This window comes from Lissotriton vulgaris, chromosome 5 (genome assembly GCF_964263255.1).
Source record: "Lissotriton vulgaris chromosome 5, aLisVul1.2, whole genome shotgun sequence".
Taxonomy (NCBI): domain Eukaryota; kingdom Metazoa; phylum Chordata; class Amphibia; order Caudata; family Salamandridae; genus Lissotriton; species Lissotriton vulgaris.
In genome coordinates this window covers 885,345,200-885,417,288 of record NC_141693.1, presented here as the reverse complement: position 1 = coordinate 885,417,288, position 72,089 = coordinate 885,345,200, and positions in this window count along the sequence as shown.

The window sequence follows — 72,089 nt, the reverse complement described above, 5'->3', positions numbered from 1 at the left end:
GACTCTTCAGGGCTGGTAGATAGACCCAGGCATCTACGGGTCGATGCGAAACGTGAGTGTAGTCAGGATCCTGTGTGTATGTTGACGGGAGTTCAAAATCTTTCATGTCCAGAGAACCCTAGTTCTGGGTATTGTGTTGTAAGTAGGGCTGCTCCGAAAACGTTAGTAGCCCAATGAGGCTCGTTAGTACCAATTAAAGACTAGACACGTGTGAGTGTCTGACTGTACCGGGAGGGGATCCGCATTAAAATTACAGCTGGACTATGGTTCGATTTCTTTGTCGTTATAACGAACTGTGGCTCGGTATCCCTCCTCCGTGTGTTCCCGGTCGCCGTGTTCCAAGGACGGACCATCCTTGGAACACGGCGACCGGTCTAGTCTTTAATTGGTACTAACGAGCCTCATTGGGCTACAAACGTTTTCGGAGCAGCCCTACTTACAACACAATACCCAGAACTAGGGTTCTCTGGACGAGAAAGATTTTGGACTCCCGTCAACATACACACAGGATCCTGACTACACTCACGTTTCGCATCGACCCGTAGATGCCTGGGTCTATCTACCAGCCCTGAAGAGTCGTGTTGACTCCAATTTTGAACACGACGAAACACGTGTCGGCTGAATGTGGATCCAATAAAACACCTTTTGAGAAACAATAAGAACATAAAGATCTGCTGTTGTTTGCTACCTTATTGTCACTACTGTTTTGCTTGTTGTACACTGTTTTTTGGTTGCGAGAGCATTGCTCCAACTTGGGGTAGCCAGCCAACTACCGGGATCTGCAATGCATCCTTCGGGGTGGAGGGCAAGTGTTCCTTTGCAAAACTGTCTCTGGTCTCTTGTAGAGTCTGTAAAACATTGCAATGTTCATCTACGTCAAAGGAGACAGCCAAACCGACCGCATCTAGACGGTCAAGGTCCGGGACATACATCTTGATACCAAAGAGCATTTCGTATGGGGTTCGCCCACCCAGAGACATTCTAGGGAGATTATTAAGTGAACGCTGCACGCCATTGAGATGGGCCAGCCAGTTTCTGCCAGTGCCTATAACTCGAGCTGTCAGTGATTGCTTTAAGTCACGGTTCATTCGTTCCACAACACTATTACCCTCAGGTCGGTATGGAGACGAAAACTTGACTTGGACCCCCATCGAACTCATGGCATCCCTATACGCCTTAGAGGTGAAAGCAGGACCCTGATCCGAATGGAAGGTACCACAGGCAAAAATCCCTACCAAGACACGCAAATCCCTGATGACAGTCCGTGAATCAGTGCTGCGATGAGGCCAGACCCAAATAAAGCGTGTGCATGAATCAAGTGCTACTAAGATGTACTTATATGCAGTATCAGAAGAAAAAGGACTGCAGTGGTCTAAATAAAGACAACCAAATGGTTTATTAGAAATGAACAACTGTGTTTGGGGCTGACGCGTAGCAGTTGAAGGCTTAATCTGCTGGCATATGTCACATTGAAGGACAAAGTCACGCGTCTGTACAGACCCGCCACCAAAAACGTTGTTGCAATTGAGACACAGTAGCTGAAACGCCCGCATGCGCAACCCCTTCATGGGCCGCCGTCATCAGAGAATGTCTGCGATCCGAGTTGGGAATCAATCTCTCTCCAACTTCAGGTATTTTCACATAAGGAACCTTATCGGGACTTAAGTGGTATGTGTACTTCGGAGGGAACCCCTGAGGATATTTATCTCCCTTCTCAGTGGCAGCAACAGCTGCCAAGATCTCATCATCAATCTTACTTTTGGACGGTGTGACTGCTGCAACTAAATATGTCGATACCGCTGATTTTGCTGCTTCATCAGCAAGCGAGTTGCCGACAGCACGGACTCCAACGCACTGGTGACCGAGAGTAAGAATTACAAACACGAGTGGCAATTGCTCTTTAAGTTCAGCCACTCGGACCCAGATCATTTTATGTTTTATTGTGCTACCCTTGGAATCGCGAAAATCATTCTGAATCCAAAAGAACAAGTTCTCATTGTAAGACTGGACACAGTAGTAAGAATCACTTACAATAAGTGTGGTCACACATGAATCAGCGTACTCCAACGCAAGCATCAGAGCACGAAGCTCTGCTAATTGTGCAGTGCAGTTCCCTAGAGTCTGCGTGTGCACGACTCTGGACTTGAACTCATCGTTCACCATGGCACCTACCACAATGGCGCAAGCGGAAATGTAGGCGTGTTTAGAACCATGCGCAACCTGCGCCGAACCATCAGTGTATATAATGCAATGGAAATCCTCCAAAGGCCGCATAGCCAAGGGAGCAGGATGAACAAACTCATATTGCAAAAACTCCTGCGACCGTAAGGAGGAATCAAAAATAAACGTGACATCCGGAGACGTCAATGATGCTGCCCATTGTATTCACCTTGGGTGCAAAGCTTTAGAATTAGGTACATTGGCTTTTTTAACTGCTTCCAAAGCAGGACATGGGATAACAACCAACATGCGTTTTCCCTGTGACAGAGCGCGTTCCTTTAGAATCACCATTTGCACAGCCGTCAAAACTTTCTCCACAGTGGAAAATCGCATTTCAGCCGAAGTTTACAAGTGGGACTTGTAAGCAATAGGTACTGTATCTCCTTCGTTAAAAGAAAGGTATGTGAAACCCACCGTCCCAGGGATGATTCTTATCACCAGGTTGGCGTGATTATCACGAGTCAATAAGTATTTAGAAGCGAGCAGATCAGCCTGCAAAGATTGCAGTATAGGTGAGTGATCAGGCAGCCAGTTCGATTTTCGTAAAATTTGGTTGTATCAAAGCATACAAGGGTTTGATACGCTGGGCATATTCAGGAATGTATGTCCTCCCGAAATTTAAAAAGCCCAGCAAAGACTGTAATTTTTTCAGAGTTGTCGGAGCACGCAATTGTGCGCATTTCTCCAAGAAGTGAGGAGCCAATCCTTGACCTTTATTGTTGAGCTTGTAGCCCAGGAACAACACTGTGTACTCTGCAATGTGCGATTTTGCAAAGTTGAATTTGTAACCGAAGTCCGCAAAGCTACAAATTAAGTGGTCAACGCGAAACAGATGCTCCCACAGTTCATCATCCGTGAGATAAATGTCATCCACATATGAACAAGCATCTGGGTCAACCCTCTCTAAGAGAGAGACAATGCGGGCAGCAAACACTCCAGGACTATTCTTGTAGCCCATTGGCAAACGTTTGAACTGTTTTTTGACACCGCCGCTAGTAAAAGAGGTCCATTGGGAACCAAGACCATCCAAATGATGGGCATAAAAACCGTTGGAAATGTCAAGCGTGGTTTTAAACCGCTTACGCACGAGACTATCCACCAAAGCAGAGCCGTGAGTATTCTGTACTGCACAGGTACGGCAATGCGAGTTTAAATGCCGGTAATCCAAAACCAAACGATATGAACCGTCAGGTTTGGTTACAGTGAAAAGAGGGTTATTCATTGGTGACACACAAGTTTCAATAACGCCCTGATATTCCAATTGTTCAAGGATTTCGGCAACAGAAGCTTTCGCCTCACGCTTCAAGGGATATTGGGGTTGAGGCTGAGGCATAGACCGCAAAGGAATCTCATGGGGAGGGGAAAATTGATCCCATCCACAGTGAGTACGGTACAGAGCCGGCGCAAGAGCCTTAGCCCACTCTTCTGCAAAATTCAGCTCATGCTCCTTCGAGACTGTGTGCGCAAAACTAGGGAGGATTACCTCCTCCCCTCTTGGAGCTGCGGGCACAAAAGGTGGGGGCCAGTCAGCCTCCGCTAACAAAATATCATAGGTAGTTGTAAGATTCTTCCAAAATACCCCTTCTATGATACGTTGAATGTCACCTTCAATGAATAAGACTGTTTCATAGATCCTGTCAGGAGGAGCTACTCTAAATGTAAATGTAAATGTACAGGAATTTATATAGCGCAAATCACCGAGCGGTTTCTAAAGCGCTTGCTTAGGGAACCCGTCCTGGTATTCCCGTGTGAGATAACCCCAGCAGGGTATCCGCAAGGTGAAAGCCAGGTATCCCGCCGCGAGGGGCCGTTGTGGAGATTAAGCAAGCTATTGCCCAGAGTCGCAGAGTGTGAACCCGTGAATCGAGTAGGCACCGGAGCGAGAATTGTCGAGTCCATGGACATTTTAGGACTCAAGACCCTGCCGAGCCAGGAATTGAACCCTGGTCCCGGGCTGACCTCTGCTTCCAGGTCTGCCTCCTCTAACCAGTGAGCCACACTTCTCCACTACTCTAGTGTCAGCTGTCTCCACAACAACATAACGGTCAGTCGCTGTCACCTTCAGTAGTGGACGCAAGGCCTCTCGCACTATGGTGATGATGATCTCCGCTACGCTGTCCAGTAAGGTCAGAGCCATGTCTGATTCCGAAGCTGGGTTCTCACTATCTGTGGCATATCTGTGTGCTATTAAAGCAGCAACTTTCTTTTTCTGAAACTGGGGTCTTTTCGGTGTAGAATTGTCCTGCTTGCCTTTGCCGTCTTTCGGGCGGGGCTGGTGGCGTCCTTTCTGGCCGCCCGACCCCTGCCGCCTCCTCCACCACCGGATGAAAAAGCTGATGACTCCTGAAAAGAATGAGGAGAGCGTTGATCAGAAACCTGAAAACGATCAGGTGATTTTATCATCGCGCGATCGCGCAAATCATAAACACGTTCTGTGGGCGCAGGCAATGGAGACGCAGGTCGTGACTCCTGTTTCTGCTGTTGCTGTTGCTTTCCCTTTTTTTGTTTTTTAGGCCAACTTTGTTTTTTGGACTTGGGCTGTTCGTCGGATTCCGACTTCCGCCCTTGGGGTTATTTTTTCTCTTTAGTAGAAAAAGGCTTGAGACCCCTACTATTGCGGCCCACGGTTTTATAAGCCGCCACAATAATCCTCGCCAACTGCTTGGGTTTTTCGGCATCGGGAATCGCCTGCAAAGCATTGGTAACCTGAAATTTCACCGCATCTCCCTTGACATTAGCAAGTATGAGATCGGAAACCACATCAAAGGTGCCACATAGACGCATACCCAATTCAACCGCAACCTCCGGTCCGTGTTCATCGTGAACGCGTTTAAGCACCGTCGGCAGGACAGTCATAGACGGAGTGCTGTAACACCTCGCGTAGACCGCTGCAAACGTTTTTCCCCAGGTCTCACAGTCACCGATTTCGGGGGTCAAGTCCTTCGGTAAGCTAATTGTCAGAATCCTGTGTTTTTTACCAAGAGACGTGTTAGGAAATACTGCTTCCAGTTGGTCAAACTTCCCGGCAAGCCAGAAAGGAAATTCATCCTGTTCTTTGGATGCTTGCCCATCACAGCGTTGACCATAACGGGACTGAGCTTCATTCCTCCCTCTACGGCAGGAAGCGCCGCACCACACGGACCCCCACCCAGGAGATTGCGGGTAATGTATTGTACTAACGACCTAATTACGCTAATCGCGACCACATGTAATCATCTCAACTCAGCCACATTACATGCTCCATGCAGAGGATGAGGGGTAAACCCAGCCAAAACAGGCCAAGTAGCGCCTGGAATGGACAAAGGACCTAACCTCTGAGCTGCTAAAGTATGGGGTAGAGCGCCATTAAACCGAACTCGATGCTGACAAGTATCAATAGGAATCTCCTGTGCCCTATATGGTGCATATTCTGCTGGCACAGCCGTGGGAGTGTATGCGTGGAACACACGAGCAGCTGTGTTCATTGCTGGGAAGGTCACCCATGAGCAGAAAATCCCATACGGGTAAGCCACCTCTGCACTCACTATCATGATCACGGCCAAACCATCTTCGGGGACATTATAAACTTGCAAATGATTGCGCACCGCAATGCGGCTATGTTGCGGAATGTCCACCGCAGCCATAGTGACACAGAAAGAAAAAAGGCACAAAGGAAACTTTTTAGCACAACTGGGTAGTAACTTAATGAAACCGTTTTAGAAAGATTCAAGCTTGAAAGGACCTATACGCATACAGGCAGGTTTGTCCGACACCACTGTTAACCGGAAATAATAGTGAAGGTGTTAAGGACTGAATGATTTACTACTCAAGTATCATGCTATAATACCACTAACGATTGGGCGCAATGTCGCAGGGATTCCGTGCTCAGACAGAACTGTGCATAGAAGCTTGGAACCTCAGGGAATTAGGGTGTGCCAAAACTCACCTTAGTACCCAATAATCCCCTACCAGACTAGCTACAGTGTCTCATTGGTCATCATAAACTCCCAATGCTTAGACAAACCAGAACATGAACTTAGTACACCTCAGGTAACGTGGAACACATGAACACTCTTTCGTTATACAATCATTTCAATCCAGAACAAGGAGTAAAAGAGGACACGTGCATATTTGAAATGTTTATTCACTAATGCAGTGTTCTCAAACGCAGTATCTTAGCTAATACAAGCAAACATATTATAAGAAATAAAATAATCAGCATAGTCACTAGTCCATAGAACACAAATGGTGAAAGCATAGTATTATGCTAAAATAAATAGGGTTTAATAAAACCTAATTCTTACCCCCCCGTATCTAGTATATTATATTATATCTAAGAAGGTCTCTTTTGGGTTTTAGCAGAGCGGCCCCATACCTCAAGAAGATCCTAATGGTAAGGAATCACATCATCAGCAACCAGCTCTTCTGCATGCGAAGCACCATCAAGTGTGTTTGTATGCTCTTGTGCAAAGCAAGATAAAACGCGCCTAAAGCCAGAACTTGGCTGCAGCTGCATGTATGGTATGTCTAGGAACGTGCGAAGATCAGTGCTCATAACAACTATTGTGTTGAGATATCCTTAAAGGTTTCAGCACTCACTGTACAGACACAGCTCGCCAAGCAAGGCTGATATCAGTATAACAACATATTATTCTCGTATGAATCGAAAACATTCTACTAGGCTCAAAGCTAAAGCAGCAGCTTATGTGTCGTGTGCAAAAGCAGCAGAAAGGTAAAATGACGTTTAAACTCCTAAAAAGCTCATGCCAACTTAACACAGCATACAGGCTCTATATATCTATATATCACTCCCTTTGCTGAAGAAACTCTCTGTGGACCCTTCAACCCTCATTAACTACAGACCAATCTCCTGCTACAATTCCTGGGCAAGGTCTTAGAGAAAATCAGACCCTCACCGAATACCTCCTGACTACTAACTCCTTGACACCACTCAGTCTGGTTTCAGACCCAGCCACAGCACGAAACCCCCCTGTATCACCACCAGAGAGGACATCTGCATGGCTGTAGACGGAGGTGATATGGTGATCCGCATCCTCTTGGACCTCTCTGCAGCACTACACAGCTCACCTCATCTTCTTCCAAAGCCTACGCACTCTGCAGGATATGCTCCTTCATGACTGGAAGGTGCCGGTCAGTCAACCTGGCATTATACACCTCAGATGCCCACTACCTCATCTCCACAAGGATCCTCCCTGAGGGAAACATCTATTACAACACAGGCATTACATTGTAGTGCCTTTACAACTCAGTCAGCACCACTACTATGACTATACCACGAGTTCCATTAGAACACAAGTCATAACAACAACCTGCTTTAGGGAATGCAGTGTTGGACTGTTGTTGGATTTAAAGTCCAACACCTTCCCTACTAATACACCGACTGGAGTTGGAATAGTAATGTAAACAAATCCAAAGTTCAGTGTTTCCCACAAGCAAGTCGTTGTCATGACTTTTGTTGTAATGGAACTCTGGTAATGAGACAGTTGTGGTATTGACTGCGTTGTTAAGCCACACATAGTTTTGGCATGCATGGTAACAGATGCAATTACTCCCTGAGCCTGACCCTCTTCAACACATACATAGTCCCCCTAGCCAACATCATCCACTCTCACAACATCAACGTGTTCTCTTCATGGCTGTCAAGACTCCCAGTACCCTGATCAAGTTCAATGTTTGCATGACTCAAATTGCTACTGGATGAAGACCAACTGTTTAAAGCTGAACACAGACAAGACTGACATCATGATCTTCGGAGGAGCACATCACTGTGTGACTGACCAACAGAGATAGTAATGACACTCACCCACGACAATAACCTCGAGATAATCAGGAGCCGCAAACTCGACAAGCTCACCCAAGTCAATGCGTCACCGCCTCATTGTTCCATACCCGAAGGATGCTGAGGAAGATTTCCAAATGATCCCAATCAGCACCCGGAAAACTGTCACACACACCTTAGTCACAAGCGGGCTGCACTACAGGTGCATCCTCTATGTCAGGATCAACAAGCAACTCATGAGAAGCCTGCTGTCCATTCAGAACTGAGCAGCTAGAATCATCCTCAACCTCTCATGCTGCACTCACATCAACCACACTTTCAAAGCACTACAAAACACTGGCACAGCATATCTCAACAATTGCATCTGCTTTCACAAACCTTCCAGACACCACCACTTCTCTGGACACTTTCTTGCACACATCCTACGCATATGGAAAATGCAGATCCAGCAGTAGAGCCTTCTCCTACATCATTCCTGAAGCTCACATAAGAGGCTCATCCTCCTCCTCACTTCTTGAATTCTGCAAGAAGCCGGGGACCTGGCTTTTCGTGTATGTCCACTCGGCCCTTGGTGTGGCTAGACCTGATTAGTGCCAGAGTAATAGTGCCCTCTATAAATCTGCATAATATACTTGTGCTAATTACCTGCTGTCTGTATCATGCTGTCAGTACTGGAAGACAATTTAGGGGTGTGGGAAATTTACGTCATTTGCTTTTGTAAAATAACACAAAAGTTCGGGGAAAACATGCAAAATTATGTGAAATGTAATTCAGCCTGTTAGCGCAATATTTTGTGCAAAGTGCATCAATTTTGATGCAAGGACACATTTAGCACTAAAAGGGTTGCAGAAAAAATTACATTTGCCAAAAAGAACAGCTACCTGCATTCTGGGTGTCCACATTGTTCTTGCACTCTTGCACAACAGTTTTGCTAGGGATTAAGGCATAATCACGGAACATGGCATAATGGCATAATTTCATGTGTTAGAGTTATGAGGAAATCCTGAAATTATGCCAAGTACACAAGTGTAATTTAAATTTCACCCAGGCCCAAAGACAATGGATACGTTCTTAGCATAGTGAGTGGCGTGTCTATATGCTTTACCAGTTCTTGTGCGCCACAAAATAGACTGAAAGTGTGCCAAAAAAGAGATGCACTGTCCGTTCACCCTCTGGGGTAGCCGGCTGAAGGGGTGAAAAGGGGTACAAACAACCTCTCAGATATCTCCTTGCAGGCAAAGCAACTGCTTGCTTTGAGCATGCTTTAAGATGCCGCCCTATGTTATGCATAGTGTCTCGGCACTATTTTTGGTTTGGTGCTTTATAAATATATAGATTATGAGCAACCATTGTCTGAGGCTCCATCCTGTAAGATTCATGTAACCAGTTGTGGTCTGTGCATGTAACAGGGGTGGGGTGGTGGGGCCGGGTGAAAGGGGATTCCAAAGGACGATAAATACGGAAAATTAATTAATTATTTTTAATTTTCCCTCTGCGTCGTCCCTCAAACCCTCCCCACCACCCCCCCACCCGGCTGCACTGCCCCACCACTGTTACCTGCACGGACCGCGGCTGCATATAACCTGTCTGTATCGACCAATTCACTCACCCATTCTTCCATTTGTGCACTCATCCGTCATTTAAATAGCTAGACCTTTTGGCTTTGCCAAGCCAATGTTTGTTATAAATATGAACCACCAGGTGCGATGTGGCAGATATGGCCCTCTATTATTTGCTGATATTATGACTAATTATGGTGGTTATGATCCACAAATTAAGAACCACTGTATTTGAGGTTCTCAATTCTTTTTTTTTATCTAACAGTGTATATTAAATAGAAAAAAACTGCAATTTAACCTTTTACATTTGACAGAATATTATGATTACAGTTCACAATATTTACTCGGTAATATATATGGTCTCATATTTGGTCGACATGGTTTGTTGTATAATACAGATATAATTGCATTGTTACATTTGTATACATCCAAATCTGATTCCCGGCCCCTTGCTGGGGGGGTACATATACCTCCTTTATGGGTATTCCATTTACCCCACACTCTCTCCCATTTTTCAGGTCATCCTCTGTGGATGTACGTGGCTTTTTCTGCCGCCTTAATCATATCCATATCTCTGCACCAGTCTTCGAGAACTTCGGCCTGTACCACCCCCCGTTTCTGGGCTATATTTCGTTAAGCTATCATCATCCTCATTGTTGCCCAAGTTTGATTCATGCCTGTTGGTTCCCATTTATTCAGGGGATACCATTTTGGTCCAGTTGGGACCGGGTTGGAGCTGACCTCATTGATAGTGTTCATTACTGATGTCCAGTAAAGTTTGATAACCGGGCAGTCCCACAATATGTGGTAGAAGGTGCCTAGGTTGTAACATTGACGTATGCAGTGCTGGTCAGTGGTTTTCCCTCTTTTGCATAATGTCACTCTGGTAAAGTATGTCCTATGTAGTATTTTAAGTTGTACTAGGTGTAATCTGGAGGACACCGCCACTACCCTTGGCGATTCCATCGCCCTCTGCCAGTCAGTGTCATCCAGTTCCCCCACCTCTTCCTGCCATGTAACACAGAGCTTTAACAACATGTCTAGTTCGTTGTTAATGATTTTTTGGTATGTGAGCGAGATCGCTTTTTTGTCCATGTGGTCCATTAATAGCCAGTCTTCTAAGGGAGAGGCTTCAGTAAGGGTTTCCTCTGCTGGAATGGCTGCCTCTAGCACATGTTTAACCTGCTTGTACCGGAACATCTCAGTGGGGCCCATCTTGTATTGTTCCTGTAAGTGGGCAAAGGTTTCTCCCTTTCCAGATGTCGCCCAGCCGAGAGATCCCTATTACGTCCCATTTCTGGAATCCCTTGCTCTTGCCTAGTGTGCTTAGTTTGCCCGTGTCCCATAATGGGGCTTGTTGTGTCAGTTTGTCAGTCCATCCCAGGTGCTGTGTCACTGTATGCCACACATGAATCATATGTGCTGCTAGTCCCGGTAGGTCTGATTCTCTCTTTTGATTGTGGAGCACTCAGTTAATCCCCCCATTCCCAGGGCTAGTCTATCTAGGCGGTATGCAGGATAGGTGTGGGGCGAATGGATGCACTGATTAATTACTGCTAGTTGGGAGGCCCAGTAGTATCCCTGTACCAAGGACAGATAGTATTGTCTATCTACTCAACATGAGTGTACACTATTCTGGAAATATTACTACAATGTGCCAGAAAAAAAACCCTTTCTCTTCACAGTGAGGTGTGTGTTCTCTAATGTCTTGCTGTCCAGAACAAACCACTGTTTGTATCTAAAAACCTAGAGTTTCAGGGTAGCAATCAACTCAACATGTCCAACGATGTCTGCCCTCAATCAGACAGTACATCCACCCACAATTAAACAGATGAAATAATGAAAAAATGTGTGGTGGAAAGGAAGGCACCTCACGGGCGAACAACCCTCGGGTAACTTGGCAGATTTTACCAATTCTATGCCCCTTTCTCATCATTGGTTGCCATTCCAATTCCAAAAGAAATAAGTGTACAAAACACAGAAAATGTACAACACAAAAGCAAAGATGCGTGCAAAGAGGTGCTAGACAGAAAGCTTACAACAATAGCTCACTGGTGTGACCAACATATAAGAGTGATATAAAATCATCAGACACACTCACTATACATCTTTATTATTCGTATTAGTGTGTACTGGTGAATTAAAACGGCTGGTAGCTTAATAGTGCATACCACTACCTGATACCGACATGTTTCACTGCCCCAATGCTTTTGGCAGATTCATCAGGGTATTAACACTCTGTCACTGCACCGATTTTGGACATCTCTTTTTGGACACCTGAATCAGCCCTGTCCTCTCATACCGGCTGATCAAGCCACCGTCCACCTCTTTTCCCGTTTTGATTGATGCATCAATCGTACACATTTGTAGCCAGGACCTTAAATCATCCCAGATGATTTAAGGTCCTGGCTACAAATGTGTACGATTGATGCATCAATCGACACGGGAAAAGAGGTGGACGGTGGCTTGATCAGCCGGTATGAGAGGACAGGGCTGATTCAGGTGTCCAAAAAGAGATGTCCAAAATCGGTGCAGTGACAGAGTGTTAATACCCCAGATGATTTAAGGTCCTGGCTACAAATGTGTACGATTGATGCATCAATCGACACGGGAAAGAGGTGGACGGTGGCTTGATCAGCCGGTATGAGAGGACAGGGCTGATTCAGGTGTCCAAAAAGAGATGTCCAAAATCGGTGCAGTGACAGAGTGTTAATACCCCAGATGATTTAAGGTCCTGGCTACAAATGTGTACGATTGATGCATCAATCGACACGGGAAAAGAGGTGGACGGTGGCTTGATCAGCCGGTATGAGAGGACAGGGCTGATTCAGGTGTCCAAAAAGAGATGTCCAAAATTGGTGCAGTGACAGAGTGTTAATACCCAGGTGAATCTGCCAAAAGCATTGGGGCAGTGAAACATATCGGTATCAGGTAGTGGTATGCACTATTAAGCTACCAGCCGTTTTAATTCACCAGTACACACTAATACGAATAATAAAGATATATAGTGAGTGTGTCTGATGATTTTATATCACTCTTATATGTTGGTCACACCAGTGGGCTATTGTTGTAAGCTTTCTGTCTAGCACCTCTTTGCACACATCTTTGCTTTTGTGTTGTACATTTTCTGTGTTTTGTACACTCATTTCTTTTGGAATTGGAATGGCAACCAATGATGAGAAAGGGGCATAGAATTGGTAACATCTGCCAAGTTACCCGAGGGTTGTTCGCCCGTGAGGTGCCTTCCTTTCCACCACACATTTTTTCATTATTTCATCTGTTTAATTGTGGGTGGATGTACTGTCTGATTGAGGGCAGACATCGTTGGACATGTTGAGTTGATTGCTACCCTGAAACTCTAGGTTTTTAAATACAAACAGTGGTTTGTTGTGGACAGCAAGACATTAGAAAACACACACCTCACTGTGAAGAGAAAGGGTTTTTTTTCTGGCACATTGTAGTAATATTTCCAGAATAGTGTACAATCATGTTGAGTAGATAGACAATACTAACTGTCCTTGGTACATGGATCTTTTTGTGAATTGATTGATTAGAGTGGAGAGCGATCCCTTCTGTACCTTTTTGTTCCCTTCTGGGCTCCTTTGTGTTATTGCAGGCCCAGTAGTATGCCTGAACCTTGGGCAGTGTGATGCCGCCATTGTACCAACTCCTGACCAGTTTATTTTATCTATTTATTTAGTGTTTTCTATAGCGCAAACATGACCCTGCGTGGAGTATCAGAGCGCTTTACAGGAGCATTTCAACAAACTGAACCTTATAGTTTACAAGTCCTTAGTGATTTTTAACATTAAACTTCTGGAAAGCATATAATTATATATCAGTCAATAGTTAAGTTATCATAAAAAAGCTTAAAACATTAAACCACATGTAAAACATATATACAAGCCCATACGTGGTTAATGAACGGCTAGCGGAAGCATGGAAGCAGACATGAGAGGCTTGTAGACAGAAGTTCTGCTATATGGCCTTATGGGAGAAATTTCCTCATATAAAATAATTTTGATTCCTTTTTGAATGCCGCGATGGATGGAATTCTTCTAATATTAGGGGGGAGTGCGTTCCATATTCTCGGTGCTGCTCCGGAGAACGCTCGGTCATAATTTCTTTTCTTGCAAAAACAAGCCGGTTTCAGTAGTAGGTCAGCTTTGCTCCTAGAGAACCGGTACCCTCCTGATAGCGTGAGTTTCTGTGCTAGGTAAACTGGTGTTTTGTGGTGTAATGCTTTATGAGTGACGCATGCCAACTTGAATTGAATTCTTGCTTCGAAGGGCAGCTTGTTTTTTACTTTCAAGTGAGGGGAGATATGGTCAAATTTTTGGGATCCCGATATAAGTCTTGTGACTGCCTTAAGACATGCTTTCAATGGGGCTGTTGAGATCTTGGGGAGCCCGGCCAAGGTAGTGCAACCATACCTGATCCTTGATTTAACCAGTGCCTGAACTGCTGTTTTAAGATCTGTTTTTTTAGGAATGGTTTTAGTTTTCGCAAGTAGCTTAAATGGAAATAGGCGTTTTTTGCCATTGTGTTGATATGTGCTAACATGTTCAGGTTATTGTCCAGAGTAATTCCCAGAGATTTAGTAGAGTTGACAATATTCGGAGTACACTTTAGAGCAGTGATAACGTTGGACCATTCTGCTACCTTTAATTTGTTTTTCTGGGGTGTAATCGGTAGGAATTTGGTTTTCTGAGAGTTTAACTTCAGGTGGTTCTTGGTTAGCCATTGGAGTGTTCTCGTTAGTGCCTGGTTCATGGTCTTTATCTCTTCTGTCGATGCAACCTTGATGCACAGCTGAGTGTCATCTGTGTACATGTGGAAAGAAATGTTTGCTTTTTGTAATATATCCATGAGTGGTTCTACGCATAAATTGAATAGCGCCGGAGATAGCGTAGACCTTTGCGGAACTCCGATTGTATTTCTGGTTGGGCCGGAAAGGGTTTGGTTGACAATTAATTTTTGTGATCTATTCTCAAGAAAGGAATTAAACCAATTTAGGACTGTACCCTCTAGCCCCGTTCTATTTTTCAACCGATCTAATATTTTGGCATGGTTTACCGTGTCGAAAGCCAACGACAGGTCCAACAGGATTAGGAGACATGTTTCGTTGTGGTCGAGAGCCAGTAAAGCGTCATCTAATATGTGCAGAATTGCAGTTTCTATTGTATGGTTTGGTCTGAAACGAGATTGACAATCATTTAACAGGTTGAAATCCAAAATGTGAAGACTCAATTGACGTTGGACACATTTTTCCAGTACTTTGTTTGGCATGGGAATGTTAGTTACAGGTCTAAAATTGTTTGGATCAGAAGGGTTCTCTGTTGGTTTTTTAAGAGAGGAATAACTTGCCCAGTTTTTAGGCAGGCCGGTATTTGGCCTTGTGACAATGAGGCATTTATGACCTTAGTCCATGACGGGATTAGCAGGTGGTTTATAGAAGACCAGCACTTTGCCGGTAGGGGATCGTTATAGTGGTTGTTAGGTTTAGTGGTCGACATGATCTTTGAAATGTCTAATTCACTGACCGGTTTAAATCTTGACCATCGAGCATTGTTTTTTGGTTTGTATAATTCTTGTTGAGCCTGTAGTTCATCTAAAGTACCCTTCTCACTTACAATGTCTTCAGCTGCTTTTTTGAGCTTCCCCTCCATTGAGTTAGCTTTGTCTGTAAAGAAGACGGAGGAATCTTCACTATTTAGGATTGTTTTGGTGATGGCTGGTGCTGATTTGGCAGATTTATTCGATTGTTCTTTTAGTAGATTGAATAGTTTCCTTGGTCTATTTACTGCATTATCCAGTTCTTTCCTAGAAAAGTATTTTTTAAATTTATGAATGCTTTTATTATAAGCTTTCCTGGATTGTCTCAGCTGGATTAAGTGGGGCGAAGAAGGATGTTGTCGCAATTTGCGTTCTGATAGTCTTAGTGACCTTCTTTCTTCATTAAGGGCACCATTGACCCAGAGGTTTCTGTCTTTGTCAGAGAACCTTTTCAGTTTTAGAGGGGCTATGTCCTCGATAATGCTTGACATTGTCTTGTTATAATGCAACGTGAGGCCACTGATGTCAACCATGCTCTTAGGTGGCTGCAAGTCTATTTCACAGTGAGCTGCTAGGTTTTCCATATTGATTCCTCTAGTGTCCCTGGTCCATTTTTTGGGCTCAATAGCTTGTGAGGATGATTCGATTTTTCTGAGGGGAATTTCGAATGTAATTATGTGGTGATCAGACCAATCGCAAGGTGTGATTGCAATATTCTCAATCGCTTTCTCTTTAGCTGTGATCCAATCTAAGGTGGAGCCTTTGGAGTGGGTGGGGAGATGACATCCTTGGACTAATGATTGCTCTTCCAGGAAGGTTTTAAAGAGGGTGATTTGATTGTCAGCCTGATCCTCCCAATGAATATTGAAGTCTCCTAAGAATATATCGTTAGACTGCAGATTAGAGTTGGTAGTAATGATTTCTATCATCTGGTCTATGAACTTGGTCTTTGTACCAGGGAGGTGGTAGAGTGCATGGAGTTTACAGTTTTGGTTATCTGCTGATCTTACAGACATGCCCAGATATTTACAAGACTCTAAGGGGTCAGAATGTATTTTGTGATGTCTGATCTCTGTATACAAGCGATGCCTCCACCCATTCTGTCTTGTCTGTCCTGTCTCATAATCCGGTAGTTCAGGGGGACTAACAGGTCTAAGCAGGGTGAAGTCGAGCCAGAAAGCCATGTTTCAGTTAAAATGATTACGTCAATTTCATGGTTTAGTATGAGGTCAGCTATGTCAGCCACATGTCTATTTTGTGAACGACAGTTGAGTAGTATGCAACGAATGTGTTTCTGAGAATTGATCATTGACGGGACAGTCTTTTCAGGCATTAATGACACATTCTTTAGGTTGCTGGCATTTAGCCTTCTATTGCTAGACTTAGAAGTTCTACCAGCATTCGTTAGGATTGTTTGGATATAGTCTTCTCCTATCTTAGTTTGAGAAGTGGGAGTAGGTTCATATGTAGACAGAATGGATAATATCTCACTGTCTGTCAGATATTTGAGTTGCGTACGAGGGCGGTAAATTCTGTTTGACGCCGCCATTGGGGTGGAACAGCGTTTAACTTATGTCTAAAAAGAGGAAGACTGAAGAACCTCCTTTTTTGCAAGCCATTTTTCTGATAGGCACAGCAAGTTCTTCATATCTCTAATAGCGGAAAGCATGGCTTTGTAAGTCTATCCTGGCCAGTTTGACATCCCATAGGAGATTATTGACTTCTGAGTCTATCGCTCTAAAATATGATGTAGGGACACGAAAGGGTGTATTGGGAAGGGCATGGTCTATGCATTGGAGGCTGTTGTGAGCCCCGGAGTGAAAAGTATATTGTCATGCTTGTGGATTTTTAAACCGCCATGTGTCTAGCAGGCCGTGTGTGTCAAGGAAGTCTGCTTAGATGAATTGTATGCGGTTTTGAGGCGGGAGGAGGGTGTGGTCTACAGCATTGTTTAGTGTTGTATTAAAGTAACCCCAATTATCAGTTCTCCCTCTGGCAGCACAAGCAGGAATGTATCTAATGCTGGGAAGGCCAGCAATTGCAGTGCGGGGGAATGTAAACTGTTACTAGATTGATTGTACGGCCTTTCCATTGACCAGAGAGTGCTGCAAATCGGCCTTGATCATCCCTAAAGGTATGGTTTACAATGAGAGGGAATTATTTTTAACAGAATTCCATCCCGCGGGATCCCGAAGTGAATTCCGAGTGCACCGCTAACTTGAACCCCCATCGGTCCAATGCCTTGCATGCTGACCCTACCAGAAGTGTTTCCTGCAGCACTGTAACTGCTGGGGTCTTACGTTTTACATATTGCAGCTCCAACCTTCTCCTTACCTTATCCCTTAGTCCGTTGACATTCCAGGAGATGAGTGACAACGTAGGTATTTTTCTGCGTTGTGTCATTGGATTATCTGAGGTCTTGAGTAATGAATACTACTATATTTGGACTGGGTGTGTGAGGTGGTGTGTGCATAGATTCTTGTGGAAATGGACATGATCATTTTCAGGTCTTCAACAACAACATAAACAATAAGAAAACATTCCTAGAAACGTTAGCATCCCTTATAAAACCTCCTTCACCCTCCCTGCCTCCCTGCATGACAGACTTAAAACTACCCGCCTCCCCAACAGTGCAGAGTGCTTATGTCCCATTACCCGTTATCTTTGTAGGGGGTGGTCCCTCCATCAGTCCCCCGGTTCAACTCTTCATCAGTAAGTTATAACTACAAATAACATTTTAAACATACAAATAAATTAACCTGCATTGACATTCTTGTTTACATAAGGTATCCTTCAGTCTGGTGACGGCTGTCCTGCCTGGGTGCCTCCAGTCCACCAAGTGTGCCATAGTTGTGGAGGTGCCGCAAGTCAATGGGTGGAGGAGACTGATTTGTTTATGATTTTGGTCTCTCTGTGGTATCAGTGCCCTTTTTGTTCAGCGTCTTTCCGGTGAGTCTTCTTGCCCCGTTACTGTTTCTTTAGTCCTTAGCTGGGTCCTTGTTTTCGGCGGTTGGCGCAACTTGTCATTTTGCTTCCCTGATGCTGCGGCTGGACGCCACCCTTCCAGCCAGTCCTGTGCCTCCTCTGGTGCATTAAAGAATCATACTTTTCCCTCCGCTTCGACTCTCAATCTTGCCGGGAATAACATGGAGTATTTCAGTTCTCTATTTCTCAGTTCCTTCTTGACCTCTGGGAAATTGCGCAGTTGGTTGGTTACTGTTGCTGTGTAATCGGGGAAGAAAGTAATTGTTTTGTCTTCAAAGTGGACTCGTGGGGAAATTCTTGCAGTTTGTAGGATTATGTCCCAATCCCTAAAATTAAAAATGCGGGCTAGGATCGGCCTGCGGGGTGCACCTGGTCTCGGTCTGCCTCCAGGAACTTGTGCGCTCTGTCCATCGAGAAATAATTCAAGAGGCCTTTGGGTTGTATTTAGTGCTTGATAAAATCCTCTACGAAAAGGTCGATTGCTCGTCCATCTGCTCCATCCGGCACCCCAATTATCCTGATGTTGTTGCGCCGGTACCGAATTTTATAGTCATTGATTTTATTGGACATTACTCTGGTTTCTGCCTCGAGTAGGCATACTTGAAGTTTAAGTTCTTTGGTCTCACCACACAGTGGTTGTCTCCACATCGTTATCTCTTGCGCTCATACTCTTAAATTAAAATCCGCTCTAAGCAGGGAAAGTTTGACTGATATTGTGCCAATTCGGTCGTCAAGTGCTGTTAGTACTTTATTTAGGGTGGTGAGTATGTCCTGCAATGTGACCTCTGGTCCCTCCCTGGAGGCCGCGTCCGCTGTTTGCACAGTTGACTGTTCTATCAAGTCCTTCTGAGCTTTGTATATGCTTATTTTTCCAGTTTATTCTGCTGCATAGTGCATTGCCCTCGGCCCCCCATCTTTCTTTCCTGAGTTGTGTTGCACTGCCGTTAAGCACACGAGCGGTAGTACTCGCCACTACCTGCCTAGGCAACACCTTGCTACCTGCGGCATTTTGGGTTTCATACCCCCGGGCAAGTTCTCTTCTTCGTTCCCCCCTCCACAGCGTCAGGTGCTGCACCTCTCCGCCGTTTGAACTGTGCAGGTAAGTCCCAGCCAGTGAGTCTCGACATGCACCGCCCATGACAGGTGTGGTGCCGTTATGAATGTTACCCCCTCCTATATGTCCCACTCTACCATGGGCTGGAGTTCTTGTCGTCTGTACCTGTGCCCACCACCTCCGCCGCTCCGTGTGGGTGCCTGCCATCTATGCAGCACTCTGTTGCTTTTTCGGTATTTAAGTGAGCACCGAGATGACAGCGGTAGGTTATTGCCCTTTTATTGAGGGAAGGGGGCATTTCCCCCCCCACGTCATACTGTGAATCACGGTGCTCACGTCCACCATCGAGCGTCTGCTGGAGGCTGCTTCTCCAGTGCATGCCTTCTTCCCGGGGCACCGCCTCGCCATGGGCCACTGATGTCGGAACAGGTGGGGGGGGGGGGGCCTGGTTGTGCTGAGAGGGAGAGCTCAGGGCATTTCTGCACTCACAGGCCAAGACCGGTGGCTCCTGGGTGCCTCAGATGAAGTTCTAGGGCGTTTTGTCCTGGCCGGAGTATCGCTGGTCTTGGATCCCGCTCTTGCGGATGCACGGCTCACTTGAGGTTCCAGCTTTCTCCCAGTGTGTAGGTTGCAATCATTTCACTCAGTGCTGTTCTTGCTCTGAGCGCTTCCTTCCCGTGACGGGACGGTCGCTGTGTGCCCGTTGTTCTCCGACGTCAGCTGCACTGCTCGTTGACCGCAGGGCGTGGACAGATTAGTATGCTGATCTTCGGAGACGTCTGAAGGGGGTCGGAGCTCATTTAGGCGGCGCCCATTTTGCCTAGCCGCAATTAACACCCGAGGTTCTCAATTCTTCATTATTTTGAAAGCAGACCTTTGAACATTACACGATCTCTCTTCATATTGGCAAACAGTTTTACGATTATTTAGGCATGCCCAAATGTAGTGATAAGCATCTGTATTCACCATGCTGTGTTAGAAGAACGTAGCTCGACAGACAAACCTACCACAGCGTAATTTAAGATAACACTTCTAAAAGTATATAAACATGAATCAGAATCACATATTTACAGACGTTTCCTTGTGGGACGCACTGAGGGGCAGGGAGCAACTTAATAAATTTGTGGGGTACAGCGTGCCATAAAACTCAACGATATGTTGCCTTTCTCCTCTCCTGATGATAACAAGCAGGAAAGAAAGGTGGTTTACTTCCTGCATGCAAATCCAACGAATACTGGGGCTGTTCTCATGCTGTTATCAGCTCCAGGATTGGTTGGAGCAGGCTAACCCAGTGCTCACATTTTGAGGCTTGGGGCCTGTGCCTGCAAACCGTTGGCTATTTTACAGCACTGGGATTGAAGGCTCTGAAGTACACATGACAGATTGGCCGGCTGTAGACAGCGGCCAATATGTAGTAATCTATCTGCCCCACCCCCACTTTCACGCTTGCGCTAGCACAGCCAGCGGTACACAGAATAATTATGGTAGTGCCTATTTTATTATTCAGTGTGTACCTGCTGCATTCACGGCAGGTGAACGACGCTCCTACGCTTTAACGGAGAAGCCGCCACTGGACGCACTACTCATTGCTAAATTGTATTTAAGTATATTTTCTCATGCGGGTACAAATTCCAAGAACATGTTATTCCCTAACTGAATAATTTGTGTACAGATGCTGAAATATTGATGTAAAGATTGCAAAGAAGGCACAGAGAGCAATTACATGTGTAAAGGAACCACCAGGTCACGCTTTCTGAGCTAATTAAACATCAATCGACTAATGTTTAAATCACTGAAGTGCTATTCTTCCCCATTAGGGACCATATAATATTACTGTAATATTTTATAATCAACCCCAGCTGGCAAATTACTGCATTTACTAAGATTGTCATTATTTCTCAGAAGAATGAACACTTTCATACCAGCCTCTGTGAACACCATTGTGCTGTCTTTATATAATTTCACAATATGCAGTTTAGCAACTACGTTCATGTACTGGTTTGTTGTATTGTGTTTAAAGGCATGCTTCAGGAAGGTTCTTTCGTTCTGCTTAGCAAAAGTGACCCTGGGTAATTTGCAGGTGGGATTACAACAGAGTCTTTATCTCCCTAACAACCAGGCTTACTGAGGATGCATGGTCAGGGTGCAACACTTCCCTTTGGCTTTTCACATGGCACTAGAGTCAAACTGACTGACTGACCACTGTAATTTTTCATGATGGGCTACAGGCTTGAGAGGTTGCTTTCAAACCTCGATGGTGCTGACATGGTTCAACATTGCACCCATGGTCCATTTTGCCTATGTCAGTGTGGTGCTGGTTTGACATAAAGGACTTGAAAGCTGAAGTTCCACTAAACTTCCAACAGAGATCATCAAAGAAGAGTGCAATGAAGATGAAGATGGAAAGCAGCAGTTGCACTATACTACCAACAGAGGTCCTCACAGAAAAGTACAATTGGGATGGAAAACTTATGGCACTCAACTACCAAATGAGGTCCTCACAGAAGAGAACAATGGAGTTTGAAATTTGCAGTTGTACTATATTACCATCAGCGGCCCGCACAGAAGAGTACAGTGTAGATGGAAAGCAACAGTTGTGCTATATTTCCAACAGAGGTCCTCATAGAAGAGTGCAATGGAACTGGAAAGCTTGTTGCACTATGATAACAACTAACAGCATACATAGAAGAGTACAATGGTTCTCACAGAAGAGTATAATGGTGTTACAGCCCTTCTTTGGTTTATACTTACACTTTGGAAGAGCAAGCTATTCAAAAATCACACAAAGTTGATGTTAGGCCTGTCAGTCTTAGGGTGGTCATCCCTTAAACATTTTGCCTCCCTCATTTATATTAGCTGATCTACTTTTTGCTGGCCTTCGGACTCTGCAGGAACTCACACCACAGCCTCATCGCATCTTGGAACCGACTCATCACTTTGGCTGCATAACGGATCTTCGAAAGGGATCCTTGCAATGCTCCACAAACCAGGATTTAAGGTACTCTGTTCAGCAGGCCTAACTGGGTCTCTGTAACTGGCCTATGCTTCATTGCAGTTGTCCTGAACTTGTGATGTTGTCTTGGTCCGACGTGACCAGATATCCACAGGTGGTACTTTGTGCTTTTTTTATGCTATTTTTACTAACTTTTTAAAAATTAAACATCTCTATTCCACAGATTGTTTTTTTTTGCTCTGGTCTTCTTTTATTTATTAAAATTACACTATTTTTCTAACTCTGTTGTGGGATCCTTTTGTGGTGTGTTTTCACCGTGTTACCATTTTAAGTGTTGCAAAAATATTTTACACATTGACTCTGAGTTGAGCCTGTCTGATCTGTGCAAAGCTACCTGAGGGTTGACAACAGGTTAATTTACAGTTGGCTTGTGATTTTACCCTCACACACATTGTGGCTGCTGCTTGAGAATGGTTTCACCCCCCTCAACCAGTAACCCAATTTCTTACAGTTTACATCTTTATAAAAAGCATGCAGCATTACTTTGCACCTTGGTCCAAGTTTTCATTATTCAAGAGCAATAAACAAACAAACATACACTTCTAGAAAGTCTGGAAAATTGCAATAGCTATAGATTGACTCCCACCATTACATTTTTGCTTTTCTTTTTAGGAATTAGTATCTGCATCCAAATGGAGAATGGCAAATGCAAAACTATTTCATGACGACTCTAACAACCTTGAAGTTTTGCACACAATGAATAAAAGTAACTGTAACACCAGTATTTCAGAAAGAAGGACAAGGGCTGCAAACCTACTGCAGTTCCCCGGGTCATTAGAGGTCCCTTTCATGCCAGATTCAAATGCTTGAAATGTCAATCACATTGTTGAAGATATGTGGCTTGGACTTAGAAATTTGCATATACACTCTTGCTACTTTATTGCCTTGTGCTTGTTTTTCTAAAGGATAGATACATATACTAAATTTGGTTGACAGTGGTGAGTCAACATAGCAAGTTACAATAAATGTCTTGAGTGTTATGGAAATAGTTGCGGGCACCTTCTATATATAGGAACTAGCAGTCATTGGGGAGTACAAGTTTCTTTAAAGTTCTACTCTTGGGAATCTATTTTTTGGGGTATGTATACATGTGCAAGGGCAAATTGGACTCACTCCAAAAGAAGGCATAAAATGTATGAAGTGGGCTGGCCCTGTGATCTGTAATTTGGGCTGTGGTGGACAGGAGCTTTATTTTATTGCTATTTGAACAGACCAATGGCGAAAGAGTGTTGATTGAGAGCAACTATATATGTGTTTATTTTCGTATAGTTTGTTTTTTAAATATGAGGCTGGCAAAGCAGCCAGAGCTGTCTTTAGGCCAGACTTAATAAACAGGTGGGAAATAAATCGCCATCTGATCATGCAGCTGTAGTAAAGAGAAAATAATCAACTGGTTTGACACCAATTGAGCAAGAGGAGTGCGGTACCCAGCGGTGAGTTAACATCTCTAGCACTGGCCCAACCCTATGAACCTGTGAAGCCATGACCAAGGGAAAGGACAATTCCAGCAGGGGAGTTTGGATAGAGACCAGCAGGAAGCATGAGGTGCTTATACCGCACCCATGAACGATCCAGCCATACAAGCCGTAGAGCCCATACTTCTGCCCACCTGGTTTCTCCTCTAGCCTCTTGTCCTACTTCCGCCCTGCTCTTGCTTTGCTGTTCCTTCTTCATGCCTTTCCCTGAAGACCCAATGTAGGGGTGAAAGTATTGTAGGCCATTAATAAGCATTATGGAGGATTAGCGTAGAAAATGAATGTAACCAGCAGAAAACTTTAACATGAAAAACCTATGTTGTGAAACAGACAAATGCTCATGTACTAAATGTGCTTATTAATTATGACATTTCATACAATGACATTTCAAACGTAGGCAAATACATTAGTTAGAATTGCATTAATGTTTATGTGAATTCGTAAAGCTTACATGGTGCTTTCTCATGTTATCTGAAATTGTAGGCCTGAAATGCAAATCCCTGACAACTCTCGCTTTAAAATTAATAGTTGAATTTCATGTGTGCTTTGGAATCTGTTCTTTCTCATGTTTTTGTATTGCAGGTGAAGAAGCTTTCTTTTAGGCAGAATAACGTCTTTGTTTTACTAGCTACTCAAGGAGGAAAGAAATTAGAATCATGTGACTTTGGTCCATAAAGGAAGGACTTTACGTTTCACGCAGAAGAAGGTCTGTGAAACAAGGACAAATTGTTGCAAGAAAGGTACTGGGGCGACTTCTTGGAAAAGTACATTCAGGACTTGCCTTCAGAGAGAGAGCATCCCGGAATGAGCTCTTTCTTTGCCATGGTGGCTTTATACTACTAGACCCATTGATGGTGGAGAGACTTCTTAAGAAGACTCCACGCATTGACAACTTTTATCTGTTTTCATGGAAATGCTTATGTAGGGATGTCTATCCTAACAAATGAGGACGCGAGAGGAGGGAACAAAGAGGCTTGTTTGTCTGCCCAACAATAAGTCAACAAACAAAGAGAACGAGCTCAAAGCATAGCTGTTAGACCTGTCTGGCTTTTTGGCGTAGTCCCTCCTATTTATTATTTATTTTGTCCCCTTTTTGCCCCTCATACCCTTGATAATTTTTGTCCACTGACTTTTTCTAGGTGTTGGCCCAGGGGATAGGTGTTCTTTTCCCCCCTCATAATTTTTCACCTCAGGCCCAGAGGCCTGTTCTGACAGGAAAAGTTGGAACCACAGAAAATGGTGGCTACCAACTGCCCTAACTGTCACATTCAGAACTTGGCCATAGCCTAGCATAGGGCGTTCTAGAACCTTCTGGTCCATTCTGGACCACTGAGGGTCAGCCTATATAAGGCGGAATGCGGGGCAGCCATTTTGTCTACCTGAGAGAGTCAGCTGGAGGACAGGCTGTAGCTAAGGGTGGGAAGAGGCTAGACATAGGGTTGACCTCCTGGATAGGGAAGCTGCCTTACTGAACCACCTCACTATCCCCTTTTGGGTTACTGTCCTGACCCCGCTGTTAAGGGTTACTGGAGACCCTGGGCGCCTAGCTTGCCCCTTGTCTAAATCATACAGGGGAAGTCTTGAGGAGAAGGAGACTGCAGCGCTGCGGAGTGCAGTCCTCTGCCCAGTGAAAATAATTCTGGTGTGTTTCCCTCTAGCAGAGGAGGGTTAAGTCTTTTGGCCCTCACCCTTTTATTTAGCCTTCTACACCAACCTGCCCTGGTTTCAGAGACTGTCCCCTAGTCAATCACCCCACAGAGTCATCACTCACCTGCTGTGGAGTGAAGTCGGCGCCTGGTGAGCTGTCCTAGCTCAGTGGTTGAGCGCTATCTGAGAGGGGCAGTGGGCGCTGAAGGAGCAGGGGCCAGGAGAGATCGGCGCCGGATTGTGTCTGAGGAGGCGCTTTGAAAGTGAAGGGTGCCGGTTTTATTGGAGCGGCGCTGATCTCGCCGTTTGCAGGACCCCGGGGGCACCGGCCGCGTCATCGTGCTTAAACCCAAGGTAGGAAGTCAACAAGCGCTACCGCGCATGCCCCAGGCGTTCACACTCCCTTGTTGCAGGAGGGGCCTAGGATCGAGCAGGCCCGGAAGAAGCAGCGTCTCGTCTGCGGAGCCAGCGCAGAGAAAGGCGGGAGCAGAGGCGGAGTGAGAGGCGGTGCATCCTGTGTGCCTCGCGCATGCCCGGTCGCGCCGCTTCTCAACAGGAAGGCGCCGAGAGCAGAGCAGAGGTAGGCGTGTGGAATCGGCTTCCCCCGCTCGAGCGCCTCACGAAGGAGCTGGCGCGAGCGGGAGGGGGTACGGAGGAGCCCGGCAGCCTGCAGTCATCAGAGATCTCTTTTCCCCGCTTGAGCGCTACCAGAGGAGCCGGCGCGAGCGGGAGAGAGGAGAAAGGTGCACCAGGAGGCTGGTGAGCTCTTTCAGCGCTGAGCCCCCCCTGTTCCCTGATAAGCGGATTCCCCCCACTCACTGACACCTCAAGAACCTGTCTACAAGTAAGGAGAAGTTACCCGAGGGGAGGGGAGCAAGACTACACGAGTAAGGGAATAAAGAGTCCCTTCCAGAGGGTGGAGCTACCTCGGTTAGTTCCTGAGAGGTCTATATGACACGTGGTTCTGCTGGGAATAGCACCTTTACAATTGACAGCAGTGAGGAGGAAGGGAAGGAGTTCCCTTTGCTGGAGGAGTATAGACTCTTCTATAAGAAAACTATTGCTCCTTGTTGAAAGTGATGCTCAAACCTGTAGGGGATTAACCTAGTTTAGTCATTGCTGGTTTCTCCCACAGTGTCATGTGATGAGGGGAGTAGCTTGTGGGAGACAAGTTTAGTACACTGTATTGTGACAATATCTAATCAAATTCTGGAGTCTGAGGGGATGCACTGTTGATATTGATTATTGATTTAAGTAAGCCAATCTGAAAGTGTTATCACTGATTTCATGACTGAAGTAAGGTACTGTTGAACCTAGATGATTAATTGCTCAGTAGTTTAAAAATATTCTTGCTAGATCCCAAACAAATTGAAATGTAATTACTTGTGAACTCTGAAAGTAAAAGTGCGAAGATATATTTTTATAAAGCAGTACTTATTTTTCCACATTTTGGTGTAGCGTTATTTTTGTGTGTTATTGCGTGGTTTTACTGTTGGGTGGTTTGCAACCTTCACACTGTGCCTCTGAAATGTATGTCTTGCCCTAGGCCAGGCTACCCCAGGTTCTAATAATAGCTTTTAACAACCCATTAGTAAAGGTAATCAGAAAAAGCCTCCCTTGCAGGGAACCCATTTGGTTTATAAAAGAACCGTCACCCACCGACCTAGTTGGTGGCATGCTTCATCATAGGGATCTCACCCGGGGGCCGAATGCCTCCTGGGTGTGCTTCGACATCTGAATACCACAGAGCGGGTTCAATATGGGGTCCCTGGGATAGGGTTAAAAGCAATTTGTTTGGACATGAAGGAGAGAGTATGGTCTTGCATGTCTTCAAAGGATTATGAAAATAATTCAAGTGATGTGGTCTACATGTTTCAGCCAATATATTCCCAATTTATTGGCTTTCTTCAGGACCTGTGGTTCAAGGTTTTGTTCTCTGAAAACGAATGAACTGAGCACACATGCTCAGGTGTGCATGGGTGTGTATAGTGCGTAACTGACGAGTGTCACTGTCAGTTTAAATAACTCCTGCAAGAGAAAAGGAGACATAACATGATTATAAACATAAATAGGTCCCCAGCAGTGGAGACCTATCAACAATGCATGTGCCCCAAGCCAATGTTGAATCATCTACTGACTGGTACAACTGTGGGTGTAATGGTCACATCGCCTAGCATGCAGCACGGAATGCAAAATAAATCACAAATGAATCTCTTGCCTGTTATATTGGAGCTTCTAGTTTGTTTAACTAGGGCACCTAGATCTAAGATTTATGAAAATTAAAATTATACCTAATGTGCCATCAAGCCGCCAATTAGCCAGTTGCTTCTGTAATCAAGTAAACACCACATTGAGCCGGCATATCAGGTAGTTGGGCAGGGCAAAACAAGAAAGGTGCGTAATAATATTGCAGTAGATTGCCAGTATACAATTTTCAAAGAGTGAGCAAGAAAAGATACCACCCACTTAGGGTCCGAATATTTTTTGTAACATAGATCCCAGTGGGAGGCGATGCCTGTTGTCACACTCTGTATAAATTAATCAGGGTGAAGAAAGGAGGAATAAGCATCAGCACAGGAAATACCTGTCACGTGGCTCCTCAAGCAAGCGGTATGTAGTTTTAATTACTCACTGCAGCAAGGTCAGCCGCCTGCTGAGTTACCTACTCATTAGTCTCTTCTTAGATTTCAGCGAAGTGGTGTCTCCGGTCCCGAGAGGTATAAATGCCTGATCCTACCCACATTAGCACACAGTGTGCCTTTACGTGAGGAGTGAGTCTTCCGATTGGTTGGCGCAAGCGAGCCCCTCTTGGGAGATTAACCCTCGCTTTCCCAAAGAGAACGCAGGCAGTTTTAAAACATTTTGTGTGCCATTAAGTTATTTGACCGAAGAGTTTCGGGTGAATTTTAATAAAAATATTAAACCGGGCCTAGTGTATACGGTTTGTTCAGAAAGGGAATCCAAATTAATTTTTAATCTATTTTAGTACAGAGGAGTTGATTGTTGCCACATTTTAACTCAAGAAATGCTGGCAGTCTGAGAGACCGTGACGACCAATGGTGCACAATGTTTTATTCCCTCCCTTAATAAACAGGAGTTATGTTATTGTATGTTATGGGCTATTATATAGCGCGCGACTCACCCGGGGGCATCTCAGTGCTTACCTAGGAGATAACATGAAGCAAGTCAGGATGAAAATTACTCGAGCAAGAACAAGGTTAAAACTGGAAAGTTTTAAGTTGCTTTCTAAAAACCAAGTAGAATGTGGATTTGCCCAAAGCCTCTGGTAGCGAGTTCCAGTATTTAGGAGCAATGTATGAAAATGCTCTATCACCTGTGTGAGTTAAATGAATACGCGGGACCTTCAAAAGGGCTAATGAGTTAGATCTTAGATTAAATCCGGACACCTGCTTGAAAAGCTTTTTTGCAGATAACGGGGGCCCGCCGCCCCACCCCTTGAGTGCTTTAAAAGAGAGACAACAGATCTTTTAAAAAAAAAATTTTCACTGGGAGCCAGTGCAGTTCTCTAAGTAAGGGAAGAGGTGGGGATCCTGGGGGGCGGTTTAAAACCATCCTTGCTGCAGTGTTTTGGATCACTTGAAGTTTAGTTAGCGTAGTCTCACCTCCTTCAGCCAACAGCGCATTCTCATAGTCGAGCCGACTCATAACCATTGCCTGGACTACTGTTCTGCTGTGTTCTAATGACAGGTAGGGAAGTATTCTACGTAGAAGACTTAGGCTATAGTAGCAAGCCGCTGAAATATTTTTGATGTTATCTTTCATAGTGAGATCATGATCCAATTGTATTCCTGAACTTTTTACTGAGGAGGTGGGGGTAGGGGCTTCACCCAGCTGGGAGGGCCACCAGACAGCTGAACAGGAGTGAGCGGCTCTACCAAGGAGCATAAATTCAGTTTTTTCCGGATTAAGCTGAAGACAACGCTCCATCATACATTCCGAGATTGCTAACATTCCCCCCGAGAAGCGTAATATTTCGTCGATGGAATTGCAACCAATTGGAAATAGCAGCTGTGTATCGTCGGTGTACGAGACTATCTCGAAGCCCAATGGTTGATTGATCTTGGCTAGAGGAGCCATATACACGTTAAAAAGCGTGGGGCTTAGGCACGAGCCCTGAGGCACACCCTTGTCAAGCAAAGATTTTTGAGATGTAAACGGACCCAGAATAGTGGTTTGCCATCTGTCAGTTAGGAAGTTTCTCAGCCACTGCAGGGCCACGCCCCTGATACCGCTCTCATGTAATCTCTAAGCCAGCAGTTGATGAGAGATAGTATCAAATGCTGCGGAGAGATCCAAGAGGATCAGTATCATGGATTCTCCGGCATCAAGAGTTAGTCTCAATGATTCGGTGCAGCTAAAATGGCCGTCTCTGTGCTGAAGCCCGGGCGGAAACCCAACTGTGAAGGGTCAAGAATGTTGTTAAGTTCTAAATACTGGCTAAGTTGTTTGTTTATTACTGTTTCCAGCGTTTTACCGAGCAAGGGCAGCAGAGATATTGGTCTATAACTACTGAGCACCTGGTGGTCTGCAGATGGTTTCTTTAGGATGGGACGAACATAGGCTTCCTTCCAAGTGGCCGGGATAAGACCAGTCCGAATAGAAGAGTTTTAAAAATTTGTATTGCAGAAGCACAAGTTGGGGACAGGAGGGCCATAATGCTGGGGGAGCATAAGTCAGCCAGTGAATCTGATTTCGCTGCCAACAATAAATTGTTTGTATCCTCAAGCGAAATGGTCTCAAACTGATTGAGGTGACAAGTAGTGGATGTAAGAGAATCGTCCAGATTCATAGTAAGTCCGGAGTTGTTAACGCTCGTGGTAGGGAAATTAGCATAGATCATAGAAATGTTTTCTTGGAAAAAGTGCATTTCTGAGTCACATAGTGGTTGGGATTCTGGTGGTGACTGTTTACAAGCTGGAGGAGAGGAGAAATCGTTAACGATGTTAAATAATGCTTTAGAAGAATTTACGGAAATTCTGGAGTAGCCCCCAATAGATTTTGATCTCCTTTGATTAGGGGGTGGAAGGGTTTAATTTTGTGATATGTGAGATGTCACCTTAGTAGGGATAGAATTAATGCTTTTCACTCACCAACAGGGCCAGCGCTAGGCACATCTTCACATCTCAATTCCATTTCCAACTCCCCATCTTCATCTCCCCCATCTGTCTCCCATCCCATTTCTCTGTCTCCCCATCTATCTCCCCATCTGCCTCCCCCATCTGTCTCCCCATCTGTCTCCCCATCTGTCTCCCCATCCCATTTCCATCTCTCCATCCCATCTCCCCATCTCCATCTCTCCATCCCCATCCCATCTCCCCCTTCTGTCCCCCATCTGTCTCCCCCATCTCCACCCTCTGCCCCATTTCCCTTGCCACCCTCTAGCCCATCTCTCTCTCCCTCATCTCCCCATCTCCTTTATTCCATGTCCTTCTCCCTATCTGTCTCCCCATCTGTCTCCCCCAATCTGTCTCTCCATCTGTCCATCTGTCTCCCCATCTGTCTTCCCATCTCCCCCTATTATCTCCCTATTAGCTCCATTATATCTCCATTTTATCTCCACTTTATCTCTGTTTCGTCTCCATTTTATCTCTGCTTTATCTCCATTTTATTTACTTTTTGGGCAGAGTGGGCAGCTGCCCAGGGCCCCCAGCCCAGCCGATCCAACAAGGGGCCCGCACTTCTAAAGCTCCTGCCTTGGGCCTCACAACTGTGATGTAGAGCTGCGAGACCCAAGGCCTCGCCTCGCAATCAAGTTCGTGCACCTCTGGAAATATTAAGTGCAAGGACACACTTCCCTGGGCCTCACCACTCTACCATGACTGCGTGCGAGGCACAAGTAAAGGGCCTGGGGGGCCTCGCAGCTGTACATTGTAGTAGGATGCTCAGGGAGAAAAGGGCCTCTCCCAGGCTAATCATGTCCTGTGATGTGGATCCAGTCTCACGCTGCCCACACAAAGGCACTGTAGGACACCCCAAATCCCACCCTTTTAACACTTCAAACAACAAGCACCTCTCTCTCAGCCCTTGATGAGCTGTGAAAGAGGTGCTTGTGGACAGCAGATAAGGACGCAGTGCAGCACAGGAGGGGTCCCGTGAAAGGCAACTTCAGTAGAGCCTTCGGCTACCAGGATGCAAACAGCCTTAAATGAGTGCATGAAACCTATTCCAGGGACCTGTACTGAGGGTATGCCCTGTAAGGTTATTTCAAAGGGCTGTCACAAGGTTAAATCACTAAAGGAGTAACAAGGAGATTTTTATTTGCCCAGGGACAAACAGTTGAATACATTAGTAGAGCCAGGACTGTGACACACTTCTACTTATAGTAAAGGCAATGCCCAGGCCCACTGTAATTATGCAGCAGAGGACAGTCAAATTGTGCAGGAGGGTTCACTAAATGATGTGGTAAAAAATGTATGCAGTGTAATGCAGTATATTTGATCACAGTATTACTTAATTCTTCTTTCATTTTACACTTGTTAACACTGCCGGTGCATAGCCTGGCCCTCATTAGTATCAATTCAACACCCAAACATAGTAATAAGAAAACAATAGGTGACCAGTGAATCTTTGAAATGAGCCTTTCATTGCATGGCGACACGTTGCTGGGTTTTTAGTAACTTTTGAACCGTTAGCACAAGAAACATTTTTTAGTGATAAAATCTGTAGATTATGGAGCAGATGATTGATTATGTGGCAATTGTGACAATTTTATAATTATGGGAAAACCACCCTGGCCACACAATTGCATAGTTTCAGTGGGCATGGCTATACATTTACCACTATATTGCATTGTGGTGAATATACCATGTGACTGGGCACTTCTCTCCCAGATAATATTTAAGGCCTGATGGTGACTTTGGCTGTCCTCCTGTGGAGCGCCACACCAGTGCTTCATGGTAGGACTACCAAAGCCATCCCCACATTGCCCGCCGGATTAAGACTGTTATTCTTGGCAGGCGGATGTGCTGCCGCAGTGTCTTAGAAAGGCACCGCCATGGGACTGCCGCTGTACGTTCCTGCACGGTAAGGAATGCACCATGTCATGAATTCCGTACTGTGCAGGAACTGAGGGTGCAAAAATACAGGGGGGCAGAACATGTGCCCCTCCCGCACGCACCCCCATGCACAGAGGCACAAGGGGGCCCTGTTAGGGCCCCGTTTGTGGCCTCACCACCACTCTTTTCATGGCAGTCTCACTGGAATGAAACGGATGGCGGTGAGGCAACTCGTAATATGCTCACTGGTCCTCCTGTGGATCGCCACACCAGTGCTAAATGGGAGGACTGCCAAAGCCATCCCCACTCCACCCCCCGGTTTACAACTGTAATCCTTGGCGGGCGGCTGTGCTGCAGCGGTGTCTCTCTAAGGCTCATAGGAGAGCCTTAGAAAGGCAATGCCATGAGACTGCAGCAGTATGTTCCTGCACAGGAAAGAATGAACCATCTCATGCATTCCTTCCTGTGCAGGAACTGGAGGTGAAAAATACAGGGGTGCACAACATGGATCTCCTCTGCACTCACCCCATGCACAGAGGCACAAGGGGGCCCACATATGGCCCCCTTAGTTGCCTCACCAGCACCCTTTTAATGGCAGTCTCGCCGCCATGAAAAGGATGGCAGTAGGGCAAATTGTAATATGCTCTGTGGTGCTGCGGCACCGCCAGCATATTGCAGCCTCTGACTGGTTGCAGCTGTACTGTGGCAGTCCAATTGCCAAAGTCATAATACAGCGGGCAGACTGCTGTAGTCATAATCAGGACCGTAGTCCATGTTGTAATCATACACTTTCTAGCAGTTATTAAATGGAATCAAAATACTCCCAACATTGCCAAAAAAAGGAGCACAGCAATAAGTTAAGAAAAGTGATTGCCCAAGAACACACAATTTGTTCAGGTGGGAGGCCGGGGTTAAAAAATGTGGCTCCTCGTTCCACACTTACTCCACTGGCCAAGAGGGTGCCCTTTACAGGTAAATGTCATTCTAGTTATAGTGTTTATTTCCATCATATTCGGGTGAAATTGTAAAGCTGAGATTAGATGTCAAATAGCACAGTTCCCTGGCTAAAACATACCCACTGGACTAGGTCCTGTGGTGGATGTTACTACTAGACACTGCTAGAAACTGATATTTGCTACTGGTGTTTAAAAGCACTTCATTCCATATGAATACCAGAGTTCATTTTCTAAACGTGTCACTCAAAGTCTGCAATAGTGAGTAGTTAAGACTTACTCCAGGACGTGGTAACAGGATCAAAAATCACATGTAGTATGAATGGCAATCACAATCAATAAACTCAGTCTCCAGCTGAATTATTTTAAGATGGTTTGTGTCAGAGGAAGAGATTTAAAATGAAGTTCCAAAAATCTTCTATGTGACTTGCAGTTCCTGTGCTACGCAAGAAACTTTGGATGTCTCAGCAAACACAATGTGTCTCAAAAGGCACAAAGCACCCTGTGAAACCAAAATTGGAAATTGGCCACTCTCCTATGGCCTCACAGTGCTAGACCATGCCTGTGGGCTTCAGGGGACTGGTCCCCTTCTCCTGGGACTCAGTAATGGGTCACATCTATGTGGACCAGGAATGGAGACTCCTCTCCTCTAAGACTTGCAGCTAGACTAGACCATTGATGTGAGGTCCAAGTCCATGGGGCCTCCTCTCATGGACCTTGCCACACCAGCTAGTAGATTTGAGGAGCAGGGGATGGGGCCCACTCTGGAGATGGGACCACCCTCCCCTTGGCCTAGCAGCACTAGACCACTGCTGGGGACATAGTGGCATGGGACCACACCCCCTTGGCCTCACAACGCTAGATCATAGATGTGAGGCCCAGGGGTAGGCTCCTACCCACCCCCCTGCTCCTTACAGTTCTGGAGCATGGGGAATGTCCAGTAGAGAAACCCCCCATTAACTGGGCTTGCAGCGCCAGACCATTGTTGCGAGACGCAGGGAAGAGGCCGCCATTACACTGGACTCAGCTCTCCTGGGCCTCGTTGCTCTAGACCATGGTTGAGAGGCCCAAGGCAAGCAGGTTGGGAGTGGGGCACTCTAGGGTGAGAAACCACAGTCCAGTGCTGCAAGGCCCAAGGGAGGTAGACTCCTTCAGCTACACCTAGTACCAAGCCAGGGGTATTAGGTTCCCAAGGTACCCAAATTATGGCAGTATTTTAGTGTGCAGGCAGTGGACAAAGTTGAGGGGACGCTTTTCCATTGCACCAGGGCCTTAGCACCATTGCTATGCAACTTGCCTCTCTTTCATAGGCCTCACAGCCATGTTTCTGCACTCTGAGGATGAGAGCAGTTTCTGCCCTGGGCCCCTCAGCCATGGTTTGATGCCCAGGGCAGGGAGTGCCCACCCATGAGCTTTGAGGCGCAATTCCATGGGTATGAGACCATGGGGCTGTCGCTCTCACATGGGTGTAGCTATCAGGGCAGCAGGTGCTATGGCACCAGGGTACATGGGTGGCAAGGAGTCAGTGCACCAAACGTATTGCTGAGTTTTACTGTCCAGCATTGTTTACCTGCATCAAAGCCCATACTTTGCCACTGGTCCCTTCTCCCATGCACCTCAGAGCCATGACCTAGAGCTGTGAGGACCTGGAAAAGCCTATCCTCTCCTAGGCTTTAAAGCCTTGGTCTAGTGCTCCGAGACCCAAGAAAGGGATCCTTCTGTCCTAGGCTTCCCGGCACCGGACCATGGCTCTGAGGGTTGTAGCTATAGATAGAATAGCAAGTGCAATGTCACTGTTGCCTTGTGGGGTATTGGGGCCAATGTACTTACATTATAGATGTATTTTACTGTCCATTCAGTGGATAGAGGAACAATTTACCTTGTTTGTCCCAGGGCTCAAGACACCACTGCTATAGCACAGTTTCCCCTCCTCTCTCAACCATGTTCATCCGCTGCCAGGCCTTGCATTACAGGACCATGATTGTGAGACCCCTTGTAGAGGCGTGGCTAATTAAAGTGCAGCAGGTATCCTTGAAAGTGGAACTGTAGGGTGTTAGGTCCCCTATGTACCTAGATTATGTCTGTCTTTTACAGGATTATGACTGCGAGGCCCATGGAATGTGGCCCCTCCCAGGGTCTTAGGCATCATTAGTGCAGAAGATTCAATGGCACTGGAGCCCGGGGTGCTTTCGACCATATTTTGGACCATATTTACCAGAATTATGGATGTATTGTATATCCATCTTAGGGATCGGGCGGGGGGAGGGAAGAGAGTGGTCCATTTACCTTGCAGTAACCATGACCCATGGCACCATTGCTACACCACTAGCCCACTCACCTACACCTCACAGCCATGGTCCAGCGCTGCAAGTCAGGAGAGGCCTTCGCTCCCCTGGACATCACAACCATGGTCCAGTCTAGGGAGGCCCACCAAAAGAGGAAGGCAGTTTGCTGGATTGCTTTGCTTTTCCTTCAGATGTTTGCACAGCATACTGTAGTGAGTTCCTGCAGGATATCAAACGTCTAACCCTTTTGTTTGCCAAGGAACTGATTCAGACAAGTAGTCTAATCAATATGGTGTATAAAACAAACAGGGTAGCTGGTAAGCCTGAAGCAGCATTGCCTAGTGGCATTGTCTTAACAATGGCTTTCCCTTATAGCGGTGCAAGAGGGCAGCATTTACTAACATGGTAACTGGGATGAAGGACTTGTACACAGGTCACTTTATTAAACATTTTCACCTTTAGAGTTGCTAAAATTGAGAAATGTAAACAGTGGGAATACATCAACCAGAACTAGCAGCACTCACCATAAAATCTTTGAGATAATGGCCAGTCAGCCCATGAGAGAATGGCTGATAAGGAGTTAAAGGTACAGGAAGAACATGATTTGCCCAAGATCAAACAATTTGGTCAAATAAGAGAACAAAGGCTGCTTGTTTGAAGACGCATAACTTTCCCAGTATTGTTTATATGTTAAAGAGAATAGGAGTCTGATTTAGGACAGGGTGTCATGGAATGAAAACCTCAAAATGAACTCAGTGATATTTGGTAACCTCCATATATACACCCTCTTGGCGAAACTACAAGCACACTCAGTGTCCTGCAGAGTAATGATGGAAAGTTGACTTCTGTCCCAGGTGGATGCCAAGGGATAGGTTGGGTGGAGCATGTTCGTTCACTTTTAGAAGTTAGGGATTGATTCTTTTCAACAAGGGATCCCAGCCATTACCTAATGCTGCAAGTGCTAGGGGAGGAAGGCCCTCCCCTGTGGTTTGCTGCACTGGACCATGGTGGGAACCACTCAGCAAAAGGCTGTCCCTTGTGTGGGCCTCATAGACATGGTCAAGCGCTGCATGACTTGAGGGGCCCATTCCCTGTCCTATATGTACATATACGTATCTAATGCACTAATGTGGGAACAATTTGTTAACATCTGATTGAACTTATATGTTTTGGAGAGACCTAGGCTAAACCTTTCCATCCAGTGTGACTAACATAATGTATGTCCAGTTAATTGAAATGTAAAATATGTGCTTATTCTAATAGTGTTAATATTTATGTTATTGTTTTACTGATATCATCACCAAAAAAGTTGCTTCTTGCAAAGTTGCTTAAAAATAAACAATTGATGGCACTTCCTGTGATGTCATGTTCTGTGATTTCACTCTGTGTGCAAATTAGGGGGGCCTCACACATTTCCTTTCTGCCTGGGGCCCCAAAAGTCCTGGGACCAGCCCTTCTCACCAACCCTATATGCAGGGAAATTTTGACGCATGCTTCCTGATTTTCTGTATTCTGCTTCTTGAATTGATTGTTTTGTTCATGCTGCACCGCCTAAATTGGATGCGTAGATTTGGATTCATGCTAATTCCTTTGTATTTCTAAACCCTAATGTTGAGGTGTCTTTATGTCGAGTTATTTTTGGCTTCTTTGTAAACTAACTAAGGTTATTAAGAAGTTGTCCCTGGGTTATTATGTATCCCCGAGAAAATTGTTGGTTAATTAACTGTTTCCTAACAACTTTTTGTCCCCTTTACACTTCCATGCTTTGAAAAATAACCATCAGAGTGTGACGCTAGAACAGGTTTAGAACTTATGGGCACAGCCCTTTCAGCAGTAACTCTCAATACATTGGCATCCTTGTTCACTACCACACTCGGCGCACTGAACTTACAGTCCCATAAGATGGATACCACTGTTAGTGATGTAGCTGTACCAGGTAAACTTAATCATCACTGTTTCTGTGGTGAGACAATTAATAAACTAGGTACTCTACCTAGTGTATTTTCAACTATAATCAATTAATGGACACAGATTTAAAAGGAAATGTTGACTCAAACAGCCATTTGACTGGGAGAGGGCAGGTTTCAGGCCCAACTACAGGAAAAGGGTCTTAACAATCCAAAGGTGCTCAGGATATTAGGAGATAATAGACATGAGCAAAGTCGAATTCTGAAAAGTTTTGAGCCAAACATCGAGCAAGACAATTCAGTAACCCAAATTTATAAAGGGAAGAGTGAAAGGCATGAAATTAGTCCCTCCTTGAACCCAGCAACTATGCCTGACATCTGAAAAGAGGAGTCTAAAGAACAGCAAGAAGCAACAAAATCTCATCTGGTTCCAACAGACGACACAAATGAGATGCTCCCAAAGGGTCTATCCAGGAAAAATTAGAAAAGGTTGAAAAATCGTAACAAAAAAGGTGTTACAAGGGTACAGTGGCTGGACAATTGTTTCCGAAAAAAATAAATATAAGTCCAGGAAATACACCATTAGTCAGAGAGGAAAGTGGAGCTAAACCCTCACTGTGGGAGGGATGGGAGAAAATTAAGTCTAGGAGTCTAGATGTGTCTTTCAATCTTTGCAGTTTATTAAACTATAATAAAATTTATATGGGTGTAACAGATAGAAAGAGTATTCAGTTTTTCTTTCTCTAATTCCACTTCTCTTCTTCTTTTTCTTCTTAGGTCCGACCCCTCCAGTGGTGTGTCCCAGGATCCCGGGGAAGAAGATAGGGAGATGGCTGTAAATACAACAATACTAGGTTCCTGGATACAGGCTAGGGACCATTACCACACCTGGGAGTGCCAGCTAGAGATTGGGTGAAGTGAAAGATGGTTTTGTGCTCTCTCTCCCTTCCCCTTTTTATCACTTCCTCTCTCTTTTTCCCTCTATCACTCTCTCTTTGCCAAGTTGTAGGGCCTTCTTTGGGAGATTAGGGTTCCAGTTGGGATATGTGCAAAGGAAAAGAAAGCAAGCTTGATCATGCAGAGTGAATTCCTCTCCTTCTGGTAACTAACCTGGGCTTTCTATTCACATTAAGTTTCCCCGGGAAGCTGCTGTTCCCTCAAAAGAAGTATTTCTGTGTAATCAGCAACTTCTGAGCAGTTTGGCTGGCCTTTTCTTCAGGCTGATTAAAGAAATAATGAGAGAAAAAAAATATGTGAGCCAACAAAAGGAAGACAAAAAGAAAAAGAAAATCAGTAAAGTTGTGTATTCATGGTAATTGCAGGCCATCCGCTTTACCAGTTTCCACCCACCCTGTTATCTGCCCATTCCCTGAATTCTTCCTGAATCTTTCTTTACTTCCCCTGCTCATGTACCACAGAAGCCTCAACTCTCTTGAGTTACAGCGGCGTCTTCACATCTCCCGTGGCGACCACCACTCTTCACTCCAGTCCACTGGAGTTTCATCCTCCGACTCGGCAGTAGGTGAAGGTGTCTCCTCTTGGGCACACCATTTCCTGCTCACGCTGGATTCTGGGTCCGTAGCTGCGAAAGGTGCTTCCTCTTCTCAGTGTCGTCTCGCTGTCCCGCTGTGTCCCTCTGCGTCTTCCAGGTTTCCCTTGCTGATACCGCCATCTGTTTCAATGACGTTCGTAATTCCGCTTCACCCCCTGATTGGTCTGTGGTGTTGGTAAGTCCTCCCCCTCCTGATGTCATCGGAGTCAGGACTGCAGGATTAACACTTTCTTTTTTTTCTTCCAGGGAAGAAGCCATCGCAGCTGTACGTTGCTGTCATGCTGGGATGAAAAAGGTAAGTGAGGGGAATGTGTATTTTATAATAATATATTATTGTGGAATATTGCTGGTTTGGCCAACAAGTTCCATGATCTCAACTGGTTGCAATTTATGAAACAATACAGTGGTATCTGCTTGCAAGAAATGTTGTTGGTGTATTGTGACTTTTTCCTGGAAGGTTATAAGGCTTTTTTTATTCAAGCATCTCCTTCTATGGCAGGCAAACCCAAAGGAGGTCTTGTTATCTATATATATCTGGCGGTAGACTGCCAGATGCAAGTTTTGTCGTCTCCAAGCCCAGGTCTACAGGACTTGGTTTTAAGTTGGGGGGCCAACAAATTGGGTCTCTCTTTTTTAAAAAAAAAAATAATGTTTTATAAACAGCACAGAGTAATGGAGAAAAAAATAAAATAAAAATAAAAATAAACAGAAGATAACTAAAACATCATCCAATGGAAGAGTCACCTTAACCAAAATCAGGCAGAATGGGTATGTTACCAAATATTTTACATTTTACATTCAGCAAAGAAAGGTATTCCAAAAGCAGCCATACTTACACAATACATTGTCAGTTTAAAATAAATTTGTCAATAATTCACATACTAAATAAAGTTACTCCAGATTTTTTCAAATTTACGTAAAGATCGAGCACCTCTAAGCCTAGCCAAAGCCACCTCCATGCTGTGAATTTCATTAACAAGAGACCACCATTCCATTATATGTGGAGGCTGAGGGGAAACCCAAGCATGAGCAATAGTTAGTTTGGCACAGGATAATAAGATGGTGGTTAAGGCCTGTTGAGGGAGAGAAACGTCGTGTAAATCTAATAAAATAGGTGAAGCCGAGAGAAGAGGTGGTCTAACCAATTTCAGATTCATGACTTGATCCAAAGCTGCTTCAATAACAACGAAGCCTGTAGGTCGAGTGGTGCTGAGAAACAAAAGTTAACACTGGTGTGTTTGCACAAAAAGTAAAATAACTTAAATGACACAAAGTCAAAATAGGCTTACAGAAAATTGCTGATTAAGTCCTATCAGCCCACCTGATGGCGGAGCCTCATCATGTAGGACTTCCGAACCTTGGTCAATGTGCGATCGCCCAGTTGTATTTTAGCAACGCAACACTAGACCGCAGTACGGTCACCGCAATCGTTCGTAGAACAGGGGGGCTGATATGTGCAGTGCAAAAAGAAATCAAGTGAAGTGTCTTAAAATGGCTATCGAAGCAAACAAGGACCTTTAATAGTGTTTGCCTGGATGTCAGATTAAAAGATAGTGAGGTGACAGTGTGAAAGAATCACTGTCTACATTGCTTGGTAGAAATCCAAAAAGATCTATGTAGGGCCAACATGTTTCTGCCTTTCTGTGAAAAAGTCACTGGCATTCGTCAGGGCCAAGCTCTTATCTGCTACTGCAAAAACACTATCGTATGTGCTAGAATAATTACAACCAGAAAATAAAATAAGATTGATCATTCAAGACCATCCTACCACATCTTCTTAGTTTTGCTCTGATGATGCAATTTGTCTTTCCCATCAATGTGTGGGAAGTAGCCTCACCTCACCCGGCAACTGCTCGGACGAATAAGGCACCGCTCTGTCCGTCGGTACCTCGCGGCAGAATCTCGAGCCGGTTGTAATTATTCTAGCACATACGATAGTGTTTTTGCAGTAGCAGATAAGAGCTTGGCCCTGACGAATGCCAGTGACTTTTTCACAGAAAGGCAGAAACATGTTGGCCCTACATAGATCTTTTTGGATTTCTACCAAGCAATGTAGACAGTGATTCTTTCACACTGTCACCTCACTATCTTTTAATCTGACATCCAGGCAAACACTATTAAAGGTCCTTGTTTGCTTCGATGGCCATTTTAAGACAGTTCACTTGATTTATTTTTTGCACTGCACATATCAGCCCCCCTGTTCTACGAACGATTGCGGTGACCGTACTGCGGTCTAGTGTTGCGTTGCTAAAATACAACTGGGCGATCGCACATTGACCAAGGTTCGGAAGTCCTACATGATGAGGCTCCGCCATCAGGTGGGCTGATAGGACTTAATCAGCAATTTTCTGTAAGCCTATTTTGACTTTGTGTCATTTAAGTTATTTTACTTTTTGTGCAAACACACCAGTGTTAACTTTTGTTTCTCAGCACCACTCGACCTACAGGCTTCGTTGTTATTGAAGTAGTTACACAGGGGGTATTCGCCTGTCTGGTCGTTAAACACCTCCCTCGGACCCTCTCTTACGAGTTGTTATTATATTGATCCAAAGCTGACCAGAACTCCTTTAACATTGAACAAGAGAACAGCATATGCTCTATGTTAGCCCCTACAAGATGACATTTGGGGCATTTGGTGCGATCACTAAGTGTGGTATTTGCCGACCATTTGAGAATCGCTTCAGGGGTATGGTATCGCATACAAGTTGTTTTGAATTTTTGTAGCCTAAGGCTTGATGAATGTACCAAATTATTCAAGTTCGAAAGGGAGTGAGCGATCTGATTGGAATTAATCGATAAATTCAGCTTCGAACTCCATTTCTCGGCCAATTTAGAACAATCATCATTCCTATATGAAATAAAGCAGCTATACCCTTCACTTATTAAAGATTTCGTTTTTGATGAATACAAATAATTCCATATATCTGAATCTGCAACTTCAGAAATTTTCATCTTACGAATCAGAAAATCATAAATTTGAATGTAATTAAACCTCATTTCTTCGGTCAAATTAAATAAGTTTTTAAGTGTAACAAACTCTAACAAGCCCTGAGCACCATAGAGATCCCCTAAAGTAGCAATACCATATACAAACCATGATTTTGCCTAAGCATCGTTAAAAATCCCGGGAAGACCCGGGTTTCTCCAGAGTATTAATTTGGGATGAAAAAAAGAGGTTTTACAGAAAGACAAAATATTAAACCAGATCTTTACAGTATCCCTAACAGTCTTAAATTTAACCCTTTTAAAATAATTAGGGTCGTTTAGTCTTAACAAAAACATTCTGGCGTTTTAACAAGATAGTATGATAGAAAATCTGCATTTCTGGGTGAGCAAAGAACGCAGACGACCAATGAAAGTGGCCCAAAAGTATAATTTAAAATCTGGAAAATTAAGCCCCCCGTATCTAAAGAACCTTTAAGTAGCGACAGAGATCTACGTACCTTCCTATATCCCCATATGAAGCTACTGAACATGCCATCAAGCTTCTTGAAAAAAAGATTGTTTAAAGCTAACGGTACAGATCGAAAAAGATAAAGAAATTTCGGTAGTATTTTCATTTTAATCAGGTTGATTCTGCTTATAATGTTTAAGGGGAGTTTATGCCATTTTTTAAGTAACAGAGCTGTTTATCTCATTAAAACATCGTAGTTTGTTGCAATTATGTCACTAATTTTAGAGGAAATTTTTACCCCTAAATAGTTGGCAGTTTTGCAGATTCCAGACACCGTAGCCGGTAATTTATAATTGGCGACAATTTGTGTTTTATTTATGTTAAGCTTGTATCCTGATACAGTGCTGAATCTATCAGCTTCAACAATTATACCTGCCAGCGCCTCTATGACATTAGTGGAATAAATGGCAGTATCATCCGCATATGCGGTAATTTTCAACATATGCGGACCAGATCTAAATGGGGTTATTCGAGCCTGCGACTGGAGAGCTGAAAGAAAAGGTTCCACTGATAAGGCAAACAGCAGGGGTGACAACGGGAACCCCTGCCTAGTTCCCCGAGAGATAGCAAAAGTAGATGATGACAAGCCAGCGTAACTGATACTGGCAATGGGACTATCATATAATGCTCTAATCCATCTAATCAATTGACCCTTAAATCCCATAAAAGACATAACAGACCAGAGATAGTCCCACCCCACTCGATCAAAAGCTTTCTCAGCATCTAATAAAATCATACTGAGTGGGGTGGACTCTATCTCAGCCATATCAAAAACGGTGATAGCTGTATTGCTGTTGGTAGTTGTATCCCTGCCCAGTACAAAACCATGTTGTTGAGAGTTAACAATTTTAGGGATAATCGGAGCCAATCTGTTAGCCAAGATTTTAGCAAAAACCTTTGCGTCTGTATTGATAATTGAGATGGGTCTATAAGACCCACACTCATCTGCTGGCTTGCCCTTTTTTAAGAAAAAGACAATTTTTGCTGTATTCCAAGAATTGGGAGCCTTCCCTGTAACCCCGATAGACTGAATTACCAAAACAAAAAGGGGGATTAATTCCTCTATGCATATTTTATATAGTTTGATTGGAAGTGTATCTTCCCCCGCCGCTTTTCCAGGTGGTAGAGATAATATAGCTTGTCTAATCTCAACCATAGTAATCTCTTTTGATAATTGCTCTAGCCCTTGTATGTTAGGTTTATCCTTAATGTTGTTATTCAAATAATCTGAAATATCTGTTAAACTAGATTGTTTCTCAGGAGTATATAACATTTTATAAAATTCAGCAAATTGAGCCAAAATCTGAGCTGGCTGGTTATATTTAACATTATTAGGGCCTCTAATACTCTTTATAAAAATCTGAGCTCTGTCATCTGCCACTTTATAGGCCAATATTTTTCCAATTTTGTCTCCCTTTCATATTGAGAGATTTTTAGTTTATGTAATTTGGCACTGCTTTTCTCAATAAAAATTGTTTTTAATTTTGATTTATAAGATCCAAGTGTTAATCCCAGTTCTGTCAAATTGGGGGAGCCAGATCGTATAGCGTCGGCCAAAAGTAATTCTTGAGCTAAAATACTGGATATCAATTTTGCATTAGTGTTACGTCGCTCCGAATTCTGTTTAAAGATATAATGCTGGGTAAGCCCACTTCAAAGCGTCCCAAACGATTATTTGAGATGGAGATGCAGTATGGAGATTAATTTTAATGAATAAGGTGTGATTTCAGCTGTAATATATAGTCTGCGTCAGAAAGTAGATAACGGGGGTAAGAAAAATTTCCAACAAATTGGGACAGATACGTTTTTATAATTCTGTGGCATGCCCCCAAAGTGTTTGTAATATTACATTGCTGGATTCTTGTATAAAATAAAGTATGGTGGTCCCAGTATTAAAACATCAAAAAAGTGTCAATGGAAAACATACAATTGTGTATTAGATAGAAAATCAAAAGATAACTCTGCTGGTGCTTCAGTGTTGTTTAATCACACTGAACACATGTTACAGTTTTGGAGAGCGACATTTAGAGCAAAACATTTCAAAATCATGATTGGAGTGCCCAGATGAATAAGTGGTAGGGGTGTTGTATGGTGTTTTAGGATCCAAGTGAAATTTTCCTGATTCATGCCCTTATATAGGTACAATTCACAATTTCCTTATATAGGCATTGAATTCATAACCATATTTAGACGTAGCCATGCAGTCCAAATACAGGCATGGCTACTTCCACCCATTCCAAAAAGCCACAACGATTTCTTGAAAAGTCGGCTTTAGCAGTCAGGGAACTTCCCCTTGCTTGAATATTGATTTGTCCAAGAATTCATGGAGTTTACAAAGAACTACCATTCCCTTGGGGTTCTTTACTGATGTTCTTATGCCCAACTTTGTGTCAAACTAGGCAGCTTCAAGCTATAAATATGCCTTCACTTGCCCTAGCAAACACACAGTGGTTCGGAGTAGCTCGATTATCTACTTGCCCGACGCAGCTCACTACAGAAGGGGTGAAGGAAGCCGACCCTCCAGCTGATGCACTGACCGAGAGGCTGCCTTTCTCTCGCTGAGAATCCAGCTCCAGTGTTTCCAAGCTCCCCTTGCGGGGTGTTGGTAAATCGAGTCCCGAGACAGAGAGAAACCAGACCACCTTCATTCTAAAACTAAGGTATGGAGCTGATTAGACCCTAAGAGAAATCTTGGATAGATTCTTGGCACAGGAACTAAGACCTATGCTACACCACACTTACTTCTTCCCTAGTACTAGACTTAGGTTAGGTACATTTGGGGTAGGAGTATTTTAGAAGCACCAGTTGAGCACTTTTTAGCCATTGTTATTTATGTATGTATTCCTTTATGGTTTAGAAACCACACAATGCTTTTACAGTATTATTTTATAATATTGTTCCTGCTGTACCCATTATACTTTGCAACCTGCGTTATGATTGTAGCAGTTCACTTTTCTTGCATGAGAAAGAAGACTGTTCAATAAACCTTTTTATTGAAATTGCCCGTCTCTCTATTTCTCTGCAACTCTGTTGAAACAAAGCATGTATGATTAACTGAGTGAAATATTTATCTATTGTTTCCGCGACTCTAGAGATACTTCTTATTCTTGGGAAACAAAGTTGTCATGTTTATGCGGTTGTCAGAAACGAATCCCTTCTTGTTTATTCGAGAATGTTTCTAGGCCTAGATGTAGGTAATTTTATTTTACCACTTCTTAAATATCGAATTTTACCGATTCGGTGTTTAAGAAGTGGTAAAATAGAGGGGGGAGGGGGGGTGTAGGTATTACAGAATCGGTAAATACCGAATCGTTAAGATTCGGTATTTACAGATTCTGTAAATACCGATTCGGTAATGCCCATTAATTCCTATGGGCATTGAAGCCCATAGGAATCAATGGGCAGTACCGAATCGGTATTTACTGATTCGGTAAATACCGATTCCAGCAAGGGTGCAGTGGGTGTCACTTTGACACCCTCTAGCACCCCAAATACAGGCATGTGTGCCATGTGGCACACAGACATGCCCTAAGGGCATGTCTGTGTGTCACATTGCACAGGTGTGCATGCACAGATGTGCATGCACACCTGAATTCGGTATTTTCCCACACAATAGGATTGTGTGGTAAAACACCGACTCTTAAGGGCCTGTGGCACTCTTAGGAGTGTCACCTACATATGGATTTACCGATTCGGTAAATATACCGATTCGGTATTTTACAGAATCGGTATATTTACCGAATCGGTAAAATTACCGATTCTTCAAATATCATGCCCCTACACCTGAAAACCCTACTACCGTTCGGAAACGGCCGAAATCGGCCGTTTCCGACCGGTATTAGGGCTTCTACATCTGGCCCTTTGTGACCTCTGAGCTAGCTGGCACTCACTATTAAGTTTAGTATATTCGATAGAGACCTAGTAGACTAAGTCCTACATCAAATCTATAGGATATATTATTCAAATGCGCAGAGCCTATTGGGAGTATAGGAACTACACTACATGGTGCCCAACGTTTGGTAAGGCACTAATTTAACGCTAGATACTAGAGTAACTCAGTCGTGCTTTACTCAGAAACCCCTTTTTTGCCGTAAAATACTCCAATAGACATCTGGAGTGGGTAAAAGGACAAAATATCCGCCATAGCGGAATAGGACGAAAAATCCTATGTATTAGCTTTTTGGTTTGTTCAATGTTGAAGGATACAGTGTTCCAAAATATTGTGCACCTTATCTTGGTTTCCTTGAAACTTGCTCTGCAACTTTCATTAAACAATGTCGAATAACGGCAACACCGCCGAGAACGGTGGAGCTGCAGCCGATCCAACAGTCGCAGCTTTTGACATAACAGGTTTCCAAGAAACCGACCCGGATGCTATAATCATCGCGGAAAATTTAAGGAAAACCATCACTATAAAGCTTATAACAAATGGCCTATCATCAAGTGGTGGTAGGGTAATTTTTGTTATAGAGGCACACGAATATCGGCAGACAGAGGTATTCTATTCATGGATTGTCTTCCCTGAAGCAAAACCCAGTATCACATATGTTTCACTTCTTCAAAGAAGAGGAACCTCAAAAGGAATACATTCTTTCGAGGATGTTGAAATTCCATTAACATACCAAGCGCATGCGCTCTGGTTTAAAGGCGCCCTACAACATCAAAATCACATTACCTGGCTTGGTCCACTAGGTAGACCAGGAGCAACATGGCCGGTATCAGCTAGCTATACACCACATCCTGACATTGAGGAACTGTCAGGTGCTGAACTATTAGTTCAACTAAAACAACTAATCAAAATCCACAGACAATTGGTTCAATATGTCATGCAGACTTTAACAGTCCAACCTCGTATGAGGATTCCACAACACACTCCTCACCAGGGGAACACAAATAAAATTACACCACAGACTATACAATCAGTCATTGGTAAATTGCCAGCAAAAAGGGAACAAATTCCATTCTGGATACCTCAAAAAAATACTCAAATCGAGGCAGTATTTCCTGATACTACCACTCATGACAAACACAGGATTCTAACAATCTGTTTACCAATGGGGATCGCACCACACCTGGAGGACTGCGACACTCGGGGTATAGTCTTTGCTGCAATCTACACAAAAACACATGGTGTTCCGTCTATGGCGGTAATACCTGACGTCCTGAAACAGATTCAAAATGAATACGGGGCAGAGCCTGCTTTAAATCTAGGTATGAAATTACTGAAAGATTTCAAATAGGTCTCAACAATAATATTAGCTAATATTAAAGGTGAGGCAGCATCTGTGGCGATCCGCCAAAAGTTAAGAGATCTTGATGTAACTGAGCAACCATATGAACTGGCCGGAATAATTGAAAAATCCTATGAAGAACTAGGTAGAGATAGTGTGGGTGGGAAACCAGTTAAGCCCAACTAACAGAGAGTCCTGAAAAGGTCTTTATTAAAAACACTCTCACTACTCCTAAAAAGAAGTGGGAGAACACTAAAGAAACTTCTAAAGAGAAGCGTTCTCGGTCCCGAAGAAGGTCTCCTCAAAAGGAGCCCTCTGAAAAGAGGTATAACCTCAGGAAAAGGGATAATTTGAGAAAGCCTGATAGATATCAAGATACTGATACACGTTCCTGCCGTACCTTTCAGACTTCCTCACAGAAATCGGAAAGAAGAGGACGGTCAGAACAGAAAGAAGAATACGTGAAGTCCAAAGACGATCAACACGTTCCAAAAAATAAGAAAACCATATTCACCACCTTAAAGGTAGCAGGTCTAAAAATCAGACATGCCGAGGATCTTGAGGACACAGCACAAGAACGGGAAGTGGGCCCAGACAATGCTGGACAGCGCAGCCGAAGTCACCATAGCGCGCAAGATCTTGAAGGATCATCTGGAGACAGTGGTCTTGAATGAGTACATCCAAGTTGACACTGCCGATACCAGGGTTAGTGTACCCCATAAGTTATATGAAGTAATGCTCTGGATGAAGGGGGACATAGCTAGGAAAATAAAAGCACTCTTTTGGGAGAATCTCTCTAAGGGTTATGACATCCTTCTCGCTGAAAAAGACTGGCCACCAAAATTTGTCAGGGAGTGCCCACATGGCGAAGACACCATTATGCCAGCCTTCTCCAATAATATTCCAATTCACTTAACATACACCTATGCCAGAAAATGGGTTGTAGCCCAGGCTCCAGCATTATATAAAAATCATGTAGGATGGGATGAGGATTCTCCTCACCATAAAATCCAGATACAAACACAACCAACTGCACAGAAGCAGTATCCAGTTAAGCAAGAAGCTAAAAAACAGGTCAGGGAGATCTTAGATCAACTTGAATACCATGGGGTGATTGAAACATGCACCTCGTCAATGAACAATCCTTTGTTTCCTGTCTCCAAACCAGACAATACATATCGTCTAGTATTGGACTACAGATATTTAAATTCTTGTTCTAACGGTTTCTTCTGTCAAAATATTGCACCTGAAAGCAGGAACTTGACTGTTTTCTCAATTATGGGGACACAGCGTCACTTCTGTCGTCTCCCCCAGGGTTTCAAGAATCTTCCAGGGTTATTTTCAGCCAGAATAACAGAGTTACTACAAACGTATGATGATGAGGCATTATCTTATGTCAATGACATCTATCTAACAGACAATGACTTGGATTGGCACTTGAACAGAGTGAATACCTTATACTTGGCTTCGCATCTTAAGGGTACAAATTCAACTTTAAAAAATCGAGAATTGCCCACCTCAATGTCCTTTTCCTAGGATACAAGTTATTAAGTGAAGGCAAAAGCCTGGCAGCAAACTTTCTAGAGAAATGTGCGCTGCTCCAACCTCCAAAAACGCTGAAAAACTTACAGTCAATTCTCGGTTTCCTGATTTTCGGAAGAACATACATTCTAAATTACGCAGAAAGGGTTAAACCTCTCTATGAAGTAATCAAACCTGATTTCAAAACAACTAATTGGACTAAAAAACACACCTAAATTTTGCGTTCAGTGCAAACAGACATGTTGGCAACAAAACATTTACAAACACGAGTAAATATGCGCCACTTAGTGATCCGAATCATTCCAGGAAGATGTGGATTCACGTACTTAACCTTTAATGAAGGTGAAAAAGTACCAATAGCTTATAAATCACACTTGTGGACACAAGCTGAAATGAAATTCACTTCAACAGAAAAAATTCTGACAGCAGTTCAAACTGCAGTAGCAAAAGAGAGAGGCCGGGTAAACGCATAATGGTCGTTACTCCTGTACCTGCCTTAAAGGCAGTGACAAAAGCGAGCATTCCAAATGCAAAAGCTTTACATCCGGGATGGATACAATGGATTAATTTTCTTGCTGCAATAGACGTTGAGTACGTTTTTGACCCCTACTTGAAAACATAAGAATGTCTTCAATACGAACAAGAATGTCTTCTGCCCACTGAGATTCTGCCACTAGAACAGTACGAATGTATAATTTATACATACGGATCAGCACAGCCAGCAAGTGGGGGTAAACAAGCTTATAGTGCTGCGTGTGCGATCGTTAGAGGTCGCTGGCGCGATGGTAAATTCCGACCCATGGTCACAAAAACAAAATCTCTCGGAGATTGTACAGCTCAGCATGCTGAACTACAAGCATTGAAGATGGCGCTTGAAAATACCGATCGCAAATTGCCCACACTCATAGTGTGCGATTCGTATTATTGCGTCCAATCTTAAAATGAATATTTGCAGAACTGGATTCAAAACGGTTTCAAAGATGCAAAAGGTGGCACAATCAAGCATAAATTGCTTTGGGAACAAGTAGTTCAGTTACAAAAAGAACTACAAAAAACTCATGTGATCCATACACTGAGTCATCAACGTGATGGCGTACACGTTGCACGGAATTCATTGGCTGATGAAGCCGCAAAGGCAGCTTTTCAAACGGCTTCTGTAGCTGCAATCACTCGTTCAAAAACTAAAATAGACAGCGAAATAACGCAGGCTGTCACCGCTTCCAAGAAAGACAGCGGTAAAACATTACCAAAAGGCTTTCCATTCAAATACTTGTATATAACTGATGCGAATAATGTTCAGTTTGCTCGAATCCCTGGAGTGGGGGATAGGGTAATTCCAAACATGGAACATAAATTAGGACTAATCTTAGCAGCACATGAGGGGCTAACTGAACCTGAAACAACACCAGCTAATAAAAGTTTTAAAGAACAAGCAACAGAACTTTTCCATCAACTAGAAAAAACTTATCTGGTTTCACCATGGGTTGAATTTTGGATTGTGCTAGGCATGCCTTTTCTCCTACTTTGGCTAATTCTTGTATTAAGTTTGGGAATGCTGATAAATGGAAGATATAGTAAAGTGGACATAGCAATTAAGAACATCAACTTACTCCTCAAACCACACAATCATCCCATCATGAACAAAGAGACCTGTCATCAGTGAGCATCACAACCGTTCCTATACCTGGCGGTATAGCTTGGGACAGAACTGATTATGACATCTTTGGTCCTGAAGAGCTGTTGAAGATTCTACATCAATTCAAGGTTTCCTCGAGTGACTTTGTTTTGCCCAGCACATTTTCTGATGATTGGGACTTTGAGACTGTTATTGATATGATATCAGACTAGGAAATGTCTGCAAAATTTACAAAACACGAATACTTAGAAGGTTCATCAGATTATGAACAAATGTACTGTTATAATCACTATGGTCATCATTTCTTGCACAAATCTGCAAGCCCTAGAAATGTTTATACTTTCCATCAATGGGAACATTGTTCTACACCACCGAAGGGTAGCTCGAAAACATTTTTTGGGAAATTTCCATACTTCTCAGGTTTTAATGTCTCAAATCCAGAAACATTTTACTTTAAGAATGTTAATAAGACAGGAATGAAAAGTATGTTGACTAATACCAAGCAAATTTATTCTACGGCCTTTTATGCTCAGATGTCTACATTAGGTTTCAACTTCTGGAAAGACAACATTGAGACAAAAACTGTCTGGGGCACAAAAAAATGGCAGGTGCAGGGACTAGAAGCTTTATTTAGAGCCTGCATGATCCCTGAACAAATAATATTTTTGAATGACACTGTTCCACAGACATCCTGTCTTGACCTAGCCAAGATAAAAGATTTGAACAAAATGTCCATACCTACTCCTGTACCTGATAGTAAAAACACTACAGAGGGGGTGGTCGACGTAAAATCAATTTTAATTAAAAACAGAACTGATCCTGATTGGAAAAAATGGTTAATCTGGCCAACAGACACAAACAACTGTCAAGATAGATTACTGAATAAGACACAAGGGTTTACATTCACAAGGCCGGATCCAGGATATGTCCAGAGACAACATCCAGGGATAGTAACATCATACAGTGTAGGAAAACTGTGCCTTGAGTGGCTACAAAAGTCCACACTAACAGAAGTGAAACAACACTTAACTTTACTTAAAGATGGCGTTGATTTAAGGGACTTCTTACAAGGACCTGCGAAACCGAGTCATAAATGTTTTATATACGCTGGTATATATGCAATTATAATGAGGCTTGGAAAGCGACACAAGCTGAGACAGCAGAACGAATATGAGAAATTGATCGTATTAATTTAGAGAAAGCTCTCTCTGTAGTTGACAATGGGTTAACAACTCTGTCATCCAGAATGTATTCTTTGGACAGCATGGTATCCTCTGCCATAGACATAATGGAACAGGACTTGCTCATGCTACAGCATGGACAGTCACAATTACGTTCTATAATGCTTTTAGGCTAGGCGTTACAAAATCTTCGTTATGGATATGTGCCATGGCGTCTTATCAACACCACGTCATTGTTGTCTGTATTTAACCTTACAGATAAACAAATCACTCTGGCACAAAGAGGAGCAGACTATACGGTACTGAGCAATGAAAAACTGGAAAGATTACCATTTACTGTTTCAGAAAAACCTGCAACAGAATGGCTAATACACGGAACAATCACTCTGCCTGTCCCGATTTTTCATTTTCAGTATTGTTTGAAACATAAACCAGCTGGCATATATGAAAGGTTGGGTAAAGAATACATCAAGTAAACCTGGGATTTACCATATACACACAGATGTTGGAGTGGGGAGAAAGAGGTATTTCTAAGCAGTACACTTTTATGTTGGGGTATAAACTTACACGGAGCCCGTGATGATTCTTCAACCAACTTATCATGCCACCTGCAAGGTTCTCCAGCTGCAGGGATAGATCCAATTTTTAGGCAGCTTTCTAACGGAAGCTATATTATGTTGAATGATCACAGCTGCTGTGGCATGTTGCCAGGAATAGCCTATCTCGTAACTGTGTCAGCCAGTGCCACTTGCTGTATGCAAGTATTGTTCCCAAAAACTAAGACAGATGGGGAGTCACCATTGTGGCCTTCACTGAAAATCTCTTGTATACGAATTGATACTTTAAGCAGAATGAAAGCCATTCTTTTACAAAAAACTGTGCCACTGACCTCGTCCAAAGAGAAGTATGAACTACAAGTTGCAAGGTCTTCTGCAGAGATACATGCCCTTTTATCCATAAACCTCCCTGTACATTTCTCAGAAATGTTAGGTCGTATCTTAAACATGTCTGATACCAGTGGTATTGTACATGTATTTAAGACAATTTTTTCGGGACTGTTAGCACCTTTGAAGCAGTCCTAGACATATTTCTAAACTTTGTGCACTCGGTGTTCGGCGGCCTGCCTCTCATTTTGGGACTCGTAGCAGGAATACTATTCTTGTTCCTTCTGCTCGGATATGGCAAGTCCAGTCACCAGCAACATCCAGATTACCCTAGAGGACACTCTCCTGGCAATGAAATGTCGTGAGCGCATGATACAGATTCTGGGCTTGGCTCATTTAAGAGATTTGAATACCACGTGGTTCCTATCATTCCGACCAATCTGGCAAGATTGCATCTTACCTGTTCTACGATGCCTGCTATGTGGAGAAGAATGCGTGTTGGACATCTGTCTAGCACTCCCATCAGCACTGCCAACGGATATTGATACTTTGCTTGGTTCGGTAACGGCTCATGCATTGTGTTGTCCCCAGCGGCTACCAATCCTGATGACGGCATTCATTGAGGTCTCGCAGACGCAACATGCTGATGATGATATACGTGGATCGACAGGCACACAGGTACCATCTCCGTCTCCAGTGAATATTGCTAATGCGGCTGACGCTGATGGCGATGCTTCACATTTTTGTGCAATCGGTCTACTTAACGAAGTGGTCCAACTTTCACCTACTGTGGTAGACAAATTCTTCACCAGCTTAGAAGATCTGATGTTTTCTCCAAACAATGATACTGACTTTTGAAATTAGCTTACAGTGTTCTATGGACTCTGTATTCGACCTTCATTTTTCAAAACAAAAACTTCTAACTTTAGAACTCTATTTTTCTACAATTTTACTTTTTCCAAAATTAAACTTTTTTTGGCACAAAGTAATTTGCTTAAAGTAGAACTATTCATAGAGAACAAGAATTCTTTGAATGCTCCCAAGAGACAATATTTGACCTTGTCCACTCCCTAAATTTTTTATTCTGCCATGCAATGGTCTCGGCTTTTTCTCCTGTATTTAAGAGCCATTTCATAAATGTATTTTAGTAATTCATTCGGATAGCATTTCCAATGTCATACTATATGCTTTGAATGAAAACATTGCTTTTAAAATGCGTACAGCACAAGTGCTCATTTTCGTGTGCAATCCATTTCAAATACATTTTTATGTATTTTTGGGTGGGGTTTTAACACACCATGCATTAGATATGTTTCATGTGCTTAGAACTTAGTAATGTTGTACATAATAAAGTGGAGTGGGTGTTGTATGGCGTTTTAGGATCCAAGTGAAATTTTCCCGATTCATGACCTTATATAGGTACAATTCAAATTGCCCTTATATAGGCATAGAATTCATAATCATATTTAGACATAGCCCATGCAGTCCAAATACAGGCATGGCTACTTCCACCCATTCCAAAAAGCCACAACAATTTCTTGTAAAATCGGCTTAATCAGTCAGGGAACTTCCCCTTGCTTGAATATTGATTTGTCCAAGAACTCATGGAGTTTACAAAGAACTACCATTCCCTTGGGGTTCTTTACTGACGTTATTATGCCCAACTTTACATCAAACTAGGCACCTTCAAGGTATAAATATGCCTTCACTTGCCCTAGCAAACACACAGTGGTTCCGAGCAGCTCGACTATCAACTTGCCCGACTCAGCTCGCTACAGCAAGTGCTGAAGGAAGCTGACCCTCCAGCTGACGCACTGACAGAGAGGCTGCCTTTCTCTCTCTGGGAATCCAGCTTCAGTGTTTCCAAGCTACCCTTGCGAGGTGTTGGGAAATCCAGTTCTGAGACAGAGAGATACCAGATCTCCTTCATTCTAAAACTAAGGAATAGAGCTGATTAGACTCTAAGAGAAATCTTGGATAGATTTGTGGCAAAGAAACTAAAACCTATGCTACACCACACTTACTTCTTCCCTAGTACTAGACTTAGGTTAGGTACATTTGGGGTAGGCGTATTTTAGAAGCACCAGTTGAGTACTTTTTAGCCATTGTTATTTATGTATGTATTCCTTTATGGTTTAGAAACCATACAATGCTTTTACAGTATTAGTTTATAATATTGTTCCTGCTGTACACATTATACTTTGCAGTTTGCATTACGACTGTAACAGTTCACTTTTCTTGCATGAGAAAGAAGATTGTTCAAAATACCTTTTTATTGAAATCGCCAGTCTCTCTAGTTCTCTGCAACTCTGTTGAAACGAAGCATGCACTATTAACTAGATTGAAATATCTATCTATTGTTTCCGCGACTCTAGAGATACTTCTTATTCTTGGGAAACAATGTTGTCATGTTTATGCTGTTGTCAGAAACGAATCTCTTCTTGTTTATTCGAGAAAGTTTTTAGTGACCTCTGAGCTAGCTGGCACTCACTATTAAGTTTAGTATATTTGATAGAGACCTAGTAGACTAAGTCCTACGTCAAATCTATAGGATATATATTATTCCAATGCGCAGAGCCTATTGGGAATATAGGAACTACACTACAGGGGAAGGAAAGTGACTCAAGTGAGGTAGTGAGGTACGTGAAGTTAAATGGTGATGCATTGTTAGGCATATTTATTCAATGCCAAAAACTCAAGACACAGTATATACCAAATGAATACAATAAATGACATCGCCATGTAACACAAAAATTCACAGTAAAGCAAGTACTGTTGAAGGAACTGGCATCAATGAAGTGTCAACGCTTCGACCCCTGTATGTTTGTAGGTTCTCCTAACCCTATCTAATGGGGTCTTCCTCAGGACTGATGTGAGAATGAGAAGTACGGGGCACCTGTGAGTGAGATAAAATGATGGATTATCATATCCATTTCTAAATTGAGTAAGGCAGTGACATGAACAAGTACTGGTCACTATATTTACTGTGAATGGATAAAGAGAGGCCTCACAAAATTAAATGTTGTCAGGCCGGATGGGCCACGCAGCTCCAAGACAAAATGATTAGAAGAGAGTGAAGAACACCTGCAATAATAAGGTGTCTGTCAGTAAGCCATGATAGCTTAGGAGTTAACAAGAGAAAATATTAGCCCAATAAAGTGGAAATATTATTCAAAAGATGCAATTGATCCTGTAAAGCTGATCCATACCAGTGGTAATCAACTCAACTTAATGGAGTATTCCGTGGTCAAAATCCCATACTATATGAGTAGGTGCAGATCCCTGATTAATCGTTTGAATCTGTAAGCCTAAGTAAAGGAGTGAAAGCATGGAATCAATGCTGAGGTCAGGACCCTGTCTATGTAGAGACTCAAGTGCAAGAAATACATCAAAGGAAATGTACAAAATGGTCTCAAAGCAATCACGCAAACATGGAAGCTTAAATGCGGACATTGAAAAAGTCAAATTTAAACCCCGGGTAATCTAAACTCTGGGGGCAAGCGCGCACCCCTGGAAGTGTGGTACGGGCTGTGAACTAACACTGAGTATAGCAGTTGAAAAAATGATGCCGCATTCAAAAGTGAATGCGATGCTGCATTCAAAAGTGCTCGGTCTGACTGGGGAAAGTGCCTCAATTAACAAACGCCATCACGGACGCATTCTCGGGCTGGAAGTCGTCAACTAACATCAAGTTCTAACGGTTGAAAAAGCGATACTGCATTAAAAGGAGCTCAGTCTTACTGGAGGAAAATGACAAACGCATTCTCTGACGTGTTCTAAGGTGCACTCACCATGATAAATCTGTGGTTCACCATGAATCGTGATCAAGATATCGCCGGTGCGTAGACTCCATTAAATAGAGCAGTGGTGAGAAAAGCCGGGAGCCGCGAGACGTTCAGCGTGGTGCCGACGCTGGATGCCGGTGTGGGTGCGAGTCTAGGCCGACTAACCGTGAAGACAGACTCGGCTGTCCTATGCGCAGCGAGCATTAAGTCAGTGTCTGCTGTAAAAATAAATGGCATACATAAAGTACAATTAAAGATGAACATTTCTGTGAAGAAGACCTTAATGTCCAAGTACGCATCACATCGTGGATGACATACAGTTGTTTGAAACCATAATGGTATCATTCGTACTGGGTTCTGATGTCCTTGCATAGTGATTACAGTGCGTGTGAGAACACAGAAAAGGTCTGTAATAAACATTGTTGTGACCCAGAAGAAAAATACATATAGAAAATCTTATCCGCTCACATTTTACAGTAATGTTACAACTTTATTAGGATCATATGTAAATTCAAGGTTCGTCACCTAGAAGTATATACACATAGGGAATTTTAACTGCTCCCATTTCACAGTAATGTTGCAGCTTTATTAGGTTTATATGTAAAATCAATGTTTGTGACCACGTATGTCGGGTCAGTGACTAAAACCGATGTCAGGGGCCTAACGTAGTTACATAAGCTAATATAGTTCCCAAAGCCCTGATGTTCGTAAGAAGGCTAAGGAAAATGCCATCCTCATGTTAGGTATGTGTCATGATCCTTGTGCGGTTACATAGGATGTTTGGGGCCTAGCATAGTTTCAAAACACTGGTGTTCATCAGATGAACACGGATGTGCCATCCTTGTTGAGTATGTATCATAAAGTTTGATCATTCATTGGTGAGGCATGTCAATTGGGCATTGCTTGGTCCAGTTCATTGAGCCCGTTGGCAATGGTGTCCAGACGCACCATCCATTTGGATTCTTGTAAGATCGAGGCAATGTTGCCCCCTCTTGGTCCCAGTTCACTTTTCTCTATAACCAGCCATCCACTGTAGCTGGTCAGGATTATGTCCCTTCATTGCAAAATGTTCAACTAATGGTGCCCCTTGGACAGAGCAACGGATCCTACTCTGATGTTGGAGTATTCTGGCCTAAATATTCTGCTGTGTCTGGCCCACATAAAGGAATCCACATGGGCAGATGATACCATAGATGACATTCATGGAGTTATAGTTTGTGAAGCATTGTAGGGCATTCGTGTGTTGTTTGTAGGTGAAGTTCTTGGTTGGAACTGTAGTATGGCATGCTTTGCAATGTCCACATTTGTAGTGTCCCTTCATCGATGGTAGGTTCCAAACTGATTGAATAGTGGGTTCCTTAACAGTTTCCAGGAAGGAGTGGACCACATGATCCTTGACACTTTTCATTTTTTTGAAGGAGTGCATGGGTGGAGTGGGTTGATCAATATCATCCGACACTAGGTTCCAATGCTTGTTAATAACCTTGTTTATGGCATTGGTTCTTTTATGAGGCAGCCTTGTACTTCCAAACTACAAAACCTCATGGTTGTGGGTGATTTTAATATACACCCGTGTGGAGACCCAAGGACCACCAGCACTGCTGACTTAGGCTGCCCTTGGGTGAGGGGGGATTTATTTTGAACATTCTGCTCAGGGGGAAGTTTTGAATAATCTGTTAAATGAATTTGACCTTATGTCCCTCATGTCGGTATCTGACCTGCACAGCAAAGCACCTGTCTCCTCCTTTACTGGGAGATGCAGTGGTTCTTTTATAGATTATATTTTAATTTAATCTCCTCTGAAGTCTTTATTTTGTGGTTTCACTAGTCTACAGTGGCCATAATCCACTCTGGGTACAAACGCGTGGCCCACTATTGTCTAAAACAAGAAGTGTGGTGAACAAGGGGACGCTAAGACCAACAGATGGCAATTGACACAGATCTAACCAGATGCTTTTTATTTTGCAGTAAGAGAATCTAGTGCTACTGAATTAGCGCAGTGTACCTCTTCAGGTAAATCCTTGGGGAGGTCATTAGCGCTTATAACAACATCTCCACTGAAGTAGGTGAACTTTTAAGCCCTCCGGCACGTAGAATAGTTACCTCAACCCCTAGATGGTTTGAATTGTCATGCTCTCAGGCGTTGAGGAAGCTGAGGGAAGCCCTGAATGTTATTCTGAGAAATCAAACCATGGTTAGAGCTTCCCGTAAAGAGTATAAACAGGTTTTGGAAAAATGCAAGTTTGCCCTGAAGGAGGAGGCTTGGAGGGAATTGATTGAATCAAGTACCCTTAGGATCAGCTCAAGGAATTTAGATCATTGCTAATAGACCGTTTTTAGAGGAGGAAGCAGGGAGCGAATTAGGTTTGCACATCACTGAGGATGAATGGGTGCTCCATTTTAAAACCATATTTGAAAGCCCGTTGGAGCAAATTTCTCAGACTGGCCGCAATAGGGACGCCCCCGTAGTGGTTTTTGAGCAGGGGGAGGTTGAGGTTGGTATTTCCGGGTTGACTTGTAATAAAGCACCAGGTCCAGACTGCATCCCCCTGGATCTTTTAAAGTCTGATCCACTCTTCTGGGCTCCAGTCCTTGTGGCTGTGTTTAATGCAGTGGCCAGGAATAGGTGCCCTGAGTCCTGGGCCACCTTAACTATAGTACCCGTCTTCAAGAAGGGTTATCGTAACAGCACGCACTGCTATAGGCCGATCTCACTCTTGGACTCAGTGGTTAAGGTTGTGGGCCGCGTTTTACTGGAACGATTGTCCACTTGGGCTGAGGATCACAATATAATCTCCGATGTCCAATTTGGATTTCGCCTGGGTCGGTCAACCGTGGCCCAGTGCCTTAACTTAACCATGCTACTCAACAGGTATACGGTTGCACATTCTGGTACTGTCTACCTAGCCTTCATGGACTGGTCTTACGCATTTGATTGCGTGAACAGGGAAAAATTATGGCAGTCCATGAGGGACATGGGGGTAGACAGCAACATTGTTAATTTCCTCGAGGATCTTCATAGGGCAACTAAGGCTAATGTTAGATTCTCCCAGGACCTCAGCATTTCACTGGAGTGTGATATAAAGAGGGGTGTACGCCAAGGTTGCATCCTAGCCCCATTTCTGTTTAACCTCTACATCGACGACCTAGATAGAGCTTTAATAGCTACGGGGTAGATTACCTGTATGCAGGACGACGTGGTCTCGCCGTCCGACTATACATGGACAACACAGTTCTTATATCTAGGACTGCTAGGAGTCTTCAATCTCTGCTAGATGCCTTTTCAAACTTTATGTCGGAACGAGATTTACCCATTAATAACTCGAAATCCTACATAATGCAGGTGGGGACTCGCCCTGATTTTTTTCCCCAATTTAGAGGAGGCCCTGCCAAAGTCCTCCATACAGAGGTTTTTTCATACCGGGGGTTCTTACTGGATGATCAAATAAAATGGGGGCCACTTAAACACAGGAAAAGGGGGGATTTGGTTTGGGTGAATGCAGCCATTTTTAATTTTGCCTCTAAAGTAGGTAAGAGACCTGTTGCTGCTATGCTGAAAGTTTAACAAGCAAAAAAGTGTAGCCATAGCCTGTTACAGAAGCAACATTTGGGGGCATACTACCACATATGCACTTCAGGAGGTGGAGAATAATTTTTATAAGCTCCTGTTGGGTGTGCCTTGTGGTTTGTCTAACTTGGTGGTCCATGAGGAATAGGGGGTGCCCTATATAAGTGACATCTTGGCACTGCGACCCCTTGTGTTTTGGCTAAGTTGTTGGCTGAACAAAGAATTAACTCTTAGCCATTTGATTCCAAAAGAGTGCATGACCCTTGACAACGTGCTCTGAATACCTTGGCTTAGATACCTGAAGAAAAGCCTTGAAGAGTTAGGGCGCGCTGATTTATTTACTAATCCTGAATCAATTGTAAAAAAGGTCCTCGGCATACTAAAGCAATCCTTTACTTCTTTAAGGAAAATGGAAAGGGATGAGCAGGAATTGTGGAAGCCTAGCACCTGCAAATTTTTAATGTTAAAGACAACTACATCAGCTGAGACTAATCTTCTGTTTTTTTTAATCTACTTCTGAGCGTTTTTTATTGTCCAGGTTTCGCCTGGATCTTTTTCACCTCATGCTTGCTATTCCAGGAGGGTGCAGTTAAGGTCAGCTGTTAGCACCCTGTGGCTGCGACGGAGAGTCTCCACAGGATCTGCTACATTTTATGCTTTTCTGCCAATTTTATGAGGTGCCCCGGAAGTATTTTTTAGTTCCATTTTTAAAAAGATTAATTTTAACCAGGCTCGTCCTGCTCTCCTGTACCTCCAACTCCTGAATGATGATTTTCTTTTCTTTATTGTTGGCTACCTGAAATCCACGGTGAAGACCAGGGCTTGTTTTGATAAATAGCTACTCACATTAATGATTCTAGTCCCCACTGAGGAGATAAATGTTTGTGAGAATAAGGATAACATTGCAGTGTTGTGCTGATCTAAGGGGGACAATGCTTGATCCTGTATTTTGCACTTTAGTGCCAGATTTTATTTTGAAAGATGGTGTTATGCATTTTAATTCTGTTTTACGCGGCCTGTTATTTCAGGGATTTATGTTTTTTAATGTAATTTGAATGCTCTGCAACTTTTATGGTTTTATCTATGTAAAACCGAATAAAGTTTACTTTGATTTGATTTGATTTGAAGTGAGGGGAGGTTATGGGTGTCGGGTCATGGTCTCCAAAGGGTAATGGGAGAGGGTCTTCTTCACGTCTACTCAACTTTATTGATAAAATGGAGCAAGCTACTAAATAATACAATAAGAAAACCCCAAGTCCCAGGCTTGACATAATCAACTACTGCACTGCTAATAAGAAATCAGTATGCATGGATTGTGCTCTTAATGCACATAAGTCACAATTCCATCAACTTTAAAGCAGGTGCAAAACAATCAGCCAGCCCTTATGCATTTGGAGCAACTTCTCTCAGTGAAGTCATCAACACAATGAAATATATTACAGCATGCCATAGTGCACCAGGACATTTCTAGAGCCTCTCAGTGGGAGTCTGACTCTGCATATGCTAGTTTGTCCTGTATGGTAGATACTGGGTTCAAAATGGAAGAGGGGGAATTATTAGGTCATTATGGACACATTAGTCCAGAATTGAAAAAGACTTGCCATTAAAATGGGAACAGGCAGGGGGAACATTGCCGGCTCACCATAAGGAAGAATATGAGAGGGATATACAGCCAATGGTTCAGAGTGCATCCACAGCTCTAACCTTTCTGCATGTAGCAAGGCAAGCCATACCAGCTGCAGATTTAGATAGAACAAACATAAGATGGGCACAGCTATTGGCTTTGATATATCAGTCTCCGATATATTAATCTCAAGGGGCGAAGACATCTTAGCAGCAGCCAACTAAATCAGGGCGCAGAGATAGTACTGGTTCAACTGCTCAATATGAGGTAAAAAACAGAGCTCAGTCTGTTTGCTCTTATCTCTGTGTTATCGAACATTAAGTCTAAGGACTTTAAGTCTATAGAATTTATTTCTGAGCACTCTCTATCAGTTGAGAGTGAGATAGACCCAATAAAAATGTATTGTTATTCTCCGTCAATGTTCACTTTGATAATGTTTTTGAAGTGGGGCAATGAACTATTGAGTAACACAGATTACAAGTATCTGCTCCTACTTCATGGCCCAAGTAAACAAACGAATAATGAACAAATTAAGTGAGTTTTAAGAAGTTTACATGGGCAGACATCAGATGTGGTCAGTTTAAACAATATTATAATATAAAGCCAAAATAAGGATGAAAGGTCCTGCCAAATAAGACAGTCACTAGCGCTGAGCTTTAGTTCTGTGGACGATAGAAACAATGACTGGGGATGGCTCCCACAGTCTCTGATTTCAACCAAGCACATTCAATAGCAGTGCAAGAACAACAGGCAAATTAATAATAATAATAACCTGGGGCAGCACTGTCCTCAAATGTTGCTGAAATTGATAATTTGAGAACATTGCAGGAGTTGCGAACATTTTGTAATCATTTTCTCAACTTCTGTCCACAAGAAACTTGGTCAAGCTCATCATTTTCCAAATTACAGGACTTGGAACAAGGCTACCAAAAAGCTCACAGATAAGGACCATTTATCGAGGGGCTAGTGCCTTTATTTCCACAAGATCGGAAATCTCTCAGAAAGATATTCCGATACACTCCAGCTGTATATTTGCTTGAAATTATGCTGGGTTGGATTCACTAACAAAAGTGGGATTTTACTCTTTAACATATACTAAACCCCAAATTGGATACGTAAGCACAGCACGCAAAATGTGTTTACTGAACACATCATGAAATTTCAGAGGGAAATAGTGAACGTGGCTTTGTTTTACCAGATGGCCTTAATGAGTATTTGGATCTCTCATACATAATTCTAGATTTGTTGAACAAACTCCATAATGTTTAGAACATTCTGCAACGTTGATTTCATCTAAGCCTTTATTCTCTCTCTCTAAAACTGTTAAGTCAGCCAAACTTAAGTTGAAGTGACTGCACATGACTCAGATAAATCGACCTCAGCTGATGCTTCTACTCTAGCTGCCATCTATGATCGCCTTCAGCTCCATACAGAGGAATATTGTGTTTATATGTGCTCCTTATTAGGAATATCCTCTCTCATAGTTGTGAAAATGCTCTCTGCTTTTTCTTTCCTTTTTTTCTCTGTCTTCTTTGTTCTACACTGCTTTATTTTAGCAAAATTCGCTGCTGTATTACTATGTTGTTTGGATTATGGATTACTTTATTTCTGGTGGGGGGTTATTGGTGTCCACCCCAGTGGTTGATATTAGCTCATAAGGAGTGGTAGGTAGCTAGATGGGGTGATGGCCAAGGGTCTGGGCACAGAAGTTGCGGGTGGGTTTGTTCTTTGGGTATGGGGCGCAGGTTAGGCATCAGGGGTGGGGAGGCAGAGAGTAGATGTCAGAGTATGAGTACATTTGGTTGTACTTCGAAGGTGTAGAAGCACAGGGGACAAAAATAAGGGGGAACGGGCATGGATGGAATGTATGGACTGGGCAGACTTGAATGGGGAAAACCTCACTGTACAATGGAAGAATGGTGCATCATGCGTCATATCTAGGCAAAGCAATGATGATGGGTGACAGTGGGACAGGTCGTGGTCAGCAACTTCATATTCTCACTTAGAATACTAAATGTATGAAAGCCATAAATAAGCATAAGCTGATTAAAGAGTGGCTACACACTTAAGCTGCACATTGTTTGTGTGCAGAAAACTCATTTGTCTTGCAATCAAACTCCTTTATTAAGAAAGCGGGGTATAGGGGTCTGAGTGCGTCTAGCTATAATGCTGCTGAGGGGCGATGCTTTATTAATAAATGATCCTAACCGGGTCTTAGTCAACACCAAGTCGGATCTAATAGGGCGGTGGCTGACTAAAATAATCCAGAAAGGAGGCATTCCGTCTAATATTTACATAATGTGTAGTTTGAATGAGGATGATTACCCAATCTTCAATTAGTTGCTGGCTGATTTCCATTAGTGGCTTGAGCCCTTAGTGTTATGTGGTGATTTTAACATTACCCTTTGCCTGGAGTATCTCAGAACCAGACAAGTGTGGAGGGGATGCATTAAGACAGGTTATAAGTTTTTATTCAGCAACCCACAAGTTCCTCTCTCGGATTGATATGTTTCCAGGCCACCCCGAAATGGACCCACGAACCCTTCTCCTGCTGCACTTGCAGCTTCACCTGCGACAGAACTATCAAACCCTCAAGGACCGGACCCAACCACCTTTGCTGCATACTCCTCAACACCCGCTCCGCAAGCAAACACGCCATCGAGCTCTGGGATCTGCTCGACACCTCCGCCCCAGACGTGGCCTTCCTGACCGAGACCTGGTGGAACAACTCCTCAGCGCCCGACATCGCCATAGCCATCCCGGACGGCTACAAGATCACCCGGAGGGATTGCACCAACGGAACCGGAGGAGGACTAGCCATCGACCACAAGTCCACCCTCAAGGTCCCCACCCACGCAGATGTCACCCTCAACACCGCCGAACACTTGCACTTCCGGATCCACACCGACCCAACACCACCCTCAGAGGAACACTCATCTACAGACCTCCCGGACCAAAGGCTCAGTTCAGTGACTCCATTGCTGACCTCGCCAGCACCCACGCACTCGCCTCCACGGACTACATCCTCCTCAGGGACCTGAACTTCCACCTCGAGAACAACAACAACGCCAACTCCGCCACCCTGATCAACAACCCCGCCAACCTCGGCCTCAAACAACTCGTCACTGCACCCACCGGCCACACGCTGGACCCTGTCTTCTACACAGGCACCCACGTCGCCTTCAACTACACCACCGAACTCCACTGGACCGACCACCGCTGCATTCATTTCACCTTCAAGAAACCAACCAAACACCACCGCACCCAACAGCTGCCTCACCGCTGCTGGAGCAAAGTCACCGAAGACCGACTGATCACCACCCTCGCCCAGAACCCACCCACCGACCCCACCAACCCAGACGCCCCAGCCCGCAACTTCAGACAATGGATTGACGACTGCGCCAACACCCTCGCCCCAGTCAAGAAACCCTACAACAGCCACGCCAGCAAGAGAGCCACCTGGTTCACCGACGAGCTCCAGACCTCCAAACACACATGACGGAAACTGAAGAAAATATGGCTCCATGAACGCACACTGGACAACCACACAACCCACAAGGATGCCACCCGCAGACATCATCACCTCATCAGATTAGCCAAGAGATCCTCCTTCAAAGACCGCTTGGACAACAACGTACACGACAGCAAAGAGCTCTTCAGCATCGTAAAGAAACTCTCCAACCCCAGTGCCAACACCAATGACATTCCACCCTCACAAGACCTTTGCGACTCACTAGCCACCTTCTTCCATTGCAAGATCGCTGACATCCATGACAGCTTCAACACCACAACTGCCCCAACTACGCCAGACTCCACCTCCCCTGTGAACACCACCAGCGCCATCCGCCTGACCTCCTGGTTCAATGTCAGCAACGAAGAGACACGCAAGGTCATGAACTCCATCCACTCAGGATCTCCATCAGACCTGTGTCCACACCATGTATTAAAAAAAGCAGATGCAGCCATTGCACCCCAACTACGGAAGGTCATCAACATCTCCTTCGAAACAGCAACATTCTCAGAAAGCTGGAAACACGCCGAAATCAACGCCCTCCTCAAGAAGCCCAAGGCGGACTCCAAGGACCTCAAAAACTTCCGGCCCATCTCCCTGCTCCCGTTCCCGGCAAAGGTCATCGAGAAAATCATCAACAGGCAATTGGCCTGCCACCTGGAAGACAACAACATCTTGGACCCGTCCCAGTCTGGATTCAGACGAAACCACAGCATCGAGACAGCTCTCATCGCGCCACAGATGACATCATGCGCCAACTAGACGACAGCAAAACATCAGCCCTCACCCTCCTGGACCTGTTGGCCGCCTTCGACACGGTCTGCCATCACACTCTAAAGACACGCCTCCTAGAGCCGGAATCCAAGTGGCCCTTGACTGCACCACGTCCTTCCAATCCGGCAGAACCCAGAGCGTCCGCCTCCCACCCTTCCGATCCAAAGCCACCAACATCATCTGCGGTGTCCTCCAGGGCTCATCCCTCAGTCCGACGCTGTTCAACATCTACATGGCCCCCCCTCGCACAAGTGGCCCACCATCACGACCTCAACATCATCTCCTACGCCGATGACACCCAGCTCATCCTCTCCCTCACCAAGGACTCACACACCGCCAAAACTAACCTCCAGGAGGGAATAAAGGCCGTCGCCGACTGGATGAGGAGCAACCGTCTGAAGCTGAACTTGGACAAGAAGGAGGTACTCATCCTCGGACCCACCCCTCAGCCAGGGACGACTCCTAGTGGCCGACCACACCGGGAGCAGCACCATCACCCACGACCATGCGTGCAACCTAGGATTCATCCTTGACTCCTCCCTCTCCATGGCTAAGCAGGTCAACTCCGTCTCCTCCTCCTGCTACAACACCCTCCTCCTGCTCCGCAGGATCTACAAGTGGATCCCGACTAAAACAAGTAGAACGGTGACACAGGCCCTCGTCAGCAGCAGACTGGACTACGGCAATGCACTCTACACAGGAATCCCAGCCAAACACCTACGAAGACTCAACACATCCAAAACGCCTCCGCCTGACTGATCGTCAACGTCCCCCGCCACAACCACATCACTCCCCACCTGAGGGACCTACACTGGCTCCCCGTCGACAAGAGGATCACCTTCAAGCTCCTCACCCATGCACACAAAACACTCCACAATGCTGGACCAGCCTACCTAAACAGCAGACTCAGCTTCTACACCCCCACCCACCAACCCCGCTCCGCCTGCCTCGCCCTCGCCGCTGTCCCCGTGCATCCAATAAACGACCTCCAGCGGCAGATCCTTCTCCTACCTTGCAGGCAAGACCTGGAACACCCTCCCTACCAACATATGGCAGACCCAAGACCTACTCGCCTTCAGAAGACTCCTAAAGACCTGGCTATTCGAGCAGTAACAGCACCCGCCCTCAGCGCCTTGAGACCCTCACGGGTAAGTAGCGTGCTCTACAAATACTCTGATTGATTGATTGATAGTGAGTCACTCACTTCACTCTTATGTAGATATATAGGGGTGAGCGGAATTAGAAGCGTTTCATTTTGTGAAATTCCGCTGAGTTGCATTAAAATTCCATGGAATTCTACGAGGGAGCAGAGTGGGCACCACAATGTACAGTGAATACTCCTCAGTGCCCATACATAAGTTTATAATGGCACTGAGGAGTATGACCTCTAGTTCCAACAGTGGAATTAAATCAGCACTGTAATGGTACCTAAATAGGCCTGAAGAGAGCCATCCCTCTATTTTTAAAAACCACTGCAGATTAAATTTTAATTTGCAGTGTATTTTAAACATAGAGGGGTTTATCCCTCTTCCAGCCCTATTTAAGCACCACTACAGTGCACATACCCCTCTGTGCCCTTACATAAGTATGTAAGGGCACAGAGGGCTATGCACTGGAGTGCATAACCCTGGTGCCCTTACATACATACATACATACATACATGTGCAGTGCATACCCCGCGGTGCCCTTACATACACACATGTGCAGTGCATACCCCTTTGTGCCCTTACATTCTTATGTATGGGCATCAAGGGGTATGTGCATTGAAGTTGTACTTAAACAGAGCAGGAGGAGAGAGAAATAACTTACACTTGCTGTATTTTTAAACATAAAGGTACTTCTCTCTCTTCCTGGCTTGTTTAAGTACCACTGTAGTGCACATACCCCTCTGTGACCTTACATACATATGTAAGGGAACTGAGGATTATGCACTGCACAGTGCATAACCCTTGGTGCCTTTACATATGTATGCAAGGTCACCGAGGGGTACGCATGAATGCCCTGTGTATAAGGCGACCGAGGGCTCTCGGTGCCCTTGCATACGTATATAAGGGCAACGAAGGGTATGCACTGTGCAGTGCATATCCCTCAATGCCTTTACATATGTATGTAAGGGCACCTAGGGGTATGTGCATTACAGTGGTACTTAAACATGGGTGGAAGATGGAGAAATTCCTCTATGTTAAAAAATTACTGCAAATGAAAGTTTAATCTGTTTTTTAAAAATAGAGGACTGCTTTCTCTCAGCCCTCTTTAAGTACCTTTACAGTGCTGATTTAATTCCGCCGGCTAGACGGTAGAACTAGTTAGTAATTCCAGTAATTCTATGTTACAGAAGTAACACGGAATTACTAAACTACTCTAATTCTGCAGCCAGAATTAAAACTTCTATCCACCCCAAGTGAGTATACACCTGAATGCGATAAAAAATATCGGATCAGAACACCCTGTCGATGCTTATTAGCTCAGAGTTGCTCCATCAGCCCATTACACAAACTAATTGGACTTTTGATTGAAGCTTTTGCTGGATGAGGAATATATCCGAGCTATGAATAACAGCCTGAAGGAATTTCTAGATATTATTGTTCGCTCAGCATCCACAATTGAGGTCGGGATGCACTTAAGGCTATTTGTAAGGGGCAAACGCTGACTTTCTCTATACATCAACAGAGTAGCTGGTACATTGAGGAATCTCGAATTACGGCACTCTCTTACTCAGATTGAGGCCAGATTGACCCAAATGATAAAGGATCAAGATTGGAAAGGAGCATTAGCAGTCTCGGAGCAGTTGCTGGCCCTGCAAACAACTGTAAAGAAAAACCTTTGGGACAGGGATAACAAAAAGATCCGGGCCAGGCAAATGTTATCTTTTGAGAACAGCAAGGAGATGGGCCGTTTATTTGTCTTCAAGCTAAGGGACAAAGCAAGAGGCAATCTCATCCATGAGCTAGTCAACAAACAGGGTGAGTCCATTGTCGAGCAGACGGGAATTATGGAGGAGTTACGAAAAGTATACCAAAATCTCTACAAAGAGGAATATATCGCCTCTTTATAAGATATCAGTAAATACATAGAGAAATTCCATTATCATAAATTAAGACCATTACAGTTTGACAGTTTGACAAAGCTATTACCTTGGTTGCAGCCGAAATGGCTATTGGAGGAGAAAGCATCTCAGAGGGATTAAATTCCTTTCTAATTTTATAAAAACCTTTCATGGGGTACTTTCACCATTACTGGCCCATCGATATCTCTTCAATTTCCCCAACTGTCTTAGTCAGCTTACCTTATCATGGGGAGAAAACAAAACTTAAATCTTTCCAAAGAAAGGGAATTATCCAATGGGCAGTGGTTCCTATCAGCAATTTCAGCCAGTATCCCTGATCAATGCAGATTTGAAGATCTATGCAAGGATATTGGCTGACAGATTATCTGCAGTGATCTCTGACCTTGTAGATCCTATTCAACATGTGTTTATTTCAGGTTGTGACATGATCTCTCATGTTAATACGACAATACCCACTTCAAAGGTGCATCAGTAGAAGAGGCCCCTTTAGGGATGATTATGTTGGATCCTGAAAAGGCAATCAAATGAGTCTCCTGGCAATTCCTTTGGGCGGTTATGACTATTTCAGGGTTTGGCCCAGGGTTTCCCTCCCAGATTAAGCTACTGTATAGGTGATGAACTCTGAGGATCTCTTGGGATGGGGAATTATCTGAGCCCATTGGAATCACTAGAGGCACCCAGAAGTGGTGTCCTTTATCACCACAACTCTTTGTGCTGTATGTGGAACCTTATATCCGGACCTTGCAGCTTGTAGACTCTATCAGCACACTACAGCTGCATTGCTTAGAACTTAAAGCCCTTTTTTTATGCTGGTAATGTCGCCATTTTTACATCTTCTCCAGACACTGATTTGAGGGCTGTTGACACAATGGCTACAGAGTTTGGTCGGGTTTCTGGATATAAGCCCAACTCTGAGAAGACCGAGTTCATTTCAAATGTCTCCACTCACGACCCTAATAAGAGGATGGCTCAGTCTGCAACCCACCTAGGTGTTGAATTGACTATACAGCAGGTGGAGGTCATTGATTTCAACTATGGAAAAGTCTATAATCAATCTATAGAGGTTTTTTTAACAAATAGAATGGACTCCATCTGGGCCTTATTTGCAGGTGTAATCTTATTCAAATGGTAATCCTACTCCAGTATTTGTATTTATTCGAATGTATACCATTATTTGTTTTTTATAAAATCGAAGTCTTTTGGCAAATGTTCATATAGAACTGCAAAAATCTGCAATGTAAGATGCAGCATCTTCAACTTTCTCCAGATAGAGGAGTAATGTCTCTACCAGCAATATGAATTTATTATCTAGCAGCCTTTGTTTTCCATCTTAGTATGGTGTGGGGGTAGGGAATTTTGTCCATTGGGATCAATTTTATGATGATCTACCTTGGGGCTGAACCATAAACCGTTTCACATTTTATTGATACAGTTTCAACAAGTTTCAAAATTCTACGAGTCTATCATCAAACATGGGCCTGTTTAAAAAACTATTTTCTGGCATTGCACATTACAATCTATATAACTTTTTGGGGTACGATCCAAACGTTCCTTTATCCATTCATCATAGTTCGCTTAGTTGTTGGTGAAAATCAGGACTTTACATATTAGGAGAACTATTTGAAGATACTACTTTTCTATCCTTGAAGGCGCTACAGCAGCAGCTATCTCTTCCCATTCAGGTTTTTTTACATATCTCCAACTTTGTCATTTTTTCTTGGGCTTGGAGGTGGAAGAGGTCAATTGTGTGTAAAATAATGTTCTTTAGTTTCTTATGGAATTGATTCAAGGGGAATATAAGGTTGTCCTATAAAATTATCCTTGCCGTTGAATTTGAGTTGAGAACCAACGTATTTTGACTGGAAAATGGGGCCGCCAACTGAGATTCGAGGTGACATCTCATAATATCGAGTGTAGTAACAGTGTGGCACAGACAATTTTGATTGTGTCTTAAGTAAAGGCTTACCATTTGTGAATGATCTGTATTGCTTACATGAAGATACAGCAGGACAGTCAATGTTTCCAATGTGAGGTGGATGAGGCAGGAATGCTTGATGTTTTTGCTGCATGGATTAGTAGACATGGATAGTGGGACTATGGCCTAGATGTAGGTAATTATATTTTACCACTTCTTAAATAACGAATTGGACTGATTCGGTATTTAAGAAGTGGTAAAATAGAGGGGGGGGGGGGGGGGATGTAGGTATTACAGAATCGGTAAATACCGAATCATTAAGATTCGGTATTTACCGATTCTGTAAATACCGATTCGGTAATGCCCATTGATTCCTATGGGCATGGAAGCCCATAGGAATCAATGGGCATTACCGAATCGGTATTTACTGATTCGGTAAATACCGATTCCAGCAAGGGTGCAGGGGGTGTCACTTTGACACCCTCTAGCACCCCAAATACAGACATGTGTGCCATAGGGCATGTCTGTCTGTCACATGGCATAGGTGTGCATGAAGTAGTGTGGCTCACTGGTTAGAGGCGGCAGACCCGAGAGCAGAGGACGGCCCGGGACCAGGATTCGATTCCCGGCGCGGCAGGTTTCTGGACCAGGGTCAGCGGACTCGATAATTCTCTCGCCTCGGTGCCCACTCTGATCAGCGATCACACTCGGCAACTCTGGGCATTAGCTTGCCTCATCTTCACTAACGGCCCCACCAGACCGCTGGGGATGCCTGGTCTCACCCTGGAGATATCCATTAAGGGACCATCTCTCAGGGAAGCCAGGAAGGGTTTCGCAGCGGTCGAAGCGCCTTGGGACCCTACGGGTAAGTAGTGCGCTATATAAATGCCAATACATACATACATACACATGTGCA